The sequence below is a fragment of the Phragmites australis genome, chromosome 21, assembly GCF_958298935.1.
Source record: "Phragmites australis chromosome 21, lpPhrAust1.1, whole genome shotgun sequence".
In the NCBI taxonomy this organism is placed as follows: Eukaryota; Viridiplantae; Streptophyta; class Magnoliopsida; order Poales; family Poaceae; genus Phragmites; species Phragmites australis.
Window position 1 is genome coordinate 11,213,532 of NC_084941.1, and position 72,089 is coordinate 11,285,620.

At 42.7% G+C, this 72,089-nt stretch overlaps 3 protein-coding genes and 1 pseudogene across 7 annotated transcripts in view; 3 read left to right on the top strand and 1 right to left on the bottom strand.

Annotated features, from left to right (window-relative positions):
- The window catches only part of LOC133903475 (uncharacterized), a 4,965-nt gene extending 3,182 nt beyond the window's left edge, over positions 1-1,783 (top strand). Inside the window, exons 3-5 of one of the 2 annotated variants that reach the window (XR_009907279.1) lie at positions 487-527; positions 615-1,514; positions 1,562-1,783. Coding sequence is in view for 1 of the 2 variants with exons in the window: in XM_062344871.1 (XP_062200855.1) it covers positions 487-527; positions 615-1,442 (869 nt within the window). In the remaining variant the exon portion in view is untranslated. Of the gene's footprint in view, positions 1-486; positions 528-614 lie in introns of both variants that reach the window. The other variant, XM_062344871.1, reaches the window with a different exon arrangement.
- Positions 1,784-3,297: 1,514 nt separating this feature from the next.
- On the top strand, positions 3,298-5,703 carry LOC133903519 (soluble inorganic pyrophosphatase 1). The gene is made up of 9 exons (XM_062344933.1): positions 3,298-3,741; positions 3,912-4,018; positions 4,099-4,127; positions 4,228-4,293; positions 4,439-4,546; positions 4,649-4,714; positions 4,805-4,925; positions 5,026-5,107; positions 5,434-5,703. The coding sequence occupies exons 2-9, from the start codon at positions 3,916-3,918 to the stop codon at positions 5,474-5,476; spliced, it is 618 nt and encodes a 205-aa protein (XP_062200917.1). The 5' UTR covers positions 3,298-3,741; positions 3,912-3,915; the 3' UTR covers positions 5,477-5,703.
- Positions 5,704-32,902: 27,199 nt separating this feature from the next.
- Positions 32,903-37,311, top strand: LOC133903780 (ATP-dependent 6-phosphofructokinase 5, chloroplastic-like). Of its 4 annotated transcripts, none has more exons than XM_062345239.1 (14): positions 32,903-33,254; positions 33,523-33,845; positions 33,967-34,048; positions 34,517-34,590; positions 34,674-34,785; positions 34,933-35,028; positions 35,122-35,223; positions 35,313-35,387; positions 35,535-35,675; positions 35,800-35,916; positions 35,995-36,099; positions 36,329-36,409; positions 36,530-36,658; positions 36,746-37,311. In XM_062345239.1, the coding sequence occupies exons 2-14, from the start codon at positions 33,550-33,552 to the stop codon at positions 36,911-36,913; spliced, it is 1,578 nt and encodes a 525-aa protein (XP_062201223.1). In that variant the 5' UTR covers positions 32,903-33,254; positions 33,523-33,549; the 3' UTR covers positions 36,914-37,311. The 4 variants fall into 4 exon arrangements, with proteins under 4 accessions (XP_062201223.1, XP_062201222.1, XP_062201225.1 ...); XM_062345238.1 differs by having other exon boundaries at positions 32,903-33,198; XM_062345240.1 differs by lacking the exon at positions 32,903-33,254 and adding an exon at positions 33,336-33,359.
- Positions 37,312-38,006: 695 nt separating this feature from the next.
- Positions 38,007-47,780, bottom strand: LOC133902999 (meiosis-specific protein PAIR3-like; annotated as a pseudogene).
- Between the last annotated feature and the right edge of the window lie 24,309 nt (positions 47,781-72,089).

The window sequence follows — 72,089 nt, forward strand, 5'->3', positions numbered from 1 at the left end:
GATAGTCACACACATCATGATGCCACTAGAATTAAGTATTACCAATCATTTCAGATAAAATAGACCACTTTTTGTACGCAAAGTATTTCTTGTACCAATAAGATAGCAGTAAAAAGTTCGCAATGTTTTTTCAAAAGTCTTCAAGCTATTTAGAAATGTGGCGTTATTTGAACGATTGTGACATGGTTGATATTTATATAATTTTATCATCAGCATGAGGCAAGACAGCACATTTGTGGCTCTGATTTAATTTTCTCCATCTCTCTCCTTTATCCTTTTTGCCTTGAACACATGGTTAAAGTGCTCTGTGCATGATTACTTGTCTGCCCTTTAATACAGTGTTTTCAGTTTGCTAATACAGTGATTGTGGGTCATCACCTTCTTTTGTGTGTGCACATGGCTATGGGCATGTGCATGCAACCTTTTCCAAAGAACTTTACAATAAGCTCAGTTGTGTTAATTGGAGCTACCATTTTTACTATGCAGTTTCAGTGGCTGAGCCGATTGGTGCGTTGTTATTGTCAGAGGTATGCAATATGCCAGCTGTTCATGTTATAGTAAGTTCATTGCACCATCTGGGCTTCAGGGGACTTAATTTTATCCACTTGATGCAGGGAATGTCAGGACATCAGAATAGTGGTGGTTCCACCTCCTCTCGCTCTGATGGAAGTGAATATGACATTGTACCTAAATCATACTCATTGACGCCCCGCAACTTCCCAAGTCGCCGATCATTCCTGTCAAAGCCAGTCCATCCTCTCTCATTTCTGGAACATGCACTAGGAGCACAAGAAACTCATAGTCCTGTTGCCAATGCAAGCTCCAACAATCCTCTGCGCTCTGAGTTCAAGGGAACAGGAGAGCTTCACTCTCCAGGTCTCATGGACTATGGCAGTGGCAGTCATGGGGAGTCAGCAAATTGGAGTGTTGCAAGTAGCATGGATCTTACTGATTTCTCAGAACGACCTGAAGCTGAACATGCTGGACCACTGCGTCCTAATAATGTAATGGAGGAAACGAGGTGTGACCTTTGCGAGAGGCTTTTGACCAAGAGATCACCTTGGGGTTCTCGACGAATTGTCCGTACTGGAGATCTGCCAGTTACTGGTGTGCTTCCATGCTGCCATGTCTATCATGCTGAGTGCTTAGAGCGGACCACTCCCAAGGGGCAGAAGCATGATCCTCCTTGTCCTGTGTGCGACAAGCTGGCTGGTAAAGATACCGAGCAGTGGTCAATTTGCAGGTTAAAAAACGGATTGCCAAGATTACGTTCACTAGGGGAAGGGCCTTCTAGAGTTTGGAGCTGTGCTCAGGCTGGAGATTGTGTCGCTGGTGCTGGCCAGATACCAAAATCAAGTAGCATTGCGCTGTTGAGTCGGAGTGGTCACAAGAGGCATGCCTCTTTGAAAGGAGAACCCGGCAAGGACTTAACTGAAACTTAAAAAAGTGCTTGCATGTAGCTTCCTAGTGCACTTCTGTAGCTAATGGTCATGGCCTTGCATTATGGTCGCAAGGTGGATGTATCGACACAGATATTGCTATGGTTTAATGGTCCGACTAGAAAATGACATAGACATGCCTTGTAGCTGACGAAATTTACCTCTATCAGAAACCAGGGTTGCCACCTGTGCATAACGGCCTTAGATCTCTACCTATTCTTTTTTATGTGCTGAAACTGTTCCTGATGAAGTTGTATGTGCTGGAAATGTAAGAGTAGAACAACAGGTAAACTGATCTCTGTAACCACTCATGCGGATCTATGAAATTAACACAATTATCTCGACTTCTTTGTATGATTGCAATGTTGTTAATGTTGTGATGGATGAATGCAAGATCTGACACTGACTTGGGACTTGATATTCAAAATCGGTGGAATAACTTTGATGAACTTGATTGTAGCTTTTGAACTGTGCCGGGGCCATGGGCGGTTCTACACTTGAGAGCCTCTAAGCCTAGGGTTGAAAACGGTCGGGGAAAACCCTCTAACCGTTTTCACTTTCACATTTTATCTAGAAAACGGAATCAAAAACGGGAAAGTCGGAAACGGGTACGAACTCGGGAATGTTGGGATGTCGAAAACGAATTAATCCGAACGGAAACACGTCGGTATCGGTTGGGAACCGATAATTCAAACCGGACATAACCGATCAATTTTCATACACTAGATGTTTGAATACTGTCACACTAGTACACCACATTCAACCGTGTTCGTTCACATAATGACATATGAGTCACAAATAGATAAATTCACACACCGACACAATATAGTCATAATAATAGCCTAATAGGAATATAGGATAGCAAAAGTGCAAAATACATAGACAAATATTTTTCCACGTAGCTGACAGCTCATCACTCATCAGCATCATTCATCATATCCATCTCTTGATATTTAGATTAATTCAACTGAACTAATTAAAAAGAAAAATCAACACCACCAACGCAAAGAGCAAGGTTTGCAGTCTTGCAGAAGCCAGTAAGCACACTGGATTCATAAGAGTTTCTGCCAATGGGATCATATACAGGTAGGCACAGATATGCTATTAGCATAATGAATAAGATATCCTTTTCTCTTAATGAAAGAAAAGAGGATTGTTAGGCCTGTGTGCTTCAGCTTGCAATGCCTGAATCTGAACAACATAGCTGAGTCCTTAAGACCTTAAGTCAGAAAACAATGTGATGATAACACTCCATCTGTTTTAGTACATGTACATTTTCTTAGGGATTATCCTTTTGCAATGCAAGTCCACTACGAAATAAAGTGTAGCCATTGCATTTTTTCCAACCACGGGCCATGCTTCCAAGGCTGTGTGAGAGAGAATGAGTGGTTAACCATTAAAGTATCTATTAATAAGGGTAAACATAACCCAATTATTAATCATTTTCTAGTTACTTCACCTAATTGATCTGTTAGCAAAAGGTTACCAGATATATACTGTGAAACAGAGAAGGTTAAATAAAACAATAGGTAAATAAGAATATCTTGCCTTGCTTCTTCCTAGCTAACAGGCCTTCAGCACATGGGCTTTAGTAGGCTAGGATTGATGTATTCAGGCCTTATCCCGCGAAGGAAAAATGGGAATATCCCGTATAAAAACAGGAAAATAACAAAACGGACGAAAAAAGCTCAAACCGTTTTCGGTACCGTTTTCACCAGACCTATACCGTTTTCGTCCCGTTTTCGAATAAGATCTGAAAATACGAAAACGATCGGGAAAAAACGAGATACGGCACCAGAACAGGACGGGATTTTTCCGTTCCGTTTTCATCCCTATCTAAACCCCCTTTACAATTTTTGGATATGGAAGCGGAAGAAAACAACCCTTTAAGGAGAAAGATGAAGGAGAGCTCTTACTTTTTTGTTCTGGATCCACCACTGGCCCGAGCCATTTTGTGCGATCTGCGAGTAAACGCTGAAATTTAACCCGATCAAGCCCAAATAACAAAGCTGCAAATTTCTGTTGCTTGTGACAGTTTTAGCAGATGCCAGATGCTCATGTCATTGCTTGGTTGGCTGTGAATGGAAGCTGCGCTTGCAGAGCTTTTACTGCATGTTCCTTGTCTAATTCCGGAGTGCATGCAGGAGGCGCCTGAGCGGCCGCTGCACCCGCCACTTCTCCAGGATCTTCATCCCCAACTGCTTCAAACCAACCAAAGAGCGATATATAAATAAACAGCTGCTACCCCTGTGGTCCTTGACCTCCTGCTGATCACACCCGGATCAACTCCTATCAACATTTGGTAAATCTCAGAACCCCTTCTCATGATCTCTTCTTGGCTGTTGCATTTCTCGGATGCTGGGTCTTTATGGCCCCAAGTATCAATTGTATGGGTGTTTAGTATTCTTGTACATAGCTTGTTCAGTGCAGGTAAACTTATGCTGCATGTTCCTTTCTTTTTTGTTGTTGTAGGAGCATGGCTGGAGAGAAGCCAAGCCATCCACGGCTGAACGGGCGGATCCTGTCGTCCCTCTCAAAGCGGTCGGTCGCCGCACATTCCTGGCATGACCTTGAGATAGGTAAATACATGTGTCTGCATTTCGGTATGTTTCTGAAGGTTTATGCAAGCTCTAATGCTACAAATTCTCCAAAATGCTAGGACCCGGAGCCCCTCAGGTTTTCAATTGTGTAAGCATCGTATCCTGTTCTCTTGTCATCCTGGGTGAAGTAAAGCATGCACATTACTTTCAGATGCATTAAAAGTTAAAAAGACCTTCCATGCTTGCAGGTTGTTGAGATCACAAAGGGGAGTAAAGTGAAGTATGAGCTTGACAAGAAGACTGGACTTATCAAGGTGCACATTCTCCGTTGAAATTTAATCTTCCCGATGCACTATTTTAACTAGGAAAGAGAAAATCTGATCATTTTCTATGACGCAAATGAGATCTCTTTTTTCCCAAGAACATGGTGCAATTGATAATTTGACAGTTGTATCATAGGTTGACAGGGTGCTGTACTCATCAGTGGTCTATCCGCACAACTATGGTTTCATACCACGCACACTTTGTGAGGATGGAGATCCAATGGATGTGCTGGTGTTGATGCAGGTCAGCATGGCTTACTGCTGTTTGCTTCGTCGAATCCATTTAGCGATGTGGGCTATGTTTGAGCTTCTGAGGATATCCTCTAACTCGTTTACAACTGAACAGGAACCGGTGATACCTGGTTGCTTTCTTCGGGCTAGGGCCATTGGCCTTATGCCTATGATTGATCAGGCATGATACATTCTACTAATTTTGCTTGCAAACTTCTCCATCTCACGTTATTTTGGCTTAATGGTGTATTTGCTTATATGCATCGACTAGGGTGAGAAAGATGATAAGATAATTGCAGTTTGTGTTGACGATCCTGAGTACCGTCACTTAACCGATCTCAAGGAGCTGTCTCCCCACCGCCTCAATGAAATCCGTCGCTTCTTTGAAGACTGTACATTCTATTTCTTCCCAAATTTGTCTGATTTACTAATCATAGTACCGCAACATTGGTCCTGAAGCGCTGAAGTTTCTTTGACGTGTCGTGTCTGCAGACAAGAAGAACGAGAACAAGGAAGTTGCTGTGAATGACTTCTTGCCACCAATCACTGCCATGGAGGCCATTCAGCACTCGATGTGAGTTTTCCCTGAAATAGCTCATAAGGACACGTCTTCTTGTTATTCAGTCAGAAACTGGTGATGCAAATGCATCGGCAACTATGCATGCCACAACATGATGATGAGATCTGAAACCTTCAATTGTCTGATTTCATTTTCTATCTACTTTTGTCAAAGCTATTCACATTTCTTGTAATACAAAAGGCTAGCATTCTTCCTGGTCTGAATTCACAAAGGATATCCTGTAATTGGAGCTGATAAAAAGAACTGTATCATTTATCTCCAAAATATGATTTTATTTAAAGCACCCCATTCTATTTTTAACCTATGTACCGTTGCTTCAGGGACCTATACGCTGAATATATCCTGCAGAGTTTGAGGCGCTAGACGTCATTTCCAGATGGAACAATCCCTCTCCTGGTATTGGGGGAAAAGAAGCAATAAACAGTCTCCTGGTCTTTGTTTCAGGAGCCATTTTTGCAGTATATATATTTGAGGGATAATGTTATTGTTCTGAACATCGTTGCAGAATATATATCTGAATCAAGGGATATTGTTATATTATTCATCTTTTGTGGAATATATGAATCAAGGGATAATGATATGAATTTGCAGTCCTAGTTTCAAAGTTGAGAAATTTTCCAGTACTAGACAATCTAGCTACTAAGGATATCTTATTTGCATTGTTTCCTTTTGATGAGCAATGTATTAAGAGGTGCACAAAGTTTATTTAACAAAATTCTGGGTTATTTGTTTTCTTCGAACCAAATTCAAGTAGAACCAGATGCTGACGAGCTTTCAACTTCATAAGGTCCTTCATTCACTTAGCTGTCCCCAGGTCAATATTTCAAAAGCATTGCCAGTGGTAGATCATAAACATAAATTGCAAGAGAATAACATACGGTAACTTTCTATCCAATACGAAGCACAAGCGGTGCCACATTTGCAAATATATGAGAACCGAGCGTTAGCTCAGTTGGTTGAGCCCTGCATAGAGTTAGGGACTAGCCAGCCAAGGGTTCGAGCCCTAGTCCTCATGCCTCCTCATAAGGCTGAGGCGTATTCTATTCCCTGCGCACTATACATTTGCAAATATATAAATTTTGATTCAACATTCTTCCACGTAGTAAATGTTGAAGTGGGTGTGTGTGAGACATACCCATGATCTGAACTCGACCTTAAAGGGTTAACTAACACCCTACTGAAAATAATAAACAAGTCATCAGTAACGCAGGCACCCCATGCTTCAGGTTCAAGTTGTTGATTGTTCCACAGAAAATAGTTTTATTATGAAACTCACATCATGTTAGTTCCCTATAGGGTTTGCCCAACCAAGCTACTCACAAACTGCATCTAAAGGAAGTATTAATACAAAGCATTGTCTACAACTTTGTCTTTTGTCATAGCCAGTGGCGAAACTAGAACAAAAATTACCGGGGGAAGTCACCACACTAAGGTGATATGCCATCATGGTCATAGAGTTAATTAGGAAATTTTTCTTGGTTATTTATTTAAAATAATGAATCCCACCAATATTTCTAGATACTAGAATTTCAAGGAAAATGAAAACGCATGGTGTTTCTTAATGATGAAAACGAAAGGAAAAAAAACTATCTCTAGGGCACGAATAATCCACGCCCTTAAGTTCAGGTTAACACTACTAAAAAAACCCTAAAGCTAGTAGGTTCAAAATTCATCACCATAGTCGGTTTTGATCGACGGACTGTGATGATGGTTATCACAATCGGTTCTTTAATCCACGGGTACCTCAGACCACCCTAGTTGGTTTTATCCATATAACAAAATCGATTCCAGCCTATAGAACTGATTGGATTTTATCCCAATTGGTTTTTTGCTGGAACAGACTATGGTATGTTGTTTATTGCCATATATTTCAGCCACAAACTGACTGTGGTATTATCCTAATCGATTGATGGATAAAACTGACTATGATTTGTCACCCAATGCCCGTTCCCACTCTACGTTGCTCCAACTGTTCAGCTCTATAAAATCGCATGTCAGATCAATTCACTATTTCACACAAGCAACCAACTACACCTCACCCCCTACCATGAAGCAATGGCTGCACCAACATTGCAGCCATCGTAACTAAGCCCACCAAACTTCCCCTTCTCCTAGACCTCCATCAACGATAGTGAGTTAGATGATGGCGAGTTAGCAAATGCCATCAAGGACGACAACGGCAAGTCTACAACCATAGTCAAGGATGGCGACAAAGATGACGTGGAGGACGACTACAGTGAGGAATACAATGAAGATGTAAAGGGGGAGGGCGAGGAGGAGGAGGAGGATGTAGAGGGGGAAGGCGATGAGGAGGAGGACAATGAAAATGGGGAGGGCAATGAAGAAGGAACCGCTTCTGGAGGAGCATCATCATCGACAGTGATGAGAACAAGGGCGGCAGCAGCAGAGCTGGCTTTGTGATTAGCCATGTTGTCTCCCTCAGCAAGCATCTTGGTACCAGCACTGACAACATGTATAGCTGTGTCTCCAAAAGGCGCTGCAGTAGTTGACGGCACCAAAGTGTCACCACCTTTCATTTAATTAGCTCGACAGCGATTATAATCCCTTGTACCATGAATTTTACTCCCTTTGTTGTAATATGTTTGATTTCAAAAAGTGTTCTAAAATATTTGATGTTTTAGGACTCCAAGGCCATACACACACTCTTCTTTTGTTAGCTGATGTGCATAGTGATCAAGTTGGGGTATGAGAGAGATGAACGACAAGCGTGCATATTAAAGAAGGCGATTAAGATTTTCTTGCTTCTGTTGGTTGGGGGGCCTCTTCCCTAGTCCTAAGGCAGTGATGGTTACACTTGAAAATAATTCATTATTAATCAAGAATTTTAATAAAATCCATATTAATTTTTCATCTAATTTGGATCAAAATAGTTATAGTAATTATACTACAATTAACTAAATAAGACCCTATTAATGTTTCATCTAACAATCAAATGATGAAAGAGGAGATCTATTTTTCCATATAGATGATTGCAGAGCTTGACTAGGATAGTTATTACATATGCACCCTGCATGTGTTTTCACTATCCTAGTCAAGCGTGTAGTCCCCTATAGTTGTTTCCGCATTCTAATGTATGGTTTGACATCTTCCTCTTTATCCTTTTAAGGTTATAAGACCAATGATGTTTTGAAGTTTCATTTGCTAATGATGATTATTTGTCCTGCCACCTTTGGCGGTCGCCGTTGGTATCAAGGTTCAGGTAGGAAACATAATAGGATTAGTCAAGAATTAAATAAAATACTATTAATCAAGAATTTTAATAAAACCCATATTAGTTAGGAATTTTAATATATTCACTAGTTAATTAATCAAGAATCTATGTGAGAAGTGAATTTCCTAATCGCTTGAAACAATAAATCAACCTGGAAATGCCATTACTCTAGTCCGTTTTGTAGTGGAAACCTACTGAGATACTCGTTTTTTCTAGTTCGTTGATGTGGCCACATGTCTAGAACTGACTGGACAAATGCTCACCAATATCATATACTTAGCCGCCTCCACTCGTGTATCGTACCTAACCCCTAAGTCAGAAGCCACATGCCGCCTCACCAAGCTCTCACCACCACCGACATCCTTGAGCTCGTCGCTACCTCTCCCGCACCAAATCTACTGCATCCTCCTCTTTGAGAACCAGATGCACCGTGTGCTCCTCCCCCACCATCCTTCTCCGCCGACATCCCCGAGCCCCACCACCATCATCCCATGCTACCTTACACCGTCCTCCTCCATCGAGGCCAACATCCCCAAGACACTGCAGTTGACATCCTCCATCGAGTGCCAAGAGCACGTAGTCATCGTCCTCCACCGACATCTTTGAGCCCTCCACGGTCGTCCTCTACATGGGGTCCCAAAAAGAGTCGGCCACCAAGGACAAGCACATCGCTGGTGTCATCCTCCACTAAGCCTCAAGCGTGCAGCCACTGTCTTCCTCCACGAAGCCCCAAGTGTCTAAATCCATGGCCTAACTACTTTCTTGTTTATAGATACAAGTACCAGCAATCCAAAATGAAGATGCTGAGGAATACATTACACATGTTATGCTCCAACTGTGCAACAAGTTGTGCATACTTGGTGCCTACAACTTTAAGTAACTGTTGAAATGAAATACTGTTAATTTTGCACTTAATCAACAACCTAACCTAAGAATTAATTGCTATGGATCATGTGTAGTGACCACTTGGTTCTAGTTATGCTGATGACACATGATAGTAGGATGGTGTTCTTAGACTCCTTGGACTATATATATCCTCCTACCAAGAACTGATAGCTGATATTGATAGAGCTTTCAAGAATTACATCTCAAAAGGGGGAGACAACCCAACCAAGAATAAAAATGTCTCTTCGTACTCATTTTCATGTTAATACACACTTGTTATGCATGTATCTTACAATATCTAATGTTAAAGACTACACAAACGACAATTATGTTATAGTAACTTTTGTAGCGATGCAAGCAGCCACCTACCACCATGCTATGTGGACACTATATTTGCTGGTTTACGAGGGTTGTATACAAAAAAGCATAGAGGTTTGTCACTGCATCGAATGTTATATTAGTTTCACCTTCTCTGTGTTTTCTGATTGTTTGAATTTTTATTTTTCCTTTCCACAATGTAGGACCATCTATCAAAGCACGCTTCACAAGTCTAAACTCCATAGAATCTAAGTAGAGAAGGCGCACTTCAAAATGAGAGAGGTCATCAACCTGTTAGGTGAGTTTTATGACAAGGACATGTAGATGAACTATTTGAGGTAAACTTGTGACAATAGTAGACTTTCAGTTATGAATTTTAGTTTGAATATGGTTGAAGATAGGATTTTATATTAGGATTCCACTACAAATGATGATAATTTGTGTCTGATGAGGTTTTGGAGTGATATTTGGAGGTAATTATGTTAATGTGGTACAAAGTACCTACATATTGTTACCCCAAGTGTGATCCCGAAACTTGGGTCACAAAATCTGAGGCATCCTTTTTGTATCTTGCATTCTTGTTGTATCTTGTGTTGCTTTTCTTTGAACATGCAAATGATGAAACAAAAGATCTATTTTCCATATATGCGTCTGCGGAGCTTGATTGGGACGGTTGTTAAAAATGCACCTTACACATGTTTTTACTGTTCCAATTGAGTATGTAGTCGCCTATAGTTGTCTCTGCATTCTCATGCATAGTTTGACATCTTCCTATGTATCTTTTTAAGTTTATGAGACCAATGACATTTGAAGTTTGATTTTCCAATGACAATTAGTTATCTTGCATTTGTGTTATATCTTGTTTTATCTTTAAACATGCAAATGATCAAAGGGGAGTTCTATTTTTTCATATATGTTAGGTGAATTTGATGATTCAACATGCAATCAATATCATGCACATTGAGAAGAACGTGTGTGATAGCTTGATTGGTACGTTACTAGACATACCTGGCAAGACAAAGGATACACTCCAAGTACGGAAGGATCTGAAATGTTTGAAACTCAAACATGATCTACATTCCGAAGATATGCAAGAAGGTGATAAATACCTTGTTCCCACTAGCTACAGTCTAAGCAAGACGGAGAAAATTGCAATGTGCAAGTGCTTGTATGGAATCAAAGTTTCATCTGATTACTCCGCCAACATAAGAAGACTAGTAAATATGAAATATTTGAAATTAACTGGTACGAAGTCTCATGATTCTCATGTGATGATAACACAGATGCTTCTAATTGCAATTAGAGGTATTCTGTCGCTGAAGGTCCGAAACCCAATCATAAAGTTGTATTAATTCTTCAACGCGATATCACAGAAGGTCATCGATCCGTATATCTCCCTCTCATTAGCCATCTCCTAGAAGAAGTCCACCTCCTCAGCCACCACCTCGAAGAAGTCCACTGCTCAAGAAGACAACACCAGCAAGAAGCTATCCATCAACTCGAAAAACACGATCAGGTTCCGCAGCATCCAAACAAACGACATCATCTAAGAAGTTGGTGCCATCTAAGGTAGCGGAACCCAAGGATATATATTCACTCACTGCCAAGGAAAAAAAAAAGATTATGAACACCAGTGTCACTGCTCATTTCCATCCTCCACCACCTCCACCGAAGCCTGTTGTGCCTGAAGATACAATAAATTTTTTCAAGAATATAGCCAGAACTAAACAGACAGGGCGGCTTCAAGTAAGCCGCCGACTAACTACGAACGTATCAGTAAGAAGCAGGCCAGGAGGAAATCAGGTCCAATCGTTTAGGATGCTCTAAGCATTGGGGGCTTCCTAGCTTCTTCTAGATTAATAGCAGAAGAACTAGCACGACTTACTGTGAGAGCGGATATATGAAAGTTGGATGTTATATGGCCATTTGAGTTGGGCAAACCTTTGGTCAAACTAGATATAGAAAGAAACCATACAACTCAAATACGCTGATTACAGCATTGGTACTTGGAGCAGTACATATAGGGTATACATGTGTTCCCTGTAAGGTATAGAGATGAATATTTCCTCAACAGGGACAACTACTTCTGGGTGAGGTTGAAGTTCTTGTATGAAATGTACAAAGAAGATGCCCTCACGTGGCCATAATCATAGTGTTGACTCTGTAAGTGACTTATGCATATAATTCATATTATATCATCTTGTCCATTGAAATCATATGGCTAACTTCTCTCTTCGTAGAATGGAGATTCAAACATGTAGACAAGAATTAGATAATAAAGTAGGATTCATCGATCCTGAGCTTGTCAACCAGAAAATTATACGATTGAATCCAGATTTCATCAAGGAATACTTATTGAAGTGTCTAATTCACCACTAGCACAAACCTTCATACTCTTATCCTACAGCTTTGAGTACGTGTTTGCATGCCAGGGTGTTCTTCTTTTATGGGCAACTTAATTCTAGTACTAATTTGTTATGGTGATATATTCTTGCAGTTTTTATTGGATCCTCCTTGTCATGCACCCAAGCTTGAGTAAGATCATTGTCTTGGACTCACAAAAGAGAGATAAGACGACTTACCAAGACCTCATTGACATGCTAAATAGGTAAACTCGATCATTTAATCTTTATGTCGATTGTATCTAAGTTTAATTGGTATTCATATTCACGTACAAGGCATACACAAGATACTGAAAAAAAGTGTTATGTACCGTCCATACTGGAAGCAGTATGATGTAAAAACCGATTTTTCAGTACATAGAAAATATTCATGACTTGCATTTCCTACTAAATAAAAAGGTTCAACTCATTCCACTAATGAATCATTTCCTCTTGAAATTTATGAGGGAGCCACCCGGCAATAATATCTGTGGGTTCTATGTTCTTACTTGCATTCACAGATTTAGCCCTGACGAAGAGGCTGTCATGTTCAATAATCTTGAGGTATGAAATTACATATCGATACCTTCTTTTTAATTTCTATATGTGTTCAAGTACTAATTCTTTTGATTCTTCAAACGCAAAGCTCCAAACAACACATAGGTGTGTTACAACCTGTAGAAATACATACAGTTCAAGAACAGGTCACTGGATTCATGGAACATGTTATCAACCCAACCGGCGAGTTTCATTAACCGATCGTGTCGTCGACGTGTGAGAGATCTTCAAATGATTCCGTACCTTCTAGTAGAGAGTATGCGACAAGGAGGAATGCTACCAGGCGGTTAAACGACTTATATATCACCAAATGACACCATTTTAATGAAGGATATTAATTACTATGTATTAATAAAGGATATAAATTGCTATGTATTAATGAAGGTGTATTTATTATTGATTTACATTAAATATGTGTCTCATTGTATACATGTCAGTGCATTTGGTTCAGAAGCAACGACCTATAAGCGTGCCCAGGAGGAGGGGGTGAGAGGATGACTCGTCAGCTGTGCGCTACGGAGGAGGAAGAAGCAGCGTCCTATAAGCGTCCTATAAGCATCCTATATGTGTGTATATATATGTATATATATAGATATATATACATATATGTGTGTGTATATATGTGTATATATATATATATGTATATGTATGTATGTATATATATATTGTTTTACTGAACCTTTTGTGGGTCGTACATCTAGGCCCACACACAACCCGTTAGAAGTATCGATGTGAGTAAGACCGTAGGATGGCCTATCCTTTTCTCTACCTGCATTTTTTAAGGAAAAAGTATATATTGCTTCTTTCAACTATTGTTCGAATCTGTTTTTTCCATTCAATCCATAAAACTATATATCTCACATCCTCCAACTATTCATTTAGGTGCAATTTACCTTTTAACTGGTTTTGCTAGTGGTTTCATCCTACGTGATGTTGACGTGGTGGTGGGACCCACATGTTAGATGGCACCCTCCCGACCATGCATCCTTGCTCCCGACCACGCACCCGCCCTTGCTCCCTCCACCGTCGCTCCCCCTTTCTGTCTAAGCTCCAGCAACAGCCACCACTACTCCTCAAAGCTCCATTGCTCGATCGGAGCACACACCATGACTGTCGCACTCCCCTGGTTCCATTTTGCCACTCCCCCAACCTTGATTCGCGCCGAGCCTAAAATGTCCAATCTAGGCCACCTCCGTCGCCCTCTCCAATTTGTTGTCGACGGTAAGACCTCGCTATAATCCCCTCCGTCTACATCATCTAGGGCATCACTGCTAGCTAGTCGAGGCCCCACTTCAAGCCCTCGTGCACTGAGATGCCCTAGAATCGTTCCGTGTATGTTCCAACCACAAAGCTCTATCACTAGACCAATGGGTAGCCTCTAGACCTAATCAAAGCACGAGACCAGTGTCACCCTAGACTCTAGCTGCTTCAGCCAAGCTCAATTGACTCCGAGATGCCCCAGTCTTCTCTCCCCTCTTCGACGATCGAACACTCACGGCGCCACCGCTCGCCATGTTCCCGAGCCCTAGAGCCCGATCGGAACCACTCATCTCCTTCCTCTCTCCCTCCTCTCTCTCTCTCTACAAAATATCATATCCAAAGTCACCGTGGTTTGCCCGGCTGAGCCTGAGCATCGCCGACCGTCCATCATCTTCTTCTACCTCCGACCACCCCCGCCTGACGCCCTCTCATTCGCCCATGAAGCGCATGGTTGGTGGTTGTAGTTGGGCGTGTGGTCGGGTGCGTAGTTGGGAGAGAGGACGCTGAAGAAGGGGATGATGCTGCGACAACGGTGCTCGGGCTAGTCACCACAGTGGTGGACATGTCACCACGGGTGAAGGCAGCACTGGAGCTCCGGGCATGTGCGCTCCTCACGCTTCGATGCTACCGCAACATCGCGGACATGCTCAATGACTACATCCCCAGCTGCGATAAGTCCTGCTCCGGTGACGAAGTGACCTCCTCCTCCTTCTCGTCATCCTCCTGCTCATCCAACTCCTACGACCTCGGTATCGCCTCTCGGACTGAGCTCCTGTCTAAAGGGATCGATGACGTCCTAAGAGGGGGGGTGAATTAAGACATTTAGAATTATTTCTGCTCCAAAAACAACACAAAATAAACCTATCTTCAAATTCTATCTAGATATGCTTTATGTTTATGTAGTGTGTCTACTCTATCAATTAAAGTGCTTGCAACCTATCTAAGAAGGTAAATTGTAAGAATGTGAATGTGGAAAAGTAAATAAGGTAGAGATAGCAAACTCGGCACGAGAATTTTTTTTCCGTGGTATCGATGGCATGAATGCCGCCCCTAGCCCACATTGGAGCTCCACCAAGGATACGCTCCCGGTCACAGCTCTTGAGCCACCAAGTCACAAAGATAAGGTCTCCACCCAGATGAGCCACCAAGCCACCAAGGCAAGGTCTCATCACTAGCCTCTCTTCCTGTTCCTTGCTGCCGTGATCACTTCAGAGCTTGAGCCACCAAAGCAAGGGTCCCCGCGTCCCCGCACAATCGCCTTGTCACCGCTCTACACCAAGTCGGAGGGTCAACAAGCTTGCTGGTGAATCACCAGGACTCCAAGATGCTAGCGTACCACTTAGTATAAGGTTGGATCACTCCTTGATCCACTCTCTAGGCAACAATCACCTAGCAATACTCTCTCTAGGCCTATAAGCACTAATCACTCACTAATCTCGATTAATTGCCTTGGATAATCACATTAAGCACTTTGGTGGCTTGGATGTCTTCTCAAGTATTCATGAACTTCTCTGGACTCTAGCAGCATGCCACGCCTTCAAATAACTGAGTGAAGGGGTATTTATAGCCTCAAATCTGTGCACTAGCCGTTAACCCAACGGCTCAGAAAAGTTGTTAATATTGGATGATCATGTAAGAACTATAGTACTAACAATGGATCATCCGGTGAGTATATCTCACAAATTAGTTGTTGGAACCCCACTCAAGCCTCTGTTAACACCAAACATTCCAGTGTATACTTCATCTCCATCACCGGACTATTCGGTGAGTTATCCTGAGCCATCTGAGTCTTTCCTTCTTCTCTGTGTAAATTGCTCCAATGATAGCATCCAGTGCACATCACTTCATCACCGGACTATCTGATGAGTTAACTTCAACCAACCGAGCCAATGCAACCCTCTCTACAAATAATGCTCCGGTGTGCACAGCATTCATCACCAGACCATCCGATGTGTTGATCTTCATTCTGCCTCTTTGCACTATTCATTATCTGGTGTGTGCAATACATTTATCACCGGAGCATCCAGTGCTGGCTGCAACCTTCTCTGGACAAAATGCTCTGCTGTGTATCTTCTCTGATCACCGGACCTTCCAGTGAGGTCTTTAGACCTCTCTCCCCTTTGTCAAATATGCTCCGGTGAGTTAAACACCTAGAGCACCGGACCATCCGATGAGGCAAATCTTCTTGGGACTTCTCTAATTCAGTCTAATTTTGTCCAAACTGCGATAACTTCTTCATGTATTGCTTTCATGAGACCTACTAACATATATTCTTGACAAACATGTTAGTCTCATTGACTATATTATTATTAATCACTAAAATCACAATCATAGCCTAAGGGCTATTTTTGCTACACTATCCTCACGGCGCGATCGCTACAAGATAGCCGACGTGCAACGCACGCTCACAAGGTGGCGGCGTCACGGGCGCGTGGCCACAGCCCAGTGTGCCGACGCCGTGCCTACCCAGGAGTGCCAAGAACCTGCACCTGAGCTGGCTGAGGTGGTGGAAGAGGGTGGGGTCAGCACCGGCTGTGAGGAAGTGGGCGATGGCGAGGGACGAGGCGTCTCCTCCTCTCTCTGAGCCGCACGCACGGGCAGAATACGGGGAGAGAAGAGGGAGGAACAAGATGATGAGATGTCATCCGACGTGTGGGTCCCACCGCCATATAGGACGAAACCACCCTCAAAATCAGTTAACGAGATAAATTGCACCAGTTTAAATAATTGGATAATGTGGGATATTTGTTTTTACGGTTCCGGGGCTGAGGAGGAGAGATAGATTCGAGAAATAGTTGAGAGAGACAATATAACTTTTTGTATTTTATAAGCATAGGTTTGTCCTACAAGTTAGACTTAAAATGTTGTGACCGTCTATCAGAGAAAATACACTACAAGGACCCTTCTTTCCGGTCGTGAAGAGAACGATATTGAGCATCATCCAGGCAATACCAGTTGAAAAAAAATTGAAAATACCATCCACGTTAGAAAAATATATATCTATTTTAATGAAAATTCTAAAATATATTTTTAAACACACACCTTGCAAAAAAAAAATGTAGCAATTGATCTACAATAGATTGGTAAAACTAAAAATATTTGTAAAAAGGATGGATGTTATTTTACCCATAATTTAGATTAAAATTAACTCTATGTAACACATAATTGGAGCCTAAAAGTATAAATTATATTTGAACAATATATTCTTGCTGCAGAGAAGATGAACACATCACTCACCTATGGTGTTGCGTCAAGGTGATTAAAGCTAAGGTCTTGCTTGTGTCTGAAATTCCTGGATTCGCCCCTACTGAACAGTGGAGAAAGGCTGACAACAACCACAAAATAGGAGCTGAAGACGGTGTTCACAATAGACCGCTAATGGCAACCGAGGGACTTGAGGTACCTTCTCCTGATTGAGTCGGAAGTGGTAGTAGCGACGATTTGCACGGAAGGAAGCCGGTGACGGTGCTGCAAGGACCAAGGGTATTTGGGTCACGGCGGCGGTGGTATAGGGTTCGCCGATGAGGAGTTGGTAGGGGAGGCGGGGTTTTCAAAATGAAATTTCAAAATTACAATTGCATGGCTCTCCTTTGTATCTCGACCTACGGCGAGGATAAATGTTAAATAACAACCAACTTGGTGCTAATGAAAACTAATTCGTGTGTTCACATTATACCATGAGTTGGCAACTATATCCGCAGCATTAAGATTCGACCATTTTTAATATGCCAGGTAAGCTTTGAGTCATTCCACAGAAACTACCACAAAATAGCAAAATCCGAGAACCAGTTTCATCGAGACTCGTACCGAAGAATGGAACTTCGCATGACAAGACATTTTTTTGGGAGCGGATGTCCCGAGCTTCATTACCAGAGCAACAAAACTACAGATTTTTTAGTTTCCAGAACCTAGATACTGCTTACTACTTAACATGAACTAAACGAGAGGAAAGCCCCCATATCATCGAAGAGCACCATCAAGCTCCACAAAAGGAGGATGTAGCTATTCTTTTAATCTAATAATGAGAGTTAATAAAAAATTTATTATCGAAAAAAAGAAACCAGTTATGCGGACAAGCATGCACGGCGCAGGGAAGGTAGGCTTCCAGACACTGGTTGACCCGCTCGGTCTGCCCATCGGATTGAGGATGGTACGAAGAACTAAGGAGCAATTCCATACACGAAAGCTTGAATAACTCTTGCCAAAGGATGCTAGTAAAAATGCGACCCCGATTCGACATAATTGCTTGAGGTAACCCATAGAGCTTGAAAATGTTGTTGATGTAGAGTTTGGCCACGTGCAGAGTGGTAAAAGGATGTGTAAGAGCCAAGAAATGGGCATATTTGGAAAATTGATCAACAACAAGGATAGTGTCGTGATTCGCTGACCTGGGAAGCTCTTTGATGAAATCCAATTGGACGACAACCCACGCATGATCTGGAATAGGGTGGGGTTGAAGTAATCCTGGTGGAGGGACGCGCTCTATCTTTGCCTGCTGACAGGTTGGACATTTCTGAATATATGCTTGAATCTAAGATTTCATACCAGGCCATGCAAACAGACGCTTGATGTGGTGATATGTGGCATAGAAACTAGAATGACCCCTCAAAGCACTGTTGTGTAAAGCTCCAATGATCTGCTGCTGAATCTTAGAGTCAGCACCCACCCAGACACAACCCTTACAACGCAGGATGTCATCCGACAAAGTAAAATCAGGATAGGCATCCACAGATACCGCGAGAGCGGTTAGAATGCGTTGAGCAGATGCATCCGAGTGATAACTTCTAGACATGCTGGACGGCACACTTAGATACCATGAAATTTAGAGGAAGCACTGAAAGGCTTGCGCGAAAGAGCATCAGCCACTCTGTTAAATTGGCCCTGTTTGTACTGAATGACAAAATTCAGTCCAAGCAGTTTGGTAAATGCTTTTTGTTGAATTCGAGTGTGCAAGCGTTGGTCTGACAGATGGGTGAGACTTTTGTGATCCGTCCAAATGGTGAATTCGGCATGTTGAAGATACGGACGCCAATGGTCTACGGCCATCAGAAGAGCCAAACACTCCTTCTCATACACAACTAATCCAGGATTCTTCACGCCCAATGCCTTACTGATGAAGGTGATTGGATGTTGATCCTGCATGAGCAATGCACCGATTCCTTTATCACTGGCATCTGTTTCAAGCACGAAACATTTGTTGAAGTCGGGGAGGGCCAGGACCGGAGCTTCAGTAAGACAAGTTTTCAATGTCTGAAAAGTTGCAGCTTCGACTGGTGTCCAAACGAAAATAGCACCTTTCTTCAGTAAATCGGTGAGCAGCTTACTAATAGCGCTGTAATTTTTCACAAATTTCCGATAGTAAGCCGCCAACCCGAGGAAACTACGCAATTCCTTGGCATTAGAAGGTGTAGGCCAGTCTCGTACCTCAGAGATTTTATCACCTGGAGAAACACCCTTTGCTGAAATCAGATGGCGTAGATAGGATATTTGTTCCTAGGCAAATGAACACTTGGAACGTTTCACTTTGAGACCATGAAGCTTCAGTAGCTCAAAGACAGATGTGAGATGCTGGTTATGTTGATCCAAGGTAGGATTATATATGAGGATGTCATCAATAAAAACCAAAACAAACTCTCAACAGGGGTCCCAAAATCTCATTCATAGCACTTTGAAATGTGGCCAGAGCATTGCACAATCCATAGGGCATAACTCGAAATTCAAAGTGACCATGATGTGTTTGAAATGCAGCTTTGCACTCATCTTGTTCATCTAAACGAAATTGATGATAGCCAGCGCGAAGATCAAGCTTAGTAAACCACCTGGTGTCAAAGAGTTCATCTAGCAACTTATCAATGATAGGTAAGGGGCACTTGTTTTTAACTGTGATGGCATTAAGATGGCAAAAATCCACACAAAAACGCGACGTGCCATCTTTCTTCTTAACAAGCAACACCGGAGATGAAAATGGACTAGTGCTTGGGCGGATCAAATCTGAGGAAAGCATCTCATAAACTTTTTGCTCAATCTTAGTTTTCTAAGTCGGTGTATATTTGTATGGGCAAACACATACAGGTTTAGTGCCAGGTAAAAGGGGAATATGGTGATCCCAAGGGCGATGAGGAGGTAACTGGTTCGGTTCTTCAAAGAAGCTGAATCTAAGATGGAATTGAATTTGTGGCAATTCATCTGCCAAACTGATCTCCATGAGGTGGACCAAATGCTGAATAGCATTATTGTGAAGCCAACACTATAGCTGAGTATCAGATAATGTTGGACACTGAGTAATCTTCGGTTGAACACCTTGTAAAGAGACAATAGAGCCCTTATGTGCAAAAGAGATCCTCTTGTTCTTCCACTCAGCCACCATGGGATCATGGCATTCAAACCATTCCATGCCCAGAACAATGTCATAACAACCCAGAGTTAGAATTCTGAAATCAGTGATAAAAGAAATGCCCTGGACCCACCAAGCACATTGACATAATTGTGCATTGGAAGTAAGAATACCACCATCTGCTATTTTAACAGAGCTAGCAGGAATGGAAACAGGTTGCTGCTAAAGTTCAGATGCCAATTGTGCACTAATAAAGTTGTGTGAACTGCTTGAATCAACCAAAATTAGAGCCTCTTTGTTCTCAACCATACCCCAAAGAGGCCTTCAGAACCATGGATAGCCAACTTAGAAATAGTCATCAAAGTATCTTCATCTGAGTCATCGTCCACATGTTCAGAGACCGGGTCAGAAGGACCACGGAGCAAATCCAGCAGCTCTTCAACAACATGGAGGTGAACCTGAGCAGCACACTGGTGTTGAGGGTTCCATTTCTTGCCACACTTAAAGCAGAGACCCCGGGCATGACGATATGCACGTAATGCCGTCAAACGATCATCCGGTGGGTGATGGTCTGAAGCCAGAGTGCCCTCAAGACCATGGTGATCAGTGGAGTGCGTATCGTTTGTAGAACGACCCATCACTGAAGGAAGCACCAGCGGCCGATGGACTGGTTTTGTTGAGCCACAGAATCTGTCAGATCGAGGACGAGATGACTGCATCACACTTTCCTGCAAAGTGGCTAAGGAGACTGCAGTATCAAGATCCTTGGGGCGATGCAACGTAATAGAAGCTCGAATATCATCACAAAGGCCATCAATAAAATGAGTTGTGAAGAAAACAACATCAAATACAGGATATGGGCCAGGATGAGATGCATAAGAGGTTCGAATTGGTCACGATATTCAGCCACCGAGTGAGTCTGCCGAATGTCTAACAACTGGCAAATGTGATCCTCATTCCCAACCAAATCGATCACACTGCTTGCTGCAAAACTCATCCCACTGCATAGTCCTGCCCTGTGATTGAAGCCATGCTACAGCAATTCCAGAGAAGTGATAGGAGGCGAGACGCACCCATTGCTCCCGAGGAACTCCATACAATTCGAAATAATCCTCACAATGTGTGCACCAAAGTTGCAGATGAGGTCCATCGAATCCCGGGAAATCCAATTTGAAAGGTTGCCCCATCAGAGAAATTGACGAAACCACAAAGCCAGAGAATTTGCATTTCAGAGTTTGCTCGGAACCAAAACGTGCATAAGAGAATTGGGGATTAAGATGTTGCTGCACACCTGTGACCGAAGGTGGCATGAAGGTGGAAACACCCGCATGGGCCAACCTCCGGTGGTCATGGTACCCACAATGGCCATCAGGCCCGGCACATGCCTTCTCTGATTGTGTGCCAACAGAGGACACCGCTCGAGTGGATGCCGGTGGCGTAATCCCATTTGGCGGCGTGGAAGTAGACTGAAGCAACATTGGATGTTCTTCAATTTGCTTCACTTGATTTCGCAATTCATGCACCGCCTGATGAAGATCACGAACATGTGTCTTGAGTCCCAGCCGCCAATTGTTGAATGAGTGTTGCATTGTTTCGATCCGCTCCTGAATCAGCTTGTTGTAGGCGCACTGTTCCGCCTGGTCCTCCTCTTGATGAGCGTGATCTGCATCCTATCGTGCACGATTCGCTTCCTGACGCGCACGATCCTCCTCCAGTCGCTTTAGGATCTGAGCGAGTTGTGAATCCATCACTTTCGTCTGGTGCTACTGATGCAATCGATAACAAGGCTTAAGGTAGGGGTTGGTGTCTCTCTCCTTCAACGTCGCCAGGATGATCGGAGAATTTTTTTTTTCGGTAGCTTGCGCTGACCAGAAATCAAGTGGATCTACTACTAGCAATGAACTGGCGAAAGGGGTGGGACAGGCTCTGATACCAATTTTCATAAACCTCGATGAGATTCGGAAAATTGGAAATCAATCGAAGGTGGAAGGGGAATGGGGGTTCGGCTGGACGCCCAAGCGACGTCCAATTTAGTTCAAATTATCGCCAGTTCATCCATGAGCCTTTACATAGACGCCCGAGCGACTTATATACTTGCCAGTCCGAACACATATCACACACACTCGCTAACAGCTGGGTCCCCTGGATGCACACACATTGACAAGATGATCCCACACAACGGTCAAGCCGTCCAAGGCAACGGTCACCCAGCAGTCCTAACATATGGCTTCTTTGTTTCAGTCCTTTTTGTCTCGGCGTTTGCTTCATTCGCATGATCATCCTTCCACACCATCACTTCCCAGTTGATTGCAGGGTTCAGGTCGAGACAAAAACACAACGCCGCCTTTTGAATTATCCCTGCACTTTCTGCTACCACCTGCTGGTCTCACAAACTTGCCCAGGAGGTTTTGAATTCTTGTTCGTAGCCATCGACAAGTTCGACAAGTTCACTAAGTGGATCAAGCTTGAACTCGTCAAGAAGATCACCGCCATGGCAGCGATTAAGTTCATACGAGGGCTGGTAGTGCAGTTTGGCAGTTCAAACCACATAATCATGGACAAAGAAACTTAGTTTTCTAGTAGTGTTTTCCAAGACTACTGCGAAGAAATCAGGACCAAGGTTTGATATGCGTCTGTGGCTCACCCCTAAAACAACAGACAGATTGAAAGGGCGAAAGTGATGATATTGCAAGGGATCAAAACCCAGGTCTTTGATCAGCTTAAAAGCTATTCAAGATGTTGGGTGGACGAACTCCCCATAGTACTTTGGTCGCTGCGAATGACCCTCATCTAGGCTACGGCCGGAACCCCTTTCTTCTTGGTTTTTGGTGTTGAAACAATGCTCTCCTCAGAAATCGCCCGCAAGTCACCTCGAGGAAGAAACTACTCGGACGATGACCAGGTGGCATGATGAGAGGATGACATAAACCTAATTAAAGAGTTCCACGATCGTGCTCTGATTCGAGCCACCCGATATCAGCAAAGCCTCAGACGCTACCATGACTGAAAGGTGCAAGAACGAACACTGGTCGTAGGTGACCTCATCCTTTGGCAAATTCAGAATAAGGTTGATCAGAATAAACTCCCCCCCCCCAAGTGGGTCAATGTCACACGACCTGGTGCGATCAAGTTAGCCATGGAGGACAGTCGTGAGTTACATAACTCCTGGAACATCGCCCTATTGCGCAAGTTCTATATATATGGTCTCTCAAAAATGAGCATGTTTCTCTATTTTGTAGGACCTTCCGAACAAGCGTGAATACGACTTGTAAGTTCTAAAATTCAAAAGACCATTCTCCCTATTTTGCATGACTACCCGACTAGCAACGGGCTCCCAACAGATTGGTTCTCCTACCACAGCACGCGACCACACTTGACAGCCACTACAGAACCTAGCGTCTAGGGCGCCAAACAACAAGGCAGCCAGAGACCCCAGAATAGTGCAAAGCCCCATCCTATATGCACACGCGATGACCGGGGTACGAGCGACTGGAAATAACAACCACAAGGCCACAAGTCCTCACTCAGGCCGAGCGCTGGTCGCCACCGACGGACTTGTCGAGCTATGATCCGTTTCTACGCCCTAAGAATCTGACTAGCGAGTGGGATGGGACAATGAGACCCAACTCATCGCATCAACACTGGGAAGGTTTTTCGAAAACTCCAAACAGTGGTCCAAGCCAAGCGGCCCGAAAAAACCGCGGGACTCCTATTTGGTCCTCTGGCCATCGGCGAGGCCCTGGGAGGGGGTCGGAACAATGACGGGCATCGTAAAAGCCCAGCATTTTCCATTCATAAATAGGATAGGTTATAAGCCGACTAGTTACATCCGATCGGGCTAAACTATCCTGGTACATGCCTGTCGTATCCTCCCTAACTCGAGTGACTAGTGCGAAGTTGACAGAAAGAGTCTGTCGGACTCTCACCTCTATCTGTCTCTAAACGAGTTAAGGAACCTCTCATACTCCTCCCTGGAATGGCATCTCACTACTCCGGGGATTGGATGATGACCTGCATAAGGGCCAAAAAAGGTGGCCGACGCAAAAGCCCTGCTGGAGCTGATGACCGGCCCCGGCGCACCCTAAAGACCTCCCTTCCGCTCCATCTTTGACTCTTCCTCTTCATCGATCTCCTTCTCCAGAAGGTCCCAGTCAATCCCCTCCGCATCATAGGAAATATCGATGACCTCGGCCAAGGGATCCGCCCAGGCGGGAGAGCGAGACGGACCAGCAGAAGGTGGCTTTCTTTGGAAGGGCGTAAGCTTGATAGTTGTCAGCTCCAATCTTGTGAGCACCGGCTTCGACCTTGTAAGTGCACCCTCGACAAATGCTACCTCCGAAAGCACAACAAGCAGATCCAGAGCTAGAGGTGACCCCGCCTCCGCTGAGTCATCCAAGATCATCGACCCCTCCAGCGATGAATGAGGGGAGTACACCATGGCCTCAGGGCCTCCCTACGTTACGGAGCAAAACGCGAGACGGGATAGAGACAAATGGACTCTAGGCACTAAGGGCCTGAAGGTAAGAAGGAAGGCGAGGGGTGGATCGAAAGGACATCAAACACTCATCCTTTAAAAGACCTCAGCAGCACCTCAACCAGTGCGACATTCAAATCGTTTGAAACCTGAGGGGCGCATAGAAGGAATCAAGAGTCCTTCAGGTCCAACGACAATCTATGTCTCTCTCTTGTACCCTCTATTCTCTCTCAGGACACTTAAACCTCCCCACATGATGCAAAGTTCAGAGTTGAACTTTGAGGACTGACAGCGTCAACGACCACTCGTTAGGCGAACTACGTTTTTCGGGGATCCAAGTGGCACGACCAGGCCAGACCACGGTCGCGAGGAGGCTTGGGGGCTACTATCGGCGTATTGAGTAAAGGGGTACCATGGCTAACGGGCCCCGTCAAGGACTTAACAACTAGAGGTGTATATTTTCCAAAAACTAGTTGATCGTGCGACCAGGATATGGCTCCAGCGACCAGTGTAACGCCTACGTGACCAGTCCCCCTGCGCCATCGCATAAACCCGCGACCAACCCTACTAGTTGCAGTGCCAGATTTGACATAATCTGTCCAAAGCACAATTATTGATATCTACTCAGGTGTTTTACTTCCTCAGGCGCCAACTCCAGTGAACAAAGTCATGGACGACGTAGAGGGGCATTGTCCCATCCTGTAACATTAAATTCTAACATTACAGACTGGCACGACGGTGCATGACGAATGAGACATCATCAGCAGCCTGACCAGGCAAGTGGACCGGGACGGCGCAGGAGGGCACTGTCCCGTCCTGTAGCACTGAATGCTATGGAGTAGGACTTTGCAGGCTAGCATGGCGGTGCATGGCGACAGGATATATGGAGCCTTCATAGCAAATGGGCACGTCTTGTACTCCGTAATGATGGTTTGGGTTAGATATTAGGATGAACAAAGGTTTTCTGTTTAGACCCACATGTAAGTTCTCCTCCTCCCTACTATATAAAGGGATGAGGACCCCGTTTATATGAGGCCATCAAGTCTGGCAACCAGCTATAACATCATCTGTGATCAACAGAGATCCTCCATAACACACAGGACGTAGGGCTATTATCCTCTAGGAGGCCCGAACATATATAACTTCCTCTGTCTCCGTGTTCACCGTCTACATACATTTGGTTTCTAAACACCGTTCACACACCCACTGTCCAGCATATCCCGGAATCATTGTCAGGAATTAACCCTCGATAGTGGTGGTTCAAAATCGTTATCAGTGATGAGTTTTAAACTACTACTGATTACTCGACACTGATAGTATGGGACTTTTACTACCACTTGGTTGGTTTTGCCAAACGATAGTGATAGTCGGTCCCGATTCAACGTTTTTGAGGCAGAAAAATCAAAAAAAAATTCAACCATAGGAACCCGACCAATCACTACTCAACCGACCGCACCCGAGCTCACAGTAGCTCTGCGTTTTTCGCTCGCATGCGATTCCCAAGACTCGAACTCACGACCTCACAACAACCCCACTTCACATGTATGACCCCTCTAACCGTCTCACCTCTCATTGGTTCTTGACTATAATAGCAAAATCAATCCCTTTTAACATCTTCTGACCAAATGTTTGAACGGCTATTTGAACATCTAAATGATCTTGAATGAAAAAGTTATCAACTACAAAGTTGTACATCTCGTCGAGTTCTATAATGTTCATACAAAGTTTGTCTCCATCTAACTCCGTATGAAAAAGTGTGTCCAATCTATGCAGTGTTCAGTAAAACAACTATAACTTTTGCATACGGAGTCTAATTTTAACGTTTGACTTCTACTTTCAAAGCTTACGAGGTGGCACATCTAAAAAAAATACATATGTTTAGACCTATACCTTTCTTAACCCCAAAAAAGACTCAAAAGACTATTAAAAATTGACTTTCTCTAATTTGCTGGAAAATATTAGGAAACATAATGCTACATCTGAAAATTAGTGCTACGCGAACATTTCATCAATCCGAGTTACCAAACTTACGATTAAAATACTTGAATTTATAGTTTTAAACTTTATGCCCCTGTGGGTGGCATTTTCAATGGTTCATACTAGTGTTTTACACTAGATCCAGTAAATAGTTTGTGGTCAAGTGTATGGTTTCTTTGACAATCTTTAGACATTTATTTGTGTATTAATATAACTTTAAATAAAAAAGTGGTCAACTACAAAGCTGCAGATCTCATCGAGTGATACAATTTTTATATAAAGTTTTTCCACATCCGTCTTTTTATGAAAAAGTTATGAATTTTTTAAGATAAACTATCATCGACCATGGTGGTCGGCTAAAACATTATTATGATTATTTAGGCATTTAAATAACCTAAAACTAAAAAGTTTTCACTGCAAAATTGTAGATCTCGTCAAGACTATAATTTTCATATAAAGTTTGTCTTCATCCAACTTCGTATGAAAATGTTATGAATTTTTACAACGCGGTTACTGTAGCAATCATTAGTGGCGGTTTGTGACTACAACCGGTACTGATACTGACTATCAGTGGTAGTTTGTGGTTAGAACCAACACTGATGTATCAGTAATGGTTAGTGGCTAGAACCGACACTGATACTAATGCATCAGTAGCGATTCATGGCTAGAACTGGTACTAGTATATCAGTGCCGGTTTGTAACAGCTCAATTGCTGTTCGGGCATGGGAGATTAAGAACCGATAATAATATATTTTCAGTGATGGTTTTTGCACAACTGAGTCTGATAAGGTGACACTTGTAGCTAGCTCTATAGTAGTGCAAGAATCGTTCGCAAATGATCTCATAAATTTGTTATCAAAGCATACTCATGTATGCAGCCTACACATGATTGAGCAACACCCTGTCAAAAAGGTACAACTTGAAACTTAACAAAGGGTTTCCTTCATGTTCTCGTGGAGAATTTGCGTTCGCCTAGCTGTTGGTCTGCTCATGGGTAAGCAAAGGAGTTGAGGGACGAGCGATAAGAATGAGAACGTACGGTGAGCAGGATGTCAATGGGGATTGGATCTCCGATTCCTCAGGAAATTTCTATATTAAGAGACAGGGATAGGGAGATTTTATTCCTCGTGGGGATACAAAGGGTAGAAGTTATATCACCATCGGATCTAGCGGGGATGGGTATGGAGAAGCATTTCTCGTCCTCATCCCTGTTTCCCTACAGGAACCCATTTCGGCCTAGCAGTGATAGCCCAGGCATACGTGGCCAGCCCAAGCGGGAGCCAGGCGCGTGGCCCAGTCTAAGTGGGTGTGCGCGAGGGAGCCTAGTGGGGTGGCCCAAGCCGACGAGCTGCGGCCCAGTGGCTAGGTGGGCTGACTGACACGGGAGAGGCCTAGGTGGGCGGATGACGCTTCAATTGTGAGCAGGGATGGGTTCCTCGTCAGGTCCCTATTCCCCGCAGGGGGATGGAGATGGAGATGGAGAGAAAATAGTTCCCGCGAGCGGGGGTAGGGACAGAGATGGGGAATTTTCTTTCTTTCGGGGATGGGGATGGGGAATCATTCCCCGATGAGTAATTCCCTATTGACATCCCTAACAGTGAGCATTGATGAGCCCATGGCTCGTTCGGATACGATCAATACCACCAATAATTCTTAAATTATACAAGGGTCCAATTACAAGAGCACGTGCACGATAATTAGACCACTAGGTAAACTCATTCCTTGCTGTTCGTGTTTTCTTGGATGGATTACTACTAAATTCTTGTGATGTCTTATTACATATGAACGTGGGAGAAGCACCACAACCTTACTCAGACGTCACTCCTCGAAGGCCAAGTCTACTCGGACTCAAGGCTAAACTCTAGTCGTGGTCGTGGTCGAAGTCGAGTTCCAGGATAACACATCAGTAAAACGGGCATAACTCTCTCATACGAAGTCCATTTTAGGTAATCGTGGACATTCTGGAAAGCTTACAACGAGCCCTTTCCAACGGATATAAGATCGACTAGATATTCCTTATAGTTTAGTCAAAGTCAAATGAATAAAGTGTTGCGTCACATTTTGAACCCTGCAGGGTTTTGTAATCGTGTCAGAGTTAGAGTTTAGGTTGTGCACGCCTCTCTACATGGTTGCACAACCCTAGGTCGACCTCTTCACGCCCCCCTATATATACACAGTAGTCATCGTAGTTTATGCTTGAGTTTTAGCTTAGATTATTCTATTTAATACAGTTTCGCCGCTTATCGGTTTGTTGAACCCCAAACTCGAGTGCTTCATTGGTAATTAGCAATATTCAGATTGCATCTACCTGGTCTTGCTTGTGTTCACGATTCACTTGCAGGAAAAGCCTTCTTAGTGAGGTCAATCGTGTCTTGGTACGGTTGATAACCACCAAGTAGCAGTGTAGTAGTTGCGAGAGTTCTTAATCTGTTCTGATCGAAGCCTTTGGATCATCAACGTCGAAGCTCTACCAATTAACTTATCATATTACCTTTCAAAATATCGGGCAAACGTGCATCAAGCATCCTTTAATCTGCCTTGGTTTACTCAGTCGGAAATGGAGGGTTGCTACGTGTCGCAGAACTGTCGCATTGTATAGTATTTTCTAGTATAAATGACTATTTAGATGATATCATCCTTTACATCATATTTTTTATATTTTTTTACTATTTACATAGTTTTTTTAAAGGTTTGAGAGCATCAGAACTCAATATTTTTGTGATTTTTAAACATATTGCTTAGTGTACAATTAATAGGTATAGATCGCCCACAGAATTATCTGATTTTTAGATTAGAACTTTGAACATCTAAATGAATTTAAATAAAACAATATTTAACTATAAAGTTATAGATCTCGTCGAGAGATATAATTTTCATATAAAGATCATCTCCATTCAATATCATAGAAAAATTATGATTTTTTCTTTAAATATCATCTACGGGATATAGACCTATCGGCACGCGAAATGCCGACAACCCCAGACCCATTATCACGTAGGATATCGACACGTGAAATACTGATAGGCCCCCGGACCGACAGGTCGATATGTACCTTTTCTTACCGTTTTATGAATTTAACTATTATTTTTACAATTTTTAATAAAATAATATTATTTTAAAAAAATCTACATCGGCCACCCACAAGAGCCTGGGGGCATGAGGTGTGAGATCCCTGCGCGAACAAACCGACGGTCGTGATTGAAGAGGCGGGCAGTCTGAGGTGGTGCACATGTGTCATGCCATGGTTGGCTTAGGTGGGATGGGTGGGTGGAAAATTGGTTTGAAATACAAACTTTAAATGGATTTTTCTCTTAAATTGTATATTTGTTTTCAACTCAGTTTAAACCATGGTGTTGTGTAGAATTAATAAAATAAAATGAGATCCAATATGCTTTTTAACTTTCTAGAAAAATCAACATTTTGGATGCACTAGCTCAATATTTTATATGAAAATGTTAAAATAGTAGATTCAAAATGTTGAAATAGATTTTGTAAAATGTTGAATCAACTCTTTCAAAATGTTGAATGCATAGAAAAAGGTAGAAAAATCATAAATCAATAACACATTTTATGTGAAAATGTTGAAATATTATATTCAAAATGTTGAATTATATTTTACAAAATATTGAATACATAAAAAAAAGACACAAAAATCATGAATCAAGAAACACAATGAAATCATACTAACGATTACCAAAAAAAGAAAAAATATAAAAAGAAAAAAATACTTTTCTCACTCCATAGGCCGTGGCTCTATGGTTAAATGGGTTGTAGCTAGGCCACTTTATTGTAATTTATTGTGCAATTATTATTGTTGGTTTGAAAAAAAACCGACAGCAATACTAGTGGCCAAATAATCATTGAGATGATATAAACCAACAGTGATATCACCGACAGTTAAGCTTGAAAATGGAACAAATACTTTCCGTTCTGTATCAAAAAACGGATACAGATACGCATATTCCTTATCCGGAAGAGGATACGGAAATAGAAACGTGTTTTGGGTTGGATACGGATGAAAAATGGATATCAAGTTAGATTCAAAACGGATTTATCTGTTTTCAATTTTTCAAATTCAAAACTTAGAGATAAGAAGATTCAAATGACTATATTTTCCAAACTATAAGTCTGATTTACAATCTGACTGTATCATTATTATCTTTGTAATTATAGGACAAGTGGGCCTCACATGTCATACTCTCAATTGTCTCAAATTTTGGTATGGTTTTAATCTAAATTTATGTATAATTTAAGAGATTTTTATCATTTGACAGATATCTAGATCCGTATTTGTATTCGATTCATATTCGCATCATATTTATTTTCGATACTATCTGTATTCGTTTTTGTATTCGGAATTTTCGTATTAGTTTCGTTTCCGATTAAAAATAAGAATAAGATATGGAATAACTATTATCCATCTATATCCGATCCGTTCTCATCCCTACTGATAATAGTACTTTATCACTGTTGATTCTAGCTGAACCAGAAGTGATAGCCAATCATCTATCAAGATTTCTGCAGTAATGCATCTTTAATCTAAATTTGAACTAAATCTCTCTCTTTTTAAGGAGGAACTCCTAAACTGCGAAGGATGGTCAGTAAACGAACACTTCACTGCATGAATGAACAACAGCGCTGACAAAAGCAAAGAAGAGAAAGAACATTCTTCCAAACACATTACTTTTCAAAGTTATTGACCCAAAAAAATTCCAAACATGTGTCGTTACTAGTGAGAAAATCTACCTCGACTTGGAACACGTGGTACCTTGTTTTCCAGAGTGTTATCTTTCAATTCCCGTCGGCATTAGCAACACAGGACAAACGGCTGAATCTTCAAGAGAAATGTCCAGATTGTCATTGTCATGAATCATCATAAATCATAAGGTTAAAAAAATTGATCTAGATTGTCAAAGGTGCACACAAATACTGAGGCTCCAATGTACTTGGTAGAACTATTACATTAATTTAATAATAACAGAAATGTCCAGACAACCAAAATCCAAGAATAGAATAGACAAAAATGAAGTCCCCAACCCCAACCAAAGGTTTCTTCTTTCAGCACTCAACAGATGCCTAAATTTCATAACTGGGCCAATTGTTTTTCTATTGGTTTCTTAATAGAACTGCAAGCTGCTCTACGCCTCTTACTTTTTAGACTTAATAATCGTGGTTTTGTGCAGATAAATAATGAAGCCATATGTGGCTCTCTCCGGTCTATCTTGTCATTGTGCGTAGCTCATACGTATGTATAAAGTAAGAGTAGTTATCTTTAGGGAGAATAAAATAAAAGTTAGCAAACTTAGTTTTCGACGCATGCAGTTTGCTTATACCGATCACCAATTGATGTATTTAATAGAGAGTGTTGTCTTATGCAAAACGATAACTATTGTTGAAGAAAACAAACCTCCTAAATTGATATAAAGTTTTGGAGTGGGGGAGTAGATTCGCTATGAGTTTGAAAAAGGAAAAAAGTTCTTATCGAAGAAATAGTTATTGTTCAGAACGATAAAACGTTATTTAGTTTAGGGGAACAGCCGGTTATCAAAACGCTCTTGAGATTTATTTTACTCTACAAGATATAACCGTTATCGCGATCTCAACATCTTTTCAAAAATCTTTCTTTTGCTGCGAGGTTTTGATGTGTTCAAATTGTTGTCTCGGACGAAAAATTCAGAAATATGCTCCGACAGTAGTAAAGAAACGTCACACTTTATTTTTGATCAAACAGACGAATGGATTCCGAAGTATTTGTTTGCCTAAGCTAGTGACGCCAAATCAAGGAGGATAGTGTTTTCAAGAGGTCCATCAGTAGCTTCAGGTTGATATAGGTCCAATTGAAACCTATTGGATTCACTTCACCATATGTGGTTTTGCTATCGAGGGCACCGGAGAGAGCGAGGCATTGTTGCTCCGCTTCATGAAGACATCGTTCTAAGCTACCACTGTGCATTGGAGATGCTCTCACGCAAATTTGGTAGTCTCCTCGTGAACCTTGCTGCTTCGACTTTGAGCTGCCACTACGCAAAAGTTTAGGATGGTTGGGTCTTCGTGCAAATCTCGGCCGTTCCGGTGGCCGGACTGCAAGAACACCCACTCAGTCCCATCGGCCACATCCCGGGCAAAGCAACCACAGAAACCAGCCGGGAAAGAGGAGGCCGAAAACGACCGCGCGAGGCGGCTGCACTCAGCGGCTAGTCACCGCACGAAAACAAATTTTATAACATCTTATTCAGGAAGGTTTTTTATAAGATCTCATTATATCATATATTCTATAATTTAATGCCTAACTTAACCCATATCATAAAAAAAATGATCTATTCATAAGATTTGCTTTCGTCACCGGCCCCCTAAAACCCCGACCTTTCCGCTCCCATTCTTCCTCCTCCCCGTCAAAGTTGGACAACAATTTCTCCTCCCGCAGCCTGTTCCCACCCCGTTGACCCCTCCTTCTCGTGGTTCTTGCCGCTTCCCAGGAGAAAAAAGTGTCGGTTTTTTTTTCTATCGATTTCCAAGAAACCAATAGACGGAGGCATCGCGGCGCCTCCTCTGTGGGGCTCTATAACACGCCGCCTCGTCCGCGTCCCCCTCCTCTCTGTTCATCGGTCACTTCGCGCGTGCCGTGGGTGGTCTTCGCCGGTGGCTTGGCTGGAGGCGAGGAGAGAGGTGCGTTTCTTGACCGGTGGTGATCTCCCAATCCTGCTTGGTTCGATTTGATGCAGGTTTGTTCGTTTTTAGGCATGATCGTTATGACTGATTAATGACAGGCAGTGGGAATGGTTCCAGGATCTTCTTCTGTACTATTTGAGCTGATTACTTCCTTCCATGTAGGATTGGAATATTCTTGCATATTATTCCCCCTTTTTGTTAGTTCTTTTATAGCTTCGGTTCGTATGACCACAGTTGAGAGGGGGCTCTTGTGGAAACTTGTGAATAATTATGCATTTACCGTCATCTCATACTGATACCAAGATGGAATCTGTTCTGCAGCGTGCTGCATGCTGAGCAATCTAAACAATGGCACTAGCGTCGCCGGTGGACTATGCTGGTCCAGTTAGTTCAGGTCAGAACCACCTGGGTTGTTTTGGAGTGCCCAGCAGCAGCCGATTGCGATGTGTGGGATATGATAAGAAATCAAGAACAAGTCTGTTGGTTGTTGGAGCCGTGTCCATGGATCGCCCCCAACTAGATCTCTCAAATCCAGATTGCAAGAAGCAATTCCAAGAGGACTTTGATAGGCGGTTCAATTTGCCGCACTTGAGAGATGTGATCAATGTGGAACCAAGGCCAACAACATTTTCCCTTAAGAGCAGGTGACATATTTTGCCAACTTTTCTGTTTACTTAATTGATCCTACTCCTCACTAGTGATGATTAAAACATCTATTTAGGACTTGTGTTTATGTGTGTGATATGCTTGCTTTGTTTGCAACAGGACTCCTCTGGATTATGTCAACGGTGCTATGCACGAATCATGGAATGGCTATGTGAATGATGATGATAGAGCACTTTTGAAGGTATGTTTTTAATTAACATCGAGGAATCAAGTTTACCTAGACATGGATCGTCTCCACTACAATTACTTCAATAAATTATGTGACCATGCAAAGATGTTTAGAACCGTATAACCTAAATATATTCGGTGCCATTTTCTTATATTATCATTACACTACGGAAATAAAAAATAAAGTGCATTTCTATCTGTGACTTGTTATTTTAAGTGTCCTGAGGTCTATATTTCATCGAAACAAAGGAAAAAAGATTATGCTACTCTAAAAGCAGCGGTTTTAGGAATTTGTTGTCAAGTATAATTTGTGCTAATGCACTGCTTGCTTGAAGAACTGCTTATTGTTTACTCCATCTGAACAGAAATAAACCTGTTTTATTTATATGGAATAGTCAATTGGGAAGGATCACTTCATTAGTTAAGATAAATTTCAGTAAACGAAGTACAAGTTCCCTTTACAAACTTATTGCTTCTTCAGGTTATTAAGTTTGCCTCACCAACATCTGCTGGAGCTAACTGCATTGACCCTGATTGCAGCTGGGTTGAACAATGGTGCTCACACTGCATAAATCCAAACATTGTATAGTGGAATATCCTTTGTCCTGCCCTAACCGCCAAGTTCTTAACTTTTCCAGGGTGCACCGTGCTGGCCCACGTAAGAAAATATATTTTGAGCCTCAATATGTAAAGGCTGGGATTGTAACGTGTGGTGGGCTCTGTCCAGGTATCAATGATGTTATTAGGCAGGTAAATTAGAACTGGAAAAGTTGATCGCTGTACAGAAAAGAAAATTTGATTAGGTTTTTGTTTCATTTAGGGCCACAATATCTGAAAATTGCCTTTCTAGAAAACACTATTCCAAGTTTTGATTGTCTTATGCTTGCGCTCTTGTAGATTGTGCTTACACTTGAAAAATATGGGGTGAAAAACATTGTTGGGATACAGCATGGTTTCCGTGGATTTTTTGAGGATCATTTATCTGAAGTGCCGGTAAGAGCCCTTTCTGCTTCACCAAACATCTGGAACAGTGAAATACTTATAAGTATATTGAAGGTAACTTGGCTGGTTCTTTTCCTCATTCAGCTTTCTAGGCATGTTGTCCAAAATATCAATCTTGCCGGTGGCAGCTTCTTAGGAGTTTCTCGTGGTAGTGCAAACATTTCAGACATTGTTGACAGTATTCAGGCATGTATACGTCCTTCTATTACTTTGCAAAGTATGCCTGCAAACTAAATCAGAGGTTTATCTACTTGATTTCTCCATGCCACATTCAGGCCAGGAGGCTTGACATGCTCTTTGTACTGGGTGGGAATGGTACTCATGCTGGAGCAAACGCTATACATGAGGAGGTGTGTTCAACCCTGTGTTCTTAGATTTTAATAAATATATAATTTATCTGAATTGCAGTCAGTAGTTCTGGAGAACTACAGCATCTGTGATGAGTAGATACAGGATACTTAGATCTTTCTGTCTCTTTCCCAATATTATTAACGCAGTGCCGCAAGAGGAAACTGCAAGTGTCAATTGTGTGTGTCCCAAAAACTATTGACAATGACATACTACTGATGGACAAGACCTTTGGGTTTGATACTGCTGTGGAAGCAGCACAACGAGCTATCAACTCTGCATATATTGAGGTGATTCATTCCAGCAACATCTCAAGCTGTCAAGAATAAATATCTGACAGCGAAACTATGTAACTTATGCACATTGTAGCGCCACCCAAAAAGATATTCATGGTTACATTTCATTGGTCTATAGGCACATTCTGCATTTCATGGCATCGGATTGGTCAAGCTGATGGGAAGAAGCAGTGGCTTCATCACAATGCATGCTTCCCTGTCAAGTGGCCAAGTAGATATCTGCTTGATACCTGAGGTATGAATTCTTCTGTTGTTTATGCAATCCCCCTTAATACACTATTGTTAATCCAAATAATTGATAACCCAAATGAAGGTACCGTTCTCTCTTGATGGACGGAACGGAGTTCTTCAACACCTTGAATACTTGATAGAGACAAAGGGATTTGCTCTGGTTTGTGTTGCCGAAGGAGCAGGGCAGGTTAAATTATTGACTTTTACTGCCAATATGAGTGACTTTGCATGTTATTGCTGCGGTTGCTCTTGAATATATGCATGGACTTGCCGGTTGTTGCACAAGAAATTTTCAGTCACCTTTTGTAATTGGCTGTCTTTGCATATCACATGGGAAATCTTGTTTAACTAATAGCCTATTCTATATGTTCTGTTATAAGAATGGTGCAACAAATAATATTGTGATTTATTTTCAGGAACATCTGCAAAAGTCAAATGCAACTGATGCATCAGGGAACATGATCCTTAGTGACATCGGTGTGCACCTTCAGCGGAAGGTTTGTCTGCAGCATTATCTTCACCTTTATATTGACCGGAAACACTAGGCGCAGTGACATTCACCTTGATGAATGTACTGCCAATAAATTATAGTTAACTTGAATTATGCCATGCCGCAGATCAAGTCTCATTTCAAGGAACTAGGAGTTCATTCTGATGTCAAGTACATTGATCCTACATATATGGTCCGTGCCGTGCGTGCCAATGCATCTGACGCCATCCTCTGCACAGTGCTCGGTCAGAATGCGGTAAGGCACCATTTCTGCTCACTGCCTGCCTCATAACAAACCCTTGATTTATGTGCCTGAACATCGGTCTCTTGTGGAACCTTGTAGGTTCATGGAGCCTTTGCAGGGTTCAGCGGCATCACAACTGGGGTATGCAACACGCACAACGTGTACTTGCCAATACCGGAAGTCATCAAGTCCACGAGGTTTGTCGATCCAAACAGCTGGATGTGGCATCGGTGCCTGACCTCAACTGGGCAACCGGACTTCCATTGATCAATTATTAACAAAGAAGCTTGTAGCATCTGGTGGTAACAAGAATAGGTGATTTATAGCGAAGGGAGTATTTCCATTGTCAGTATGGTGAAATAATTGTCAGATGGTTTTTTTATCTTCCATTTGGGAAAAACATCGTCTACTACCAGGTCCTTGAGGTGCAATATGGATAAAATAAGCATCTCGCCAACCAAGCCTATTCCTTTTTTGTAGGTTAGTGTATAGAATGTTCTTAGAACCATACAAATTTTAGTGAAGGTTTCTTACTGCAGGCATCGAATCTGCAAGGGAATGATGGTTAGTTCCCATTTTTACATGTACGATTGCAGAACCATTTGTATGCTACTAAACATACGTACTGCTGAAATAACGGGGGAGGGCACTGCCTTCTTGTGGACTCTCTGGAGCTTCCTGAAACCAGCTGTGATAGCCTGCTATCGACCATAAGACACCATGTTGGACGGGTCAAAGAGGTCAGACCAAACATGAAATCATCGCAGCAACCTTGCAAGAAACTCACAGGACCTCGGGAGCAGGAAATTTGCTTAAAAAGAACAAAATCTTTGCTGAGTATTGATAGCAGGTAACATTGTTGACGGTACCCCTGCACAAAAGCAGCATCATACCCATTACCAAATGACATCGCATTCGCAACAGACATCAAATCCACAAGCAATAAAGCCATTTCCCGAAGACACTCTAAAAATATATCTTATATAATACTATTATAATATCATTTAACAATATTACAATATTTTCTATTTTTTCAATCTCAGCAACTACCTTATTTACTATCTTCTATTACTCTTATCCTTCCTTCAAACCTATAATCATTCTTCATAAACAATGATGAGTGAAGGAGAGATGGTTAGCAAATTTAAGGGAGCTGCAACGCTATATCGCTAGAGTCGTAATACTATAGCACCTAGAACCGATTCTGCTGGAGCGTGATACGAGAGAGCATGGGTGGCAAATATGTTGGTACAGTGATGTGGCTGGCATTTGTTGATTCTGCTGGAGTCAGCCTAACACTGCAGCCCTACATTACAATATCACAGTTGCAACATTTAACAAGTTTAGAAAGTGTGAAGGGCAACAGTACACAAAAAATTGCTTCTGGTTTCCTGTGCCAATGCAAAACACTACATATGGTGGTTTTCCAGATGGTAAGTTACCCACTTGCTATTGATGCAACCACTACAAATCGTCTAGGTAAAGAGAAACTTTAAACAAAGGTGGGATCCAAAAACTGACGCCATGGATACCGGAAACTAAAACTATCTTTCACAAAGTTCAACTTCTAACGAAATCCTCTGTGCATTCAGACACGATTCTCTTGTGCCCTTTGTAAATGGAACCGTAGACATGCTTGCAATGTGCATCCTATATATCCTAATCTTTGCGCCTGTGATATGTACTTGTATAGAGTGAGTGAACTCGGTGAATCAGTCAATCTGCAGTTTCTGCAATGAGCTCCTTTAGCACATATTTCAGGCCGTTCATCCTCTTGCACGCTCTCTGCAAAAACAGTGTGTTATAAAAGAGATTAGAATTTGATCGATAAGGCACTTGTGAGCTTTAAAATTTGTTCTTGACTTACCTTCTGAACCTCGGCAATTTTGGTTTCTGCATCATTGAGCTGAGCGCCTACTGTTTTCTCAGCATTTACTAGGAGTTTCTTGTGGGATGATTCTGTTGATGTAATCATGAAAAGATTACATAAGTTAAATGGTAACTCTGATGGTCAGCGGTCAGAATCAGATAAATTGAGCATGTAGAAGTATAAACAGATTTATTGAAGTCAGTGATACAAAGGAACACAGCTATAGTTACAGACGCTGTAGCAGTGACTATATGTTAGTGGTCAATACCTCGTAGGATCATTCTTTAAACTAAAAAAAACTCGATCAGTCTAGGAGGAACTAGATAGTATTGTATATAAGAAGAAATAGGTATTCAAATTCGAGTTGAAGAGGACTCGAACCTAGATGATAGGTGTCTACACCCACACCTCCCACCAACTAAGTTAGGCTCAGTTCCTATCATTCTTTAACTAACACATGAATAACAATATTTAGAGAAATTCAAACAGATAAACAGCTTGGAAAAATATAATTGAAATTTATGGATGAGTAAGGCAATTGTGTTTCAGATTCGTTATGAGCATTGGAATGGTGATGCTTACAGCTATCTACTTCACAAGGCTCAATGTTCACAAAGGTCAACATGGTTTCACAGTTTTGGAAAATGATAAGAAACTAAGAAATGACCCATCAGCTAAATGCTTCAATTGCACCGTTCCAGGTGTTAGGTATAGCGTTTAACTTACTTTGCTTGTCAGCTACTCCCTTAAGTTCTGCATGATAAGATTCAAAATCCTCAAGAGAATTCCTGCAATCCAGCAACTGCTTGTTGACCTCCTCCTTGAACTTCTCATGAAGAATCCTTAACTTTTCTTGTTGCTCTGCATACCAAAAGACATACATAATTCGGTAACTAACAACATGCAAGAAAAGCACAAAAAAGAAGAATGCAGGAAAAAGTAAATTATTAAGACAATTACACAATAACTGCAAGCTTTGATATTTACCAACATATACTACATAAGGTCCAAAAAGATCCAAATAACAAACATAGAAAACCAATCCATGTTGGATAATGGCATGCAGATTAGGAGAAATGCTACTTTAAGATTTCTCAAATTATCTTTCATGGCATTGATATTATGCTTCAGCGTGGAAATGATGAATGACATTATAAGCGCCAAATTTACCAATGTAACACCATTCAAGCTGAGCTTGTGAGTTCTATTTGCATCAGACATTTATTATTGCCTCATTGGTTGTATCCCTATTATTATGTTCTATTGAAGTGCAGGCCGTAGAAACATGATAAGTAGTAACTAACAGCATATGGTTCTTGTTGGAATATCCATCCTGCCAGGCCCTGCCGGCCATGCACAGCAACCCAGCCTACAGCTGCAGCAATTGATCTCCTTTCCAAGCTTAGGATTGTGTTTGTATGGAATGTACAGCTGCAGCAATTGACCTCCTTTCCTAGTTCAGGGAGATTGATACCTTACCTAGTATAGCTAATCACTTACCTAGTATTAGCACCTTGTATCTCTATAAAAGCCATTCGGCTGTACAGGAATAATCAAGCAAGAGTATTCCCACATATCTATTCTTTCAGTTCTCACTGCTTGGACTTTTTTTAGGGGAAAACAGTAGGGGAGTCCCCCACTGTGATTATTTTATTAAAAAAGAGAGACACAACTTTACAAGCCGAAAAACAAAAACAAAGACTACAAGAAAAGAAAGAGCTAAGGGAGAGCATCAAGGCAGCTTAGGAAAAGGAACTTTTCTCCTCCTTGAACCTAAAAGATTGCCTGTGAGCTTCTTCCATGAAACTTGCTTCCAAATCATAATTTGCTTACCTTCTGTAGATTCCAAAATCCAAATATAAAATATTATGGTTCTCTGTTGATGATAAAGAGTTTCTACATTGCTTGAGCTGAAAAATCCAAATAGCTGGAGAATCAGAATGTTGGATCAAAATTCACATCATCACAGATTAACTGTTGTCTGAATGGTTTCCAGATGAAGGATCCCGTTGTGATAATTCTCAGTTAGAGTTCAGTTCCAAATTGATGGTAGCATTAACATGAAGAAAGTTGTACCTTCAAATGTTGATTCTAGGCGTTTTCTTTTAGATTTGCCTGCACTGACCAGCTTGTCCCTGAAAGAGCATTTAAAGTGCCATGTATCAAAATAGCTGTACCTCTAGTTTATATGATACTTCTATATCAACCCTGTATATATGTGCACATGCGGATAACGGCACAAGATCTTACACATCAGCCTGCATCTGCACCTCAACCCCCTCAAGGTGCTGGCGTATTATCTCTCCAGTAGCTGCAAGTATCTCAGAACTTTTTTTGCTTGTGTCAGAATTAATCTTGGTTTGGAACCTTCCCAGCACCACTACAAATTGATCAAAAGCCCTGGCGGAAATCAAGAATGTAATCAAATAAACTAACAAACGAGGGTATATCTACTTTATTAAAACAACATAAGACAGAACCTGGTTAGGTAGTTTTCTGGGCATTGCTCTTGTTCTTCGTCAAAAATTGTAGTTTCTTGTGTTCCTGGAAAAAAAATATAGTAAAAAATTGTAGTTTCTTGTGTTCCTGGAAAAAAAATGAAGTGCAAACCATGAAATCAAAGAAAGAAAGTAAGCAGTTTTACCAGAAGTGGTAAAAGCAGTAGGTGAAGATAAGTGTCATTTGCTCATTCTATCCTCTTTTAGATTTGATCTACCCACATGTCCATGAGGAGATTTATCAGTAACGTTGATATCTGAAAGCCATTTGTGAGATTTATATTCTGCATTTGAAGAACCCATATTAATTAGTTATGAGTAGTGTGCCACAAACATCCTTAGGAAAGAACTTGAGCTGCTTCAAGGTATAATTTAGTTATGTTGATGTGCTAAAAGTTATGCAGTCAAATATCCAAATTAAAAAGCAAACTCAGCATAGCAAATGATACTGACTAAATGCATGATAAACTACCATGCACGCACATGGCAGGATATGCCAAACATCTCTGCTATTCCACTTGTTGCACAAAACAATAAGTTCAATTTGAATATCTTCTGTGATTAAAAATGATTGTAGCTTGTTGGCCTATGGAAAACAAGAAATTGATGAAGGAATGACTACATATTGGGACAACCTAATTCAAAGTTCATCATAAATTGATAATATATTTTCGGAATTTTTGCATGGACATGCAATAGTTGGAACTGTAGGTAACTCGAAACATGTCCGACAGCTTAATCAGCCAGGACTACTAAAAGGCCAAGAGTTAACACCAAAAGCATGTATGTTGTACATCATGCAGGAGAGGGGGATAAGGCACTGTGCACAGCAATGTTGCATTTGCTTTTTTAGATATGTAACAGTAAACACAGAAAGGAAGGCTACATGATTTTGCCAAACTAATGTTTTCCCTGTATGAAGTGTATGGCAAAATGGCGATGTGGTATTCTGACCTTTTGCGAAAATTGGATTGGAACTTTTGGCCCCTTCATCTTCAGTCAGAGAAACGGGTGAAACAGATGGTTGTTTACTGTTCTCTTTTTCTTCTGCAGAATCAGGAGATTCACTACCAGGTAACTCACTGGCTTTATCCATTTCGTCCTGAACATTAGAATATGTTAATCATCAGTGAATTGTTTAGTTACACAGAGTACAAACAACACCAATTTACTAAGATTGTAATATGCGTTACAGAGGAATACCAATGGCTCAGATTCTGGATCTGAGGCAAGGGAACTTGATCTGAACCTGTCCACGCTTTTTGGATACTTGGAGGTGTACAGGTCCTCATCTATCCGTTTACTTATTTGTGGGGGTATATTTACGTTAGCTGCAAGAGTAGGGCTTGCAAAATCATCTGGAGTGTCTCTGAATTTTTCTGCCCATGGACTGGCAACCTTCTGCCCAAAATTACCATTTATCTCAGGACTCATGTGACGATCCCATGGGTAAATTTTAGGTTCAGGTGACGGATTAGCGGCATCAGATGGTGGAGAGTTGAAATTATTCTCAGCTGCTGTATGTGCATGAGGGCATCTGTCTGAATTTTCCGGGATCTTGAAATCATTATTCTCCCTCCAACGTGGTGATGAAAAAGAATCATTTTTCTTGCGCTTCAATGATGTATTCCGAGGAGAAGAGGGCTTATTTTGTCCATCATTCAGTGTCTTGGCCAATAAAGTTTCTGAAAACTGCATCTTCCGGGGCCCAACCTTAACCGTCACATTCAGTCTTCTCCCTATTTCAGGGCTTCTAGAACAGCTCTCAGCAGTTTTTCTAGTTTGGGACAAAGAAGAAAAGGAGGTAGCCTTCTCTCCTTTCTCCTCTGATGGTGCATTTCTAGAAGATAGCTTTCCTTCCCTGTCATCCTGCGTGGTTTTATCAGAAATTCTGTCTGAATAATGTATCTTCTGAACCTCAACTTTAGCCTTCCTATTTGAGCTTCTGAGATTTCTTAAGCTGCCAGAGTCACCAATTGCATGTTTTACCACTGTTTTAGGTGTTGTGCATTTCTCACCGAAGGCAAACACATTGTCCAGCATTTTCTGCTTGGCTGCCGAGTGAAAAGTAGATAATGGTTTCTTTGCACTTCGGCTCTGCTGTTTGGAGGCTGCTGGTGCTTTCTTGCGTCCCAAGGAGCGAGTCACATGTCTTATTTCAACAACTTTTGGACTATAAGAATCTGACTCAATGGATCAGAGGATGGTTTACATTTAGTAAAGTTCACCATTTGACGATTCAGCGGATCTGGTGTCTTGATGTTATCAGGAACATGTGAAGTGAAAACCTGCTTGTTCCCTGAAGATGGCCCTTTGGCAGTTTGACTTTTAGGTTGATCAGGTGTTTCAATGCCATCAGGGTTTGGTGACGAAACAGCTTGCTTATTTTGTGAAGTGCCACCAAGGATCTCCCACAGCTTCATCCTGAGCATCTCACTATTGGGCTTGCTTTTATCTGCTGATCCCAAGTTCTGCCTTCCTTGGGAATTTATAAATTCTGGCGTCTCCAGTCTATCAAGGTTGCTGCCTTGTTCTCCTCTTGTTCCAAAGGAAAAGGTCCCTGTTTGCTCGTGTGTATCATCATCAGCTTCAGGTGCCCCTTTAGCGGATCCTTCGTTGTTTGCAGCTTCTTGCAGGACCCGAAGTGAAGCATTATCACCTTTAGGTGGTCTAGATCTTCCATCAGTTCCCTGAGACAGGTTCCTCTCAAATGCAGGGGTAGCAGCAGCATCTCCGCCTCTTGATCCAGAACCTGCCCTTGGAATCGTGATGCCAACTGAGACCTTAGGGAATTTGCCAGATGGATACTGGTTGCTGGCTAAACTCCAATAATCACTTGAAGTAGCCTAAGCATATCACAATACGTGAATTTGTTAGAATACGACAATAAAAGAACAGCTAGAGCTGAAAAGGTGACATGAAGAAGCACATCCTACAAGGGTAGGACTTAGAAGAGGAAATTGCTGTTAGGATTTTAGCGGAAGCATCATCAAGTATAAGATCAAGACACAAGATACAATATTTTTAACGAGGTTTGGCCAAATTGCCTACATCCTCGGAGCATGATTACGGGCGCTCCTCTCCAACTGTTTCTTTCTTCGCCTTGGTTATAACGGTGGTGCCTTCTATTTAAAGGTCCGGAATTAGAGTTCAACTACAACTCTAATTCTAGTCCCATCCAATTACAACTCAAGTCTATCTGTAACCTACCATGTACACATATTCGACACATATTCTAACAAACTCCACCTTAATGAATATGCACGCCAACTTGAGTCCGCCATGTGTGAACCTCCGTGTACCTAGACTTGAGCCGTCTATCTCCGTTGCTCATCCTGAATAATTCGACGAGGATGCCTCGCCACCAGGAACGTATTCCGCAAAATTTGCAGCTCCCACCTCCATAACTTCACCTTTCAGCTTGTACTGATGACCGTCCATCTTCGCACCTATCATCACAGTCTTACCATCCTGCATCACATTCAAGATCTTCTTATCTAACATCGCTTGATACAACCAACCTTCTCCATGCAGAAATCCAAACGATATTAGATTCTTCCTAAGTCCCGGCACATGCCGCGCACCCTCAAGTAGTACTTCTTGTCCATCATACATCTTCAATTTGATATTGCCAACTCCCATAACACGGTAACCCATATCATCTCCCAAGCGAGCAAGACCAAAATCACCTTCAGAGTATGAAGAGAACCACTCCTTATTTGATGTAGCATGATATGAACTTGCCGAATCTAACAGCCATACTTCACTACAAGACTTTTCACTTGATAGCACGAGAAGATCACCATTGCTATCCGAGTCATCTTTCTTGGAAATCACAATATTTGCCACACCCTTCTTCAGTTCTGAACAATCTTTCCTTTCATATCCCCAATCCTTACATTTATAGCATTGTGGCCCCTTCTTCTTTTTCTTGTTAGTCTCCCTGTCTCGATCACCTTTGACGAAAAAAGCATCTCCAGATAAACTCTCACCAGCATTGTTCTTCCTCCTTTGTTCATGAGCAAACAACGCCGCAAGAATATCATCCACTTTGACTGCCTCTTTACCATACGTCAGTGTTATGATCAAGTGCTCATAAGACCTTGGCAAGGAACACAGAAGAATAATCGCCTTGTCTTCATCATCAATTGTCATCTCCACCTTCACAAGGTCAGCGACAACTTGATTAAAGGCGTTTACGTGCTCAGCAAGATCCGACCCCTCCTGCATCTTTAGCCCATACAGTTTTTGCTTCAGATAGAGCTTCTGAGTCAATGTCTTGGACATGAATTGATCATCCAATTTATCCCAAATCTTCTTAGGTGATGTTTCATCCATAACATGGTACATGATCTGATCGGAGAGACACAACCTTATTGTTGCTGCCGCTTGTGCTTGCATCTCTTCCCACTTGTCATCATCTACCGTCATTGGCTTCTTGTCGCTAAGAGCCTTCAGGATCCCCTGTTGCGCCAGCAAGTCCTTGACCCTTGTCTGCCAAAGCCCAAAGTTGCCAGTCCCATCAAATCTCATCACCTCGAATTTGGACGCCATCGACGCCATCTGCCTATTGCCGCAGACCGCCGAATCCCGCTCACGTGTACCTCACGTGTACTGAACGCACCTCCGCACGCTTGTACCTGTGCCCCGCGTGGACGCACCGCCACGCAGACGCCGAACCGCGCGTACGCCCGCCTCGTACACCGCTCGTGCATGATCCGCCGCTCTCAAGCCCCGTTGACAACCACGCCGCTTGCACACGACGAAGTCGACCCGCTCGATCGCCGCCCGTTGTCCACCGTCAATCGCCAAAAAAGGTTCACGAACAGCTTGATTGCAATGATCTGCAATCCCTCCGTGAACTTCTCTTCGATTGCTCTGCGTTCTGTTCTATTATTGCGCCTTCTGTTCCTGTGCACCTCTGCTATTTATTTACCTGACCACATCGGTACAGAAGACCAACTCGGTTTCAATACGTCGTATGCGCACGACAATCAAATCCAACCCGAACTCGATCTCCAGATCGGCCACGTCCGTGAGCCAACCGACACCCGTCTGTCATCATTGACTATCCCCAGCAGCCCGCAAGAATTTCCCACGCGAAACCGAACCGGATAACACCAGCCATGCATCACTGAGCCCATGCCTTGATAGATAAAAAAAAAATGGACAGCCGCACACTCTCACATGCAATCCATCTGCATGCATGCATGTCCGCCTGGGCCCGCGATACCCTCTCACATGCAAATCCATCTGCATGCATATGCATGCATGTCCACCTGGGGGCCCATGAAACCCTCTCACATGCAAATCCATTTACTCCAATTTTTTTTATTCTCTCTCACGCATGCATGAACCAGTAGTCATTGGTTTTTCCTTTTTTTATTCTCTCTCACATGTGACATGGCTCCTAGCATGCAAGATTCTGGCCCCAGCACTTGAATTACCATGCCATGCACATCTGACCGCATGCAAAACATGGGACCCACCTCTCCACATGCAGCACGTGAACCTTCACCTGATCGCATTAACTCCTATCTCCTGTGTGCCTTGGACTACCGCCTGCATCAGCGCCAACAGCCTTCCACCGCTTGCAGCAGAGCCAATACCGAGCCTCCGAGTACCAGCTGCACCACATGACTTGTCCACCGACCCAGAAGCATGCCTCATCACAGGAGCGTGCGCCCGGAGGCCTGCCATCCAGCAGCGTCACCGAGACCGTCGCCGCTCCGGACTGAACCGAGTGCGACTTCCACGCTCCGCACATGTCCCGTGCACCAGGGTCTCCTCTACCGTGTTGAGCAGGTCTCCTCGGCTTACGCGCCAGCAGACCGAAACCCACACCAACATGCTAGTTGACGCAGCCAACACGTCGAGTTGCCGACGATAGCGTGCATCGTGACCGAGACTTCCACCGCGCAACGCAACTCCTGAACGCTTTCACAACTTCTGAAGTCCACCATGGCTTTCACCACCATTGTTGCTGCTCCACCTTGAGCAAACAACAGCTGCTCCACCTTGAGCAAACAACAGCCGCTCCGATCTGGATTGAACGCTCGTCAATCAGACCGTGAGTCGAAGCCGTCGCCTTGTCCGCGACGTCTTCCAGCCGCACCATCGAACCTGGCCATCACGTCTGACCGACCCCTATCGAACAGCAGCCACCAGTCGCCATCAACCCGATCTCCAAGTCTGGACGGATCCCCGTTGATGCAGCCTATTGGACGGTTCGAACCGCCACACTTGAAGTGTCCGAATCCACCGATCGATCGCCGCCATGCTCCACCTTGCGCCGTCCTTCCCCAGACCCGTGCAAGCCTTGCGCGATGTGGAACATATCCTCGTGTCTTCCCCTGATCTTTCAACCTGGATCTGGTACCAATTGTTAGAATTTTAGCGGAAATATCATCAGGATCATCAAGCCAAGCATAAGATCAACACACAAGACACGATGTTTTTAATGAGGTTCGGCCAGGTTGCCTACATTCTCGGAGCATGACTACGGGCGCTCCTCCCCAACTGTTTCTTTCTTTGCCTTGGTTACAACGGTGGTGCCTTCTATTTAAAGGTCCGGAATTAGAGTTCGACTACAACTCTAATTTTACTCCCACCCAATTACAACTCAAGTCTATCTATAACCTACCATGTACATATATTCGACACATATTCTAACAACTGCTACTCACTTTATGGATGTTTGGCAGCTCAACTTCCATCGGAGCAGCTTCGTAGATAATAGTACACAAAATTAACTATTGTGAAACCTGATAAATTGGAAAACAAATGCATGAAATAAAGGTCACACCAGTGTGAAAGCATTTTGTGCGATTAGATTAAGCTTCAAGAATCACAACCAAGGAAGCATCATTTAGAAAGCATAGTAACAGGAAAAATTTATTGGAAGAAATTCAGCAGCATACTTGCAAAGTGCAGCTGTATGAGCAACGGTGAAAACATGATGTAAGAAAATAAGCATACTTCCTGCAGGGAAGAATTGACATGGGAACAAGGACTACCACAAATCCTTAACTAACCAAGCAATTAAACGCAGCCCAAGTATCAATTTAACAAAACAATCAATCCATATATTGAAATACAGTAGAAATCAAATCATGACGGAGAGAAAAATTAGCAGTAAAAACTAAACAGTATCACAGAACCGCGTCAGATACATTTTTCAAGAACAAATTGCTACGGTAGCAGAACTGCATTGCATGTTTCGATTCCAAATTGCTTGTGGTTGAAATTACGTAATATTACAGAGACACGGACCACAACTAGATTTTGATTGACTTCTGCAGTAATAGACCAAGGCTTCTTCCTAGGACCATTTTAACAGATCGCAATATCTACAAGCATGCCTAGCATAACAACTCTCACCAACTTGGTGAAATACAGTGACTATTTCCGTACAAGCATATTACATTAGCAAAACGTAATAACATAGCAATATCGTGTAGTAGCAGGCAAAAAGTGACCTCAGCATTCAGTGACCGTCTTCCACAAGCACAGTACAGGCAGAACACCCTACCACAAAGAAACCCAGGGCAAAGCAATACTGGCATCTGGCACATTTTAGCACTTGCCACAGCTAATCACAAGAGAGAAAGACAACAATAATCCAACACATAGATCCATCGATGAGGGCAAGCATCGCCATACGAACGGACAACGCGAGCACAAGTTACCCCCAACAGGCGCGCAATTGAAGAGAAACTGGAGTGTATCGATTCGGAAGTGTACAGGATGGTCGATCCCAATGGAACGCCCAAATTGATTCCGCGCTCCCAACAGCACCCAAAATTCGAACTCCCCAAACCCTAAAATCTCGCGCGCGGCAGCGAATTCGCACGAAGTGAGCCAGTCGATGGGTAATCGGGAGAAAGTACCTCAGCTTTGGGATCCCGGGCGACGCCTCGGACTCGTGACACGACGCGATGCGGCGCTCAAGTACGTCCCCGCGCGAAGCGACTGCGGCGGAGGTGTTCGATGTCGAACCGCGGTGAGGAATCCGTGCGGAGTTGCCCGACGGGTGGACGCCGCGCCGTCGAAGCCAACCAAGCCAAGCTGATCGAGAGAACGGCGAAAAAGAGGAGAGGTGAGAACCATTGGGAAGCGGAGACGAAGAGCGGAAGCGAACGAGGAGTACAAGGTTGGCGGAGGTGGGCTCAGCTTCGCCGCAGCTCGCCTCGCCGGCGCCTCCTCGCCGCGCACGAAAACTTTGAGAGAGAGAGAGAGGGGGGGCCGCGGGTGATTTGAAATTTTGGGGAGTCGAGCGGAATCGCTTTGCTCACGCGCTCCGGCGCCACCACCGGACTAATGTCTCGCTGACATGTGGGGACAAGCACGGATAAGGAGGTGGACGAGCCGCGAAGTTTCTGTGCGGTGAGGCTGCCATCTCGCCACGTGGTCTTGGAGAACAGCTAGGCCGCGATCCGGGGTGTTATCGGTGTGCTCGTATCACCGAGATTCCGGTCCCACGTGCAGTGAACCCACGTGCCAGTGAAGTCCGTGGGCCGGACGAGCCCAGCCACGGCGATGGTCGTTTCCTGGGTTATGGTTAATATGCGAGCTCAGTCTAATATTGGCCCAAACGTGACCGACGCGGCTGGGAAGGTCCACTTAGCCACGCGATTTAGTGGAATTTTTTATTTTCGAAATTAGCGTAAATATTCGTCCATTTTCGAAATTAACAAAAACAGGCTCTTCTTTCTCGTTCAGTGGGCCCACTGAAGGGGCGAGATATATACAAATCGCTCTCACATGGTGATAAATACATATCCTCGTATGAGAAGGCCACGATGACATGCCACCGTGGTCTACTCAGTTGCTACCGAGGCTAAAAAGGTACGCCTGTTGGAGGAGAGATAAGTTCAGAAAATCTCTTGTTCAGAGCAATCATTGTGCCTGCCTCCCCCACCCCCAACCCGCACGCCCCTGGGGCCCAGGAAGAAATCTCCCGCCCGATGGGTAACCATTGTCCCTGCTGTCATCGCCCATGAAAAAGGTATGTGGTCCGAAGATCAGCCAAAATTGTCATTTTAATAAATAAAAAAAGCGAAAGGAGAAGAGAGGATGAAAGAGGGGAGGAAGAGCGGTGAAGTCCTGCTGGATTCGATCTTCGTTGCTAATGAGTTACTTAATCTTGTTATTTCATTTTGCAAACTAGTTAGGTTAGCCATCAAATCTAGGTTAGACATCGTATCTAGATTTAGATCTAGGTTGTACTGTTATTGGAGCAAGTTTACTAGACTAATTTATGATTAATTGTAATATTATCATATCTAGGTTTTTAGAGCAAGATAGAGTAACAATAATACCTAGTATTTGATAGGTAGGATGAGTTTTTTAGGTATTTAGGACGTTAGAGGCATCAGGCACGTCAGATGATGCATGAGGAACATCAGTACCAAGAACATGAACACAAACAGCGAGTTAAGGAGCTACAAAGATAGGAGGAGGAATGTCATCTCTGGGAGGAGGAATAAAAGAGATAGGAAGGCAAACTTTATAGGTGTGAGGAGCTACTTCAGGGACATCAGACTCTCATGTGTCGCTAGGAAGAGGAGCGTGAAGCGGCGCTTACGAGAAGGGGGAAATATCCTCACTCCACATAGTAGAATCAATGTTTTATCCCTAGCATTCTACTATCATAAATCATGTACCGCTGTCTTTGTAATAACCCGAGATGTCTTGTATCCACCTATCTGTCAATAAAAATGCCTAGTTCTACTTTCCTTTTCATAGAACTTGAATTTCACAAAGTAGCTCGATTCCTCGTAAAATATGGAACCTTCATAGAGCTGTAGTTTAAGAAATAGGGGATGTTGTGATCGTGATCGCAACATATTGAACAATGTCGAAATTGTCGATGTAATAACTGCTCATTTTTTCCTATTTTAAATCAAGTGGGTGGAGGTATTTATAGGCATACATCAACCACTCATGTCGTTATTACATCTTTACCCCTTGTCCATAGGAATATAATACTAAGGAATATCCAGAAATATTCCATGGGTATTACGGTCATTGTCAACCTACATTGCCCTAAGCAACCAAGTCTCGACATGTGTCTTGGGGGACCCGCACTAGACCCTCTGTTGGGGTTACTAGCGATCTCCCTTCTGTCATTTCCTCATCGGGTTCTCGCTAACTTGCAGGTTCTTCTTTAGGTTATCCTTCGCTCTGTCATCAAGGGTCCTCACGCCGCCTTCCTTTGGCCTCAACGCTTCGCTAGACTCTTCGTCCTTCGCACCCCTTCGGCCTTTCGAGCTTCGCCTAATTCCTGCAGAGCATAAAGGGAATTATCCCTACCTTGATGTTAGTATATCTGTTTTAGTTTTTGGGACATAATCATTATGGCCAAAGTCAATAAACAGGGGCCCACGCGATACCATTCCCCCAACAAAAGATGTGCACATTTTTTAAAAAAACACTTCTAGCTCACTAGGTCTCGGCGGATGAGAACTAGTGCTCTCCCACAGGGTGGGTGAGAAGTACTTCTCTCCTACTGGGTGGGCGAGAAGTGTCTCTACTGCCCTCTATTGTCCATGTTGACGTGCCATGTCAAGATATTGCCTGCTCAAAGGGTGATCAATATAGATTGCCGTTCAGTGAGCCATCCATATTGCTCGCTATTTAGCGGTTGACAAGCAATATTTTTGCTAATTTTGAATATGACCGCATATTTTTGCTAATTTTGAAAAAAAAAATCGATTTGGAGGTGGCGTTGGCCCACAACCTTGCTGGCCATTCATTCCAGTAACTCTCCCCATCTCCTCCAATTTGGTTCTTGGGCATAAGACCTTCTAGTTTTTCCACATATTCAACACAAGTCTCCACACCTGATGCATCCCACTCCACACAACCTGCCGAAAGCACAATAAGTTTCACAATTTCCAAAGTGCCCCAAGGGTAGCAAAACTGATAATATTGACAAGAACAATTTTTTTTATCACTAATCCAGAATTTTGTTACTTCCTCATAAGACATCCCTATCTGAACTCCTAACAATTCAGACACTACTGACCAATCATGAGTAGCAATTGTACATTCAAAAAATAATTGTTGAATTGATCCCATCTCACTACAAATTGTCTCTCGCTTAAACTGTCCCTAGTCAAGTTTTTATTCTTAGAAAGTAATCAACGAAAGAAATGCACTCAAGGAGGTATGCTTATTTTCCACATACTAGGAACGTAAACAGGTAAGATGCACGGAAATTAACTATTTTTTTATAATGATTGTGAACTATATTGCCCTTTTCAGTCAAATTGCCAAATTAAAATCTCTTCTTCAACGGAAAACTGAATGGTTTGAATAATTTGACACCCGTGTAAAAACATATGCATTATTCTATCATATACACATCTACTATAAAAAAAACTCAACCGACATAGAAGGAACAAGATAACATTATAAATAAGAAGAAATAGGCACTCAAATTCGTGTTGAAGAGAACTCGAATCTAAGTAGTCTAGATGTATATCCACACTCAACCAACTAAACTATGCTTAGTTCCTTGCACATCTACTATTGGTGATACAATTGGTGAAAGGGTGGCATAGTTAAGATATACAGTCTTGGGAATACAAGTGGCTAAAAAAGTGGAATATCCCCAATATATACTATTACACCAAATACCCTTTCTTAACTGAGAAGAGCATTTAGGTATCAGGAGTGATTCCTAAACAAATTGGATTTTGAAGGGCTGAATGTGATGTACTGAAGGGTTCACTTTTGCTGAGTCTTTCCTGCTGTGAATTTTCTCCTTCTTCCCTTGACCCAGTCACGGAAGAGGATTGAATGCACCTCTCACTCCTAGCACAAAATCTCACATCTCGAGTCAACTGATATGGGCATACATAACAGGGCATCAGCCGAACTCAATAACTGATATGGTGATCTGTTATCTTAAGATGATGACTGACTTGCAGCTATCAGTTGGTTATTCAGGATTAGGACAACTTTCACACAATTTAAGGAATTTTGTATTGGCAACAGCTTAAGATGATAACTGATAATTAATGAGGTGTAACTCATAAATAATGCAATGGAAGATTTATGTCTACATTGTTACTCATATTAGTTGCACTGTTATCTCCACATATATAAGTAGCCTTATTTGAAACATGTTTTTTCAACGAAACAGAAATTTTCTAAGCAACCAGCGGATAATCACGTTGGTGGCTAATCATGCTCGCCAAACCATAATAGTTGCAACGCCTGGATGGTGCACCTAGCTATCCTTCGCTCTGTCATCAAGGGTCCTCACGTCGCCTTCCTTTGGCCTCAACGCTTCGCTGGACTCTTCGTCCTTCACACCCCTTCGGCCTCAAGGCTTCGTTGCACTGTTCATCATTTGGGCTTCATCGCACCCCTTCGGCCTTTCGAGCTTCGCCTAATTCCTACAGAGCATAAAGGGAATTATCCCTACCTTGATGTTAGTATCTCTGTTTTAGTTTTTGGGACTTAATCATTATGGCCAAAGTCAACAAACAGGGACCCATGTAGTACCATTCCCCCAACAAGGGACGTGCACATTTAAAAAAAAAACACTTCTAGCTCACTAGGTCTCGGCGAGCGAGAACTAGTGCTCTCCCACTGGGTGGGTGAGAAGTACTTCTCTCCCATTGGGTGGGCGAGAAGTATCTCTACTGCCCTCTATTGTCTATGTTGATGTGTCATGTCAAGATGTTGCCTGATCAAAGGGTGATCAATATAGATCGCCGTTCAGTGAGCCATCCATATTGCTTGCTAATTTAGCGGGTGACAAGCAATATTTTTGCTAATTTTGAATATGACCGCTTTTGCTAATTTTGAAAAAAAAAATCGATTTGGAGGTGGCGCCGGCCCACAACCTTGCTGGCTATTCATTCCAGTAACTCTTCCCATCTCCTCCAATTTGGTTCTTGGGCGTAAGACCTTCTAGTTTTTCAACATATTCAACACAAGTCTCCACAATTGATGCATCCCACTCCACACAACCTGCCGAAAGCACAATAAGTTTCTCAATTTCCAAAGTGCCCCAAGGGTAGCAAAACTGATAATATTAACAACAACAATTTTTTTATCACTAATCCAGAATTTTGTTACTTCCTCATAAGACCTCCCTATCTGAACTCCTAACAATTCAGACACTAATGACCAATCATGAGTAGAAATTTTACATTCAAAAAATAAATGCTGAATTGATCCCATCTCACTACAAATTGTCTCTTGCTTAAACTGTCCCTAGTCAAGTTTTTATTCTTAGAAAGTAATCAACGAAAGAAATGCACTCAAGGAGGTATGCTTATTTTCCACATACTAGGAACGTAAACAGGTAAGATGCACTGAAATTAACTATTTTATATAATGATTGTGAACTATATTGCCCTTTTCAGTCAAATTGCCAAATTAAAATATCTTCTTCAGCGGAAAACTGAATGGTTTGAGTAATTTGACACCCGTCTAACAACATATGCATTATTCTATCATCTACACATCTACTATAAAAAAAACTCAACCGATATAGAAGGAACAAGATAATATTATAAATAAGAAGAACTAGGCACTTAAATTTGTGTTGAAGAGGACTCGAATCTAAGTAGTCTAGATGTATATCCACACTCAACCAACTAAACTATGCTTAGTTCCTTGCACATCTACTATTGGTGATACAATTGGTGAAAGGGTGGCATAGTTAAGATATACAGTCTTGGGAATACAAGTGGCTAAAAAAGTGGAATATCCCCAATATATACTATTACACCAAATACCCTTTCTTGACTGAGAAGAGCATTTAGGTATCAGGAGTGATTCCTAAACAAATGGGATTTTGAAGGGCTGAATGTGATGTACTGAAGGGTTCACTTTCGCTGAGTCTTTCCTGCTGTGAATTTTCTCCTTCTTCCCTTGACCCATTCACGGAAGAGGATTGAATGCACCTCTCACTCCTAGCACAAAATCTCACATCTCGAGTCAACTGATATGGGCATACATAACAGGGCATCAGCCGAACTCGATAACTGATATGGTGATTTGCTATCTTAAGATGATGACTGACTTGCAGCTATCAGTTGGTTATTCAGGATTAGGACAACTTTCACACAATTTAAGGAATTTTGTATTGGCAACAGCTTAAGATGATAACTGATAATTAATGAGGTGTAACTCATAAATAATGCAATGGAAGATTTATGTCTACATTGTTACTCATATTAGTTGCACTGTTATCTCCACATATATAAGTGGCCTTATTCGAAACATGCATTTTCAACGAAACATAAATTTTCCAAGCAACCAACGGATAATCACGTTGGTGGCTAATCATGCTCGCCAAACCATAATAGTTGCAACGCCTGGATGGTGCACCTAGCTTTGCCTAAAATTTATAACAAATGCTAGGAGAACTTTGGTAGGTGGATTAACGGACATCGCAACTGAAATTAAGCTGGATAAATACATGTCACAACCAAAGAAGCATCATTTAAAAAACATAGTCAAAATAAGAAATTCAGAGGAATTTCCCGCAAAAAAAACAGAGGAACACTTGCAAAGTGTTGATGTATGAGCAATGGTGAAATGATGCTTCAAGAAAAGGTAGCGTACTTCTGGCATGGCAGCATTGACATAAAAGAAAGGACTGCAACTAATTCTTAACTCTCCGAGAAAATAAAAGCAGCACAAGCATCACATATTTTTTTAGCATACACATGTGACTGACTTATCTTTGTATTAAGAAGATAATAAACATAAGTTTGGAATACAAAATAGAACAAAAAATAAATGAGACAACAGCCTGGCCTCACTGCCAACAGCTTACAACCAAGAGTAACCAAGAAAAGGGTTAATCTCAAGAGATAATTCCTCACATGCCATTGAATAAAATCTAATATGCCACTCTCAGTGACTGAGATGGGCCTCACGCGTTATAGACACATCGATGGCATATCAGGAATTTTTGAGTTTTGCCAATATAAGGAAATGCCCCACATCTTAAAGGTAAGAGGACGACCAAACAGCAGCAGAAGACCAACATGATTGAGTTTGCAGCAGCCTGTCCAACTGTTCCAGGCCCGCAAGACACCATTAATAGAATAATTATTGTCAGGTTATTACTTTTTTAGATCAGATTATTACTTTAATAACATCATTAAGAAAGGTTATAAACAATTTGAAACATAGTACAAAACCTGCTTAAAATAGGAATTATCAATATAAGTTTCACAAAACTGCCGCATATACTTGCTACCATATCAGAACTACATTTTATATCTAAAGTATAAATTTCTACCATGGACCTGTGGTTGAAATTCGATTACTCAGAAACCACAGAGCATGGCTAGATTTTGGTTGACCATTGTAGTATTACGTTGAGGCTTTATTTTCCTTTCAATAGATGCATTACCTAGTAGCATATGTAACCTATCAACACTCATTGAGATATTGTGGCTAGTAATGCTAGGATAAAGCAATACTAACATATTCTAATACTTGTCGCATTTAATCACAAGTTAGAAAGGCAAAAAAATAACCCAACAAATAGATCCATGGAGGAAGCAAGGATCGTCATACATATGAACAAAATGGAACTGATGGTAGCTTAGAAAAATTGATATTGTGTGATTCCGTAACAAGAGAGGCGTGCTACAACAAATTAAAGTGTGTTGAAGTAGCAATGCATACTTGGAATTTTTTAGAATAGTTTGGAGATGGCAAGAGTTGTCGTACTTCACGGCAAAGCAAAGAAGTGTGTAGAACATAGATATTTTTGTATGGTAGGAAACATCTAGATTTTAGATAAGGATGAGAAATTTCTAGAGTTTGAATATTTAATAAGAAATGTGTGAAATATTCCACATAGCTACATTCCAAAGGTCTTGTATAAGTATAAATAGGGGGTGGCATCCTCCCCTCATCCATGAAGCAAAAGTCATAGGAGCCATAGCATTGCATTAAGAGTTTTAAGTAGGATCCACCATACCATAAGCATGGCAAGGTTGCCATGATGTGTCTAGAATCTAGGAACGTCATGCTGAGTCTAGACAATGAGTAAGTAGTAGAGATAGCCACTACGAATAAAAGTGCATCTTGTGTTGTATCAAGTCATTGTAGTACAATAAAGAGTTGAGCTATCCTCTTGTGTAAGAATTAGTCTCCTCGGTAAGCTACGTCTTCTAAGTACTTAGTGCATACTAAGTTGTGATCCATCTGAAGGTTGGCTCTATCACCTAAAAGCTAGCTTCATTTGAAGATAGGCTCTGCCACCCGGAAGTGAGAAGGCGGTTCTGCCATCGAAAGGACCAAGTGCACTAAGTAACTAGAAAATAAAAAGGGCTAACTAACTCCCGTGGGTTAGTATAACATAGGTCCTCAACCTAGTGAGTATTAGGGTCACCTCGCTTCCCAACAAAGTGGGACAACACAAGCACATATTTCACCCAAAGAGTGTGCAAGCGAAGCGAAATCAGACGATGCCAATTCGGGAATGCATAGGATAATCACTCCCAGTTGAAGCCCGCCCCAAAATCGACTCACCCACTCCCAAGAGAACCCAAATTCGAAAGTCTCAAACCCTAAATCTTGTGCACGGGGAAACATAAGCTAGTACATCAACTTCGTGATCATCGCGCTGTCACCTCTGAAGCCATAACATGATGTAGATGCAAGTGCTTAGGTACGCGTGGGCCCCCTGCTTGGGATGCAATCCAAAGTCGAACCATGGTGAAGAATCTATTGGCGGGTGACTCATTGGTCATCGTTGAAGTGAAGGCAAGCCAACCTTATCAGAATTATGGTAGAGAAGAGGAAAGTGTCAAAGTGCCTCGAGGAGCAGAAGTGGACAAGGAGCTCGAGGCAACGGATGACCTCACCCTCGTGGCTGCTGGCCTCCCTGGACCCTCCTTGTGTACGCATTGGAACCCACACGCTCAGGGTGGGGCCTCGGGATTTTAGTTCCCACTCTTCGCTTGCTCATAGGCCCACGCCGTGGAAATAGAAAGGGAGGTGCGGTGAAATAACAACATGGGCCTAGTGGTGTGATGTAGGAGAGAGAGACAAAAAGTGCAAGATTTCAATTTCTTAATGGGCTGGACAAAGCACACTAAGGCCCTATTTGGTTCAGCTTATGTTGGCTTTTGCTACTAAGAAGCAAAAGGTTGAACCAAACAGTCCGCTTATGAAAATGGCTTCTGAGAAGCAAAAGCTATCATTATTACTAGAAATCAGAAGTTAGTCTGGATAAATTTCATCTGCATCAAAAGCTAATTCAAAAGCAGCTTTTCTATAATCAGCTTTTCAACAACCGCTTTTAGAAAAGCCTCAATCCAACCAAATAGACCCTAAGCCACCAACGGGGATGGATGTAGAAGCGACATTTGTGGTTCTAAGATGGAAAAGGTTTATATTTGCCTCACCCCCTCCAGGGTTGATGTTCCGGCCATATAACTCCCCAAGAGAAAAAAAGATCCATATAATACAATAACTTTGCAAAACCAAGTTAAATAGCCCATGGTTATTTGCAACTATTTGGTAAGGCTCTAGCTCCTCGCTCCATATCAGATCTAGAGTTTGTATACTAAAATAAAATAGTTTAAGCATATATTTTTAGTCTAAAATGAAAATAAGATAGCTCACCTAAATGCTCTCAACGTAACCACAGCTCTAGCTTCACAAATTTTTGAAGCTAGAGATACCGTGCTTTAAGAAATTTTGAAGTTAGAGCTCTGCCAAAGCCCGTAGAGTGATGTTTTTTCTTATATGACACTTTACTATGGTGGTTTCACCACGTACGATGCACCTTGGTCGCAACATCCTAATTTACCAAGTTGGACCTCCTCTTCTCTCTATATATATATCCTCTCCAGTCATACCACTCACCTCACACTCCAAGCCTTCACGGCCAAGGGCTCCAAGCCATAGGTTTTTCTTTTTATATTTCTTAAATAAAAAAATTGTAAAATAGGCTTCCATTTTGAAAAATCACACATCTAGACTCATGTCGCCCATTGGAAGGGCCTCGGTCCTTGTTGCCCTTCCAACGGGTGACATGTTTTAAAAAAAATTAGCATTCCATTGATCTCAAAATTCAAAACACTATCGAAATAGTCAAATAATTCTAAAAAAATTGGCGGTGTAGAGGATACTATGATCTAGATCTTCAAATATTTTTAGACAAAATATGATATGTACAATGAGATTAAAAAAAAGATAAATTTTATTGTTAAAGTAATTGTTTGAGTTGATTTTTTTGGAGAGCCAGATTATAACATCATCTAAACCATACATTTTTTAATTTTAAGAGCATTGAAATTCTATACCTTTTTAACCCATCTTCTGTTGGAAGGGAGACATGATATAAGTCTAGATGTGCAATTTTTCAAAATGAACGCCTATTTTTACAATTTTTTATTTTAATAAATATAAAAATAAAAAGTCCCCAAGCCATAGTTATGTGGATTTTTTGTTTTTATATTTCTATTTTTCAAATTTTAGAAAAATAAGCGTCTGTTTGAAAAAAAATATAGCAAGAATAGGCTTATGTTGCCCGTTGGAAGGGTGATAGGACACTCCTGTGTGGCATTGGATTGACGGGGTGAGCAACCTGTCACCTATTGAAATGACGACAGCTTCCGGTCGCCCATCCAACGGGTGACGATAGTTGTCGCCCTTTCGTTGGGCAACAAATCCATGTGTCCGGGCTAGAGTTTTGGATATTCCAATTGTAGGGTTTGCGTCACCCAGTTTAATTCTTTGTTTTTTCAGAAATTTGTGTTTTTTAGAATTCATTGTTTTTAGATAATTTTATATATGGAATAATCGAACAAGAAGGGTAGAAGACAATAATTTTATTCGCACAACTAACATATACGATGGCATGTACGGTACACTTTCCTACCATCCAAGCCATATACTGCTTCAAACCTAACATGCCTTAGGGGATTTAAAAACCAGATTACAACAGTTACTCTATTGAGTGTATTGGGGGTACTTTATCTTCCTCGCAGCATCTGGTCCTGCTTCACAAGCCCAACATGTCCTCTCGCGCTTCCTCTCCCTCTCCACCTCATAGGCATCATCGTTCTGGTGATGTAGAGATTGGTGACGTCCTAAGAGGGGGGAGGGTAAATTAGGATATTTAAAACTATTCGGCTCTAAAAACTTCACATGATAAACCTATATCGATTTCTATCTAAATATGCTCTAGGTTTATCTAGTGTGTCTACTCCACCATTCAAAAGGGATTGCAACCTATCTAAGAAGATAAATTGCAAGTCTGTAAATACGGAAAAGTAAATAAAGTAGAGAGAGCAAACTCGGCATAAGTGATTTTTATCATGTGGTACCGATGGTATAAACGTTCATTGGAGCTCTATCAAAAGCATGCTCCCAGTCACCAAGACTCTTCCGATCAAATCTCTTGAGCTACTAAGCCACCAATGCAAAGCCTCAAGCCGGATGAGCCACCAAACCACCACTAGCCTTTCTTCTGGTCACTTATCACTGTCTTCACTTCAGAGCTTAAACCACTAAGGAAAGGGTCTCCGCATCCCCATACAAGCTTCTTACTATCGCTCCACACCAAATCAGAGGGTCAACAAGCTTGAGCCACCAAGGCCCAAGGTGTCGGTGAGTCACCAAGACTCTAAGATGCCGGCGTACCACTTGGTATAATGTAGGATCACTCCTTGATCCACTCTCTAGGAAGCAACACCTAGCAATAACTCTCTATAGGCTTAATAGCACTAATCTCTCACTAATGTTAGGCTTAATTGCATTGGATGATAACTTTAAGCACTTTGGTGGCTTGGATGCCTTCTCAAGTGTGTGTGAGCTTCTCTGGACTCCAGCACACTGCCACACCTTCAAATGACAGAGTGGAGGGGTATTTATAGCATCAACCCCGCATACTAGCTGTTGCCCAATGTCTCAACTTTTCTGTATACGCTGGATGATCCGATATAAACAGATTGTACTCATCGGACCATCCGGCGTGTACATCCTCCACAAACTAGCCATTGGAACTCCACTCAAAACCATTCTGAGCACCGGATATTCCGGTGTTGCCTTCAACTCCATCACCAAACCATTCAATGTGTATACTCGAGCCAAATCGCGCCACTTCTCTCTGTGCAAAATACTATGGCATAGCCAATCTTCATTGCCAGACCATCCGACGTGTACAACCGCACTAAACTAGCCGTTGAGACCTTCTCTAGAAAAATAACTCCGATGTAGCAACCTCTTTATCATCAAATCATCTGGTCTAGTATTCATTTTCTCCTTCCACTGGAAATGCTCCACCGTGCACTATCTTCAGAGCGTCGGACCATCCAGCGTATACAACCATGCCAAGTAACCATTGAGACCTTGGAGCGGGTGGTGGCCTTGGAGCGGTCACCACGGCCCCCAGCTTCATGTACGGGAAATCATGTGCATAGTGGCCGACACGGCCACAGTTGTAGCACGGGCTGTCGGGGCCACCGGTCACACTTCCCTGCGAAATTGTGGATCTTGTAGGCTGTCCTTGAGGGGTGGAGAAGGATGAACGCTGCACCATCCACATTGGTTGTGGAGCAACATGTGAGATGATGGAGGTTGACTCTCCGAGCGGGCGCGTTGAGAGCTCCCTCCTATGGAATGCGACAAAACCCTCTTGCGCTTCTTCTCATCTTGGTGGTTCTTTAACTTGAACTCCACTGTGAGCGAGGTGCTCACAAGCTTGTTAAAATCGGTGAACTCATGAGCCGATAGCCAGTCTTGAATCTTAGAGTTGAGGCCGTTCAGAAAGCGGTATTACTTTCGCTCATCAGTGTTGACCTCATCTTGAGTATACTGTGCAAGGTGGTTGAACACCTGCACATACTCCATCACCGTTCTGCCCCCTTGCTTGAGGTCCATAAACTCCCACCTTTTTATCTCCATGAGGCCCTTAGGGATGTGGAAATCGCGGAATGCTGGCAGAACTCCGCCCAAGACACTTGGTGATTGGCAGGGTGCATGGCCAATAACTTGGACCACCACGCGCCCACCGCACACTGAAGCTGATGGGCGATGAAGAGCGCCTTTTCGTGGTCCTTGCATCGAAGCAAAGAAAGCTTTTGCTCAATAGGCCAGAGCCAGTGGTCGGCATCCAGAGGATCCTCAGCTCGCGTGAAGGTCGGCTGCTGAGTCCTAAGGAAGTCCACGAAGTCATCTCAGCGTCCGACTCCACCTCCTCCTTGAGGGGCCGTGTTATGCATGATAGCCTCGAGAAGAGCCGTCTACGTTTGACAGTTTTGCTCTATCTGCATGAACACATATGCCATACTCGATGGTGGAGGCGACGGAGGGTTGTTCTCATTTGAACCCTCGGGAAGGTCTCGGCGGGTTCTCATCCTATTGTATCGATAAGATAAAGAGGGAGAAGTCAAATTCTGACATAGCCTAAAAGCATTCGCCGGCTAACATTTGCATATACCCGCAATGCCGCATATATGAAAGGGTGCATGCACAAGAGTAATAAGGAAAAATGAATGCATGCTCGATTCCTATCTATTGTTTCTTTCTCGAGCGTGTCTTTCTGCAACAAACATTAAGATCATAGGCATTTTCATATATATCTCAACTGCTAATCATCACCCTTCGCACGAGAGAGAATAAGAAGCGTGAAGGGTGCTTATCATGCCGCACAAGCGACAACCCATACGTTGTTGCCAATGTATTCACTTCTTGTACCGTCGTCTTACGGGACATCTCATATAAACACCACATGAGTAGACGACCATATCTACCATCGTATGGTGGATATTCATACGTTATTGCTAACATATTCACTTTCCGTACCATCGCCATACGGAACATACCGAGCCCCTACCTCTCACGGGTTGAGCCCCCGATATTTACCGCCATCGGGGGGTGTTCCTTACCTTGTTCTTTTGATGCAATACAAACATAAACACGCCATAATGCGGAAATAATAACTCGAGCACTGCTCATAACAACACTTTACACTTAGGGGCATAAACTTAGCAAGTTCATACATATTAACATGAAGAGGCACAAAAGAAACTTTAGTGGGTTGCTTAGTGAAGTAGATACACTTTAGTAAACACTCTTAGGATGTTGTTTAGGCTACTTAATTAAACCATACTTTGATACCACACTGTGGGTGAACTGTCCAAATAATATTCTAATTAATCATCAGGAGCATCATTATTCATAATCACAACCTCGATGATTAACCAGAATATCATCCCGGTAGTCCCGGCACGTGTTTTGTGCCCAAGATCGGAACGCATGCCTTTACATCATATATGATCAGAATACAGCTTAAGAAAGAGTAAGTAATTAATATTATATTACAAGTTCTTAAGCACTACCAAGTTATTACAATTTATAGAAAAAGAGAGCTAGGAGGAAACTAAAACCTGCTCAACTCCTAACCAACAAAAGAAACTACGCAATGGAAGCTAAAGCTATAAACGGCAAAAGGAGGATGGAGCCATATGCCCTTAGGCTCCATCACGAAAGCACGCCAACTGAGTAGGATGCCCTACTCATGCCCACCACCACCCTCGACAGGCGTGAAGTAGCTAAACACCGCTTCCTCCTCACCTGCAAAACCTGTAGAGCAGCTGAGTACGAAGGTACTAGCAAAACTTTTAATCCATATAGAGCACATATAAATAGCTCGACTCCAAAAATTATGCATTGAGCTGTTAGAAAGAAAAAGATCTCAAGGTTAAGTACATTAATATGCTTAAGCAACCTAGACATATGTGTGAGCACCTAAACTTAACTAACAACAATACCATTATACCCTGCAATGACCAACTACACATAAATGTAACTGGAACCATTATGAACATGTCTGTAACACGAACCATCTTCCCCATGACCAACATATCCAACCACAAACCACAACTCGTGACTCTATGATAGTGTGCATGGACAGAAGACATGCTCATGACCGAGAGCGTGGTAGTTCAAACTGTTTTTACACCATGCAGGGGGATACTCCTTTACCCACACTACACGAGGACCATTCAGCTTGTATGACCACACAGGTCCATACAAGGGGGTACTCATGACAACCTTTCCCAATAAGCTCTAACCATTTGATACATGCATCACTCAGCGCGGAAGTATCTAGAAATACTGCTGGAGCAAACTAGATACCTCTACAAGTCCACCCACTCACACCGTCGATGTTCAGGCCCAAATGATCACAGCTACAGAGGTATTTGGCTTACCTTACCATTAGATCAGCATGTGGTGAGTACGGTGTAGCGAAAATTGCCCTATTAGACCATGATTGTGATTTTAGTGATTAATGACAACATAGTCATTGGGACTAACATGTTTGTCAAGAATATATGTTAGTAGGTCTTATGGTGTTCACAAAGGTTTGAGTGGAGTTCCAATGGCTAGTTTGTGAGAGTGTACTCACCGGATGATCCGGTGTTAGTACTACTGTTTTCACTGGATCATCCGGTGTTAACAGCTTTTTAGAGCTGTTGGGTTAACGGCTAGTGCGCGAGTTTGAGGCTATAAATACCCCTCCACTCAGTCATTTGAGTGTACTAGAGTCCAAAGAAGTTCATGTACACCCGAGAAGACATCCAAGCCATCAAAGTACTTAAAGTGATCATCCAAGGTGATTAAGCACAACATTAGTGAGTGATTAGTACTTATAGGCCTAGAGAGTGAGTTGCTAGTTGATTGCTGCCTGAAGAGTGGATCAAGGAGTGATCCAACAGTGTACCTCTTGGTACACCGGCACCTTGGAGTCTTGGTGACTCATCGGCAAGGTTGTTGACCCTATGACTTGGTGTGGAGCAACGGCAAGGCAATTGTGCGGGGACGCAGAGACCCTTGCCTTTGTGGCTCAAGCTCCAAAGTGATCACGGCGGCGAGGAACCGGAAGAGAGGCTAGTGGTGAGACCTTACCTTGCTGGCTCATCCAGGTGGATGCCTTATCTTTGTGACTTGGTGGCTTAAAGGCTGTGCCCGGGTGCTTACCAGGAGCATATCCTTTCTGGAGCTCCAACGTGGACTAGGGGTGGCATTCATGCCATCGATACCACAGGAAAAAAAAATCTTGTGCCGAGTTTGCTCTCTCTACCTTATTTACGTTTCCGTATTTACTTACTTGCAATTTACCTTCTTAGATAGGTTGCAATCCCTTTGATCGGTAGAGTAGATACACTAGATAAACCTAGAGCACATTTAAATAGAAAATATTATAGGTTTATCTTGTATTATTTTTTGAGCCAAAATAATTCTAAGTGTCCTAATTCACCCCACTCTTAGGACATCACCGATCCCTATAATTGGTATCAGAGCCTCGTGCTCTTGATAGGATTAACATCCTAGAGTTGTGATGTCCGGGGTTGGGATGGATTTCCATAGTACTCCACTTTTCAATGGCATAAATTTCCAGCGTTAGAAAATTCTAATTTCTTATTATTTGCAAGCTAGAGGCTTAGATGTTTGGAGAGTCACCGAGGAAGGGATGAAACCTCGCATCACCAACAAGGAGAGGCAATTAGATGTATTGGCAAAGAGTATCCTTTTATCATCTATATGTGTTGATGCATTCAATCGCGTTTATTCTCCCACCAATGTACATGATATTTGGAATAGTTTCATTAAATTAGATGAAGGCACAAAGGATATGCGCAATGAGAAATACCATGTGCTTGTTACTAAGCTTAATGGCATCAAGCAACTACCCTATGAAAGTGCTAATGACATGTAATCATGTTTGAATATTCTTATCAATGAGATCAATGGGTTAGGTTTGACGCCAATTGAAGATGATCAAGTGGTGAGAAAATTACTTCAAGCTCTTCTTTCAAAGTACAAGTTGACCGTCTCCATCATCTATGACAACAATGACATCAAGAAGATGACTCCAAGTGAAGTGCTCAGCAAGATCACCGCCCATGAGATGACAATGAACATGGGGGTGGAAGCTTCTTCCTCATCCGACACCAAGAACCTTGCTATCACAAGCAAGCAAGCTAAATGTCAACACATGAAGGCAAAGATAAGGAGATAAGGGCAAGAGTAAAGCTCAAGAAAAGATGATGAAGATGAAGAGAAATATGAAGAAAATGAGCAAAGCACCTCAAGCGATGAAGAGGTGGATCCTGAAGTCACCAAGCTAATCTCACAAGTGGAGAAGAACATCAAGAAGATCAATGCCAAAATTGATCACCCGGGTCAAAACAATTGATCATATTAAGAAGGAGAAGAAAAAGACTAAGAACAAGATGGAGACAAGGAAAAGAGCAAAATCATTCGCAAGCATAGGAAGGTGGGTGAGTGATGATGAAGATTCAAGCTCAAGTGATGAGAGTATCACCATCCACTCCTCCAAGAGAAGCTCTTCCTCAAAATCATCATCACACAAGTCGTCTCGCAAGCCATCTCACAAGTGTCTTATGGCCAAAGGTATGGATAGCGATGTAAGTGATGATGAATCTGATGAGGATTCTCCCTCCTATGATGAACTCCTTCATTTGATCAATGAGTAACAAAAGGCTCTTAGAAAACCATCAGAAGAGCTTAAGAAATTCAATGCACTTAATGACATTCATGCTACCTTTGTTTCTAATTATGAACAATTATTGTGCAAATTAAATTTGCTAAACAAGGAGCATGAAGGGCTTAAGGATAAATTTGAGTGCATTGAATCTCAAACTACAGTATTTTTGAAGCAATCTACCTCTCTTTTTAATTACAATCCTAAGGTAGATGCTTCTATTTCTTGTGATGATTTATATGCTTTATCTAGATCACCCCTTTGCAATGAGATTTGTGTTGAGAATGTTGTTATAGAACAATCTAATAAACTAATTGCACAAGAGAATGATGAGCTCAAGCAAGAAGTAGAAGAAGGAAAATAGCAAGGTGGTTGCACACATGGTTGGGAAGAAGGATTGGAGATGGAACCAACCTATTTGGGTACCAAGGAAGTCATCACCAACATGAAGGGGCCCGAATTGGTTTGGGTTCCAAAGAAGACTTGAAGCCCGAGGCGGCTATGGGGATCTGGAGGCTTAGCTTACAAGATAAAGTGAAGATTCAAGCAAAGAAGCCAAGTGTACAAGATGGGCGCATTGATGAAGATTATGATCATCACATACCCAAATCCCCATCCAAAGGTAAAAGAGGTAAGTGTAGCTTGATTCTTGTTCATGCATTTTGTTTTGCTTCTAGCTTACTTTCCTTGTCTAGGATTGCATGTGCTTATTTTAATTTATTACAATGCTTAGTGTAAGTCTCATATGGTAGGTTACTTGTATTTCTCTCTTATTCATGAACAACCTATATGGTTTATTAGTTGTATGTCCCTTACATGGCACTAGTTTTTCAATTGATATCTTTTATGTGCTATGATCCAATCTATAGGATAAGTCCTCATTGTTATCAATAGCAAGTGCATATATCTCACAAGTATTCAACACTTGTGTGGATATATTTAGGGAGAGTATATCCTATAAGTTGTGATTTTGAGACTAACATGTGTTTCAAGTTGCATCTTTTGTAGTTTCATGGAGCAATCAACATGTCCCCAGAGGTATGCAATGCTCAAACGCTTAAAATTGGTATCATTGTCAAATCTTTGTTCATTTAAGCTACCTCATGCATAATATAGATTAAACTTCCTATCTTGACATATTGTCTAGTTGTGCATATGCTTCTTTCTCATCATATGTATGCACACATATAGAGGGAGTTCAGATTATATTATGTGAGTTTCATGAATTATGGTCCATGTGTTTTTATAGGTTTCAATTGGTATCATTCTTTTGTAGTGTAATTCCTACAATTGGTATCATTACAATTGATATCTTTTTTAATTGAATCATATTTGTGAAGCTCTCTCACATGTGCTCTAATGTTTTCCCTTTAAGTTCAACTTGTGTATATAGTCCTTTTTGGATGATTGTTGACAAAGTGGGAGAACTTTGATGACCAAAGCAAGGAATGCGAGATGAACAATGAAGGGAGATTGTAGAGAGTGCAAGATACATGAAGGTTAACAAAGGGGATAAGCTATTGCTTAAATCAAATCAAGGGAGAAAGTGACAATGGAGAAAGGGGGAGCCACAACAAAGGGGGACTAAGTGGTAAGAACATGCATCCAAGCAATATGGTAAGACTTTGTGCTCATTTATGATCTTTACATATGGAATCATAGTTATTTGCCACTTGCTTTGGCTGTGTTATCATCAATCACCAAAAAATGGGAGATTGTAGCGAGAATGGCTCTATTAGGCCATGATTGTGATTTTGGTGATTAATGACAAGATAGTCATGGGACTAACATGTTTGTCAAGAATATATGTTAATAGGTCTCATAGATGCAATACATGAAGAAGCCACTGAGGCCAGGACAAAGTTTGGTTGAATTGGAAAAAGTCTTAGGAGAAAAGACTACACCGAATGGTCCGGTGCTGTCGGTGACACAGGAACCAGGGGTCCCCGAGTCCCGAGGCCAGATCAGTAGGTTGCCACGTGGCGCCCTCCCGCGGGGATTATCTCCCCGAGGTGCGAGAGGACTAAGTCCCGGGAGAGAGTGCTTAGGCCATGAACAGTGGTCCCCGAGTACCCGAATTCTCCGATGACCCGAAAAGACCAAGTGCCGGGAAGAGAGTGCTCGGGGTTGCCAACAGTGGCCCCCGAGCACTCAAGTCCCCCGACGACCAGAAAAGCTAAGTACCGGGGAAGGGGGTGCTCGGGGCCGCGAGCGGTGGGCCCCCGAGCACCCGAGTACCCCGAGGACCCAAGGGAAGTCAGTTCCGGGAGAGGTCGGGGCCGTGAACAGTGGCCCCAGAGCACTTGGTTCCCCGAGGACCCGAACAGTCAGTTCCGGGAGAGAGTGCTCGGGGCCGCGAGAAGTGGCCCCCGAGCACTCGGTTCCCCGAGGACCAATAGAGGGCATATCCGGGATAGAGTGCTCGGGGCTGTGAACAGTGGCTCCTGAGCACTTGGTTCCCCGAGGGCCTGAGAAGTCCCTTTCCGGTGGACCCCACAAGGGCCCAGCGGTGAGGTGTCAGCTGGTAAAAGGCCCGATGCTGCATTTAAGAGGGCGCGTGACCTGTCGCCTCCAACTGCTCCCCTCCCGCTTCCTGACAGTCCCTGCCACGTTCTGGCAGGGGGGCGTCGGGACATTTAATGCACGGGTCCCATCGCGGGATATCTGGCGCGCCTCGGGATAACATCGCAAGGCCCAAGGCGCCCCGCCTGCCACCCTGCTGTGTCAGGCGTACAAGACCGGGTGGGCACGCCGGGCTGCTCGGTCGCTACCCGGTGGGCCATCCCTGCGGCGCCCATTGAAGAACGGCATGATGACTTACAAGACCGAACGGGACGCGTTTTCAACCCTCCCCGTCACCTCGCGCAGCAGCCCATGATGGTTGCTTTCCATTTATGGCGCCTCGGAACTCGCGCCATCCCTTTCTGGGCACTCTACCGCCCCGGCGAGTATAAAGGCCGGGCGGGCACCCCGGAGAAAAAAGAGGAAGGTGGAAGGAGAAAAAGAAGACAGAGGTTCAGTACAAGCACAGAAGCTCAGATCACCGAAGAACAAGAAACACGAAGCTCTAGACTAGGCAGATATTCTTGTAACCCAGCAAACATTCCGAGAGTCATTTTCAGAGCATTTATAGCACACACACAGTAGTAGGGTGTTACGCTCAGTGCGGCCTGAACCTATCTAAAAACCTTCTGAGCATTTACTACTTTCTGCATCTGATCCTTCCATTTCGCACCACCTGCATCGCATTTACACCCATTTATTTCACCCGCAAAACAGATTCAGAATCATCCCCCCGGCTGAATCTCAAAGGGGGTCCCTCCGAATCCCTGCTTGAGGAGTTCACCCTCCGACAGGTGCTTAGGGTATTTGCAGTCACTGGAGCATCTCTGTCAAAGGGGGACAGAGGCATGAAAGCCTCACCGGATAGTCCGGCGATGAAGCAAGGCAACACCGGACAATACACTGGATAATGAATAGTGCAAAGATGAAAAACAAGTAGAAGACCCAACCGAGTAGTTTGGTGATTGATTTGAACACACCGGAGGAATGCACCAGAGCATTGTTGACAAAGGGGAGAATGCAGTGACCTCACCGGAAGGTCCAGTGCTTTGAAAATTTGTACACCGGAGTATATTTTCCAGAGAGGGTTTCATTGGCTCAGCTGGCTGAGGATAACGCATTGGATGGTCCGGTGATGAAGTGATGTGCATCAGAGAATACACTGGAGCAATTTACACAGAGAAATGTTGGCTCGGATGGCTAAGGTATACTCACCAGAAAGTACGGTGATGAAGGTGGAGTATACATCGGAGTATTCGGTGTTCACAGAGGTTTGAGTGGGGTTCCAACAGCTAGTTTGTGAGAGTGTACTCACCGGATGATCCGGTGTTAGTACTACTGTTCTCACCGGATCATCCGGTGTTAACAGCTTTTTAGAGCTGTTAGGTTAACGGCTAGTGTGCGAGATTGAGGCTATAAATACCCCTTCACTCAGTCATTTGAGTGTACTGGAGTCCAGAAAAGTTCATGTACACTTGAGAAGACATCCAAGCCACCAAAGTGCTTAAAGTGATCATCCAAGGCAATTAAGCTAAAGGTTAGTGAGTGATTAGTGCTTATAGGCCTAGAGAGTGAGTTGCTAGATGATTGCTGCCGAGAGAGTGGATCAAGGAGTGATCCAATAGTGTACCTCTTGGTATGCCGGCACTTGGGAGTCTTGGTGACTCATCGGCAAGCTTGTTGACCCTCCAACTTGGTGTGGAGCGGCGGCAAGGCGATTGTGTGGGGATGCGGAGACCCTTGCCTTTGTGGCTCAAGCACTGAAGTGATCACGGTGGTGAGAAACCGGAAGAGAGGCTAGTGGTGAGATATTGCCTTGTTGGCTTTGTGTCTCATCCGGGTGGAGGTCTCGTCTTTGTGACTTTGTGGCTTAAATGTCGTGACCGGGTGCCGACCGGGAGCATATCCTTTGTGGAGCTCTAACGTGGACTAGGGTGACATTCGTGCCATCAATACCACGGGAAAAAAATCCTTGTGCCGAGTTTGTTCTCTCTACCTTATTTACGTTTCCACATTTACTTACATGCAATTTACCTTCTTAGATAGGTTGCAAGCCCTTTGATCGGTAGAATAGACACACTAGATAAACCTAGAGTATATTTAGATAGAAATTGATATAGGTTTATCTTGTGTTGTTTTTATAGCCGAAATAGTTCTAAGTGTCCTAATTCACCCCTCTCTTAGGACGTCACCGATCCCCTACATACGGTAAGTGCTAAAGCCAAGGGCGGCTAGCGGTCGGTGCTTAACCAATGCAAGACGGTCTACGGTATCCGGGCTCCCTCCTCGAACTACTCGGGGAACCTCCTCCAGGGCAAATGATACCCCTAACACCGCACATATCTCGTCTCATTCTCACATCTCAACCATCTCAACATAATGTGAAACATTAAGTAAGCCATAAGCTCGCGAACAACGACATCACCGTCACTCGACTTCTACCGAGGACCTATGCATTGCTAAGCATGTCGAACAACTCTTAAGCTAGATATCAACAATATTATTGAGGTGAGAAGGATGAGGATAATCAACAATTCAAGGTAGAGGATATGCAATACAACATAGGTTCTACCCATTTTTTCCCAACATCGACTCGCTACTCATGCAAACATACATAAGCATAATTTATCAAATTTTAACTTCATTCAATTCAACACAAGGGTTCAATATGCTTAGATGCTTGCCTTGCTACTCTAACGGCTACCTGACACTACCCGCAGAGAATTCACAGGAATAGGGTGCCTCGGTGTCACCCTCGCTCGCTTGAACTGTCGAATCGACTCTCTCTAAAAGAAACACGGGTGCAATGCATAAATAATTGAACAATGCAAAAATGATGCATAAAATGCATGCTCAAGTAACAGTGGAGCGTCGAGACTCGAAAACATTCGCAAAAGACCGCTAAGTGACTAGGGTTTCAAAGAGTGAAACCCCGGATAAGCCAACTTGAAGTGCACCAAGCCATCAGTGGCTGGCGGTCAAACTGACCCTGAGGTGGCG

Excerpts from the sequence above, each read along its gene's own strand:
- LOC133903519 (XM_062344933.1), top strand. The coding sequence starts at position 3,916 with ATGGCTGGAGAGAAGCCAAGCCATCCACGGCTGAACGGGCGGATCCTG. Across the intron at positions 4,715-4,804 it reads TTATGCCTATGATTGATCAG|GGTGAGAAAGATGATAAGAT; the intron begins GCATGATACATT and ends TGCATCGACTAG. Across the intron at positions 5,108-5,433 it reads GAGGCCATTCAGCACTCGAT|GGACCTATACGCTGAATATA; the intron begins GTGAGTTTTCCC and ends CCGTTGCTTCAG.
- LOC133903780 (XM_062345239.1), top strand. The coding sequence starts at position 33,550 with ATGGCACTAGCGTCGCCGGTGGACTATGCTGGTCCAGTTAGTTCAGGT. Across the intron at positions 35,388-35,534 it reads CAAACGCTATACATGAGGAG|TGCCGCAAGAGGAAACTGCA; the intron begins GTGTGTTCAACC and ends TTATTAACGCAG. Across the intron at positions 36,659-36,745 it reads CAGTGCTCGGTCAGAATGCG|GTTCATGGAGCCTTTGCAGG; the intron begins GTAAGGCACCAT and ends GGAACCTTGTAG.